This window comes from Populus alba, chromosome 1, assembly GCF_005239225.2.
Source record: "Populus alba chromosome 1, ASM523922v2, whole genome shotgun sequence".
Classification (NCBI taxonomy): domain Eukaryota; kingdom Viridiplantae; phylum Streptophyta; class Magnoliopsida; order Malpighiales; family Salicaceae; genus Populus; species Populus alba.
In genome coordinates this window covers 33,744,300-33,815,783 of record NC_133284.1, presented here as the reverse complement: position 1 = coordinate 33,815,783, position 71,484 = coordinate 33,744,300, and the positions used below count along the sequence as shown (strand labels likewise).

At 31.7% G+C, this 71,484-nt stretch overlaps 5 protein-coding genes across 6 annotated transcripts; 1 reads left to right on the top strand and 4 right to left on the bottom strand.

Moving 5' to 3' along the window:
- The first annotated feature begins 17,815 nt into the window (after positions 1–17,815).
- On the top strand, positions 17,816–21,004 carry LOC118055449 (methylthioribose kinase). The gene is made up of 6 exons (XM_035067361.2): positions 17,816–18,088; positions 18,570–18,879; positions 19,003–19,177; positions 19,282–19,483; positions 19,788–20,002; positions 20,641–21,004. The coding sequence occupies exons 1-6, from the start codon at positions 17,903–17,905 to the stop codon at positions 20,807–20,809; spliced, it is 1,257 nt and encodes a 418-aa protein (XP_034923252.1). The 5' UTR covers positions 17,816–17,902; the 3' UTR covers positions 20,810–21,004.
- A 57-nt stretch (positions 21,005–21,061) lies between these two features.
- Positions 21,062–22,060, bottom strand: LOC118055450 (uncharacterized). Its single transcript, XM_035067363.2, has one exon. It carries the CDS (start codon positions 21,977–21,979, stop codon positions 21,293–21,295), a length of 687 nt encoding a protein of 228 aa, XP_034923254.2. The 5' UTR covers positions 21,980–22,060; the 3' UTR covers positions 21,062–21,292.
- Positions 22,061–27,249: 5,189 nt separating this feature from the next.
- Positions 27,250–28,148, bottom strand: LOC118055451 (uncharacterized). The gene has a single exon (XM_035067364.2). It carries the CDS (start codon positions 28,058–28,060, stop codon positions 27,386–27,388), a length of 675 nt encoding a protein of 224 aa, XP_034923255.1. The 5' UTR covers positions 28,061–28,148; the 3' UTR covers positions 27,250–27,385.
- A 10,373-nt stretch (positions 28,149–38,521) lies between these two features.
- Positions 38,522–40,800, bottom strand: LOC118055452 (transcription factor bHLH113). 2 transcript variants are annotated; one of them, XM_035067366.2, is made up of 5 exons: positions 40,152–40,800; positions 39,942–40,073; positions 39,767–39,832; positions 39,506–39,604; positions 38,522–39,248 (listed from the first exon to the last, which is right to left on the bottom strand). In XM_035067366.2, the coding sequence occupies exons 1-5, from the start codon at positions 40,491–40,493 to the stop codon at positions 39,210–39,212; spliced, it is 678 nt and encodes a 225-aa protein (XP_034923257.1). In that variant the 5' UTR covers positions 40,494–40,800; the 3' UTR covers positions 38,522–39,209. The 2 variants fall into 2 exon arrangements, with proteins under 2 accessions (XP_034923257.1, XP_034923256.1); XM_035067365.2 differs by having other exon boundaries at positions 38,524–39,252.
- A 12,678-nt stretch (positions 40,801–53,478) lies between these two features.
- Positions 53,479–54,209, bottom strand: LOC118055453 (LYR motif-containing protein At3g19508). Its single transcript, XM_035067367.2, has 2 exons — positions 53,832–54,209; positions 53,479–53,727 (listed from the first exon to the last, which is right to left on the bottom strand). The coding sequence occupies exons 1-2, from the start codon at positions 54,024–54,026 to the stop codon at positions 53,674–53,676; spliced, it is 249 nt and encodes an 82-aa protein (XP_034923258.1). The 5' UTR covers positions 54,027–54,209; the 3' UTR covers positions 53,479–53,673.
- Between the last annotated feature and the right edge of the window lie 17,275 nt (positions 54,210–71,484).

Genomic DNA, 71,484 nt, shown 5'->3' with positions numbered 1-71,484 from the left:
CCGTTTATTGTTAAAGCCATTATTGGCAATTTCGCATATTTCTTAAACTTCCTGCCCCCACTAGAGAAAAAAGAAGGGGCAAAAAAAGAAAGAGAACCCCACTAGAGCTTTAATTTAGATAGTGAAATTAACTCCGAGTTGTGTTTTTTGGGCAGTGTCATTCTATGGACCGAATCCGGTTGGTCTGTTATTCTTAGCAAAGGACATGTTAGTCCCCAAATATCATGTAATTATCAAACGAGCCAGCCTTAGGGCTGTAAATGAAAAAAGCAGAACCAAATTTTGACATATTTGAGATAAGTTTGTCTAATTTTATTGGACCAGATCTAGATTTGACCCGGTTAAGAAACCATTTCACTAAATCATCCAGTAAACTTAGGGCAATTTGGCATATTTCTTAAACTAATTTGAATTAAAATCCAAGTAGGTGAAGCTTTGAATCACGAGTTTACCGGTAAATCCATTGAGTAAGGCAGTGTTCGGCACTATGTTTTTGAAAGTATTTTAGAAAAAATTTAAAATTTGAAATTTTTTTTTACTTTAAATTAATATGTTTTTATATTATTTTAATATGCTGATATTAAAAATAATTTTTTTAAAATAAAAAAATTATTTTAATATTTTTTAAAATAAAAAAATATTTTAAAAAATAATTAATACCATACTTTTAAATACCCTCTAAAACGAGATTTAATAACCATGGCTAATGCGCATTTGTTTTTATTTTCATGATTAGTATCCGACATGTGATAGGTTTACAGCCAAGACATTGAATAAACATTCATCTCCTTAGCGCGTATATTTACAAGGCCAGGAGCACCCCTCCCCCTTGTTTGCAAAGGAGCTGATGTCCGAAGTCCAAACTTTGTGGTCATGGTAATAATGGTCATGATTGGCGACCAATATTAAGTATTAACCCATTAATTAGTCTTAATTTTGTGACCGTTATAGGCAGTTCAAATAGTTCCAAATAGGACGGTTGAAAAGCCACGCAACAGGAACACGATTGAGGCCACAAAAGAATTATCATGGCGGGTTAGCTAGCTTTATTATATATGCCTTTCATAGTATAAAAGAATTGAAGTCCACCGTCTAAATCTTTTACTTGGATATTTTATATGATGGAAGCATACTTTTCAAACCCGACCTGGTTCGGCGGGTTGACTAGGAACCCGAGGTTATAACCGGGCTAAGTTGAAGAAAAAAATAGAAAAAAAAAACTCGATGTGACCCCGACTGATTAGATAAAAAACTGGGTTACAACTTGTCGAATTTTTTTTTACTAACACGATATTATTTTAATTTTTTTTAAAATTAACCCGAATAATCCAGTGACCTGATTAAAATTCAGAACTTGAAGCAAGTCTAAAAATTATGGTCTAAAAACTATGGATAGAAGTGTTTGGAACATTTCGTTTTCGGCTTAGAAATATACTACTTCACAGGAAAAGTATGCGCTTATTTAGTCTTGGATTACTCCTTTTTCAGGAACTTCCATCAATATTGCTTGAAGAAATGTTGTTATAGGATAATTGTCACAATAACTTAACACAAAAAAATACCACTAAGTTCTTGATATTTCTAGTTAGGATTTCAACCCTCCATTTTCTTATTTCAGTCCTCAAATTTAGCAATTTTTCAATGAAAACGTGCTTATGGTGCTAGTTAACGGTGAGTTTTTAAATTCAGGATTTTGTTTTAAAAAATAATATTAATATCAGTTGAATTAATCACAGATCATTAATAATTAATTTTCGTTATTATCTTAAGCAATTTGATTAAGGTGGTGCTGGCATTGCAATCTAACCGCATCCAAAATTTTCTAAAATTTATTTTAGTTTTAATTTTTTAGATTATTTTAAAGTATTGAAATAAAAAATAAATTTTAAAAAATAATAAAAATATTATTTTAATATATATACGCTTCGCAATCACGAAATCTTGCTGGCTAGAACATGAAAATTGAGCGATTCAAAACCCAACAGTACCCATCTAATCAATCAATCAAGCAAGTGATTAGAAAAATCTCTCCACCATCAGCTATAGCGGCTAATTACGATATCAAGCAACAAACAGTCTAGCTAACTTAAAGTTTGAATAAACACAGAAATTCGGGTAAACCCAGAGCGTGTTTTCAAGACAAGATAGCTGGTTTGATGCTTCCGCACTTGGATGTTCACGAGCGAGCCCCTGAAAGTCGGTAGAAAACGAGAATGAAAACAAAAGAACTTAGCTAGTTCCACAAGTTTTGATCTCTGATGATGTTCCTGTCGTTATACAAGGTAAATAGTTACACAAACTTTTTGATTATCGAGGTCCACCACCTGTCTTGCATGATCCAAGTTAATCCATGCCACCACTCAGACTTCACAGGTTGCTCAAATCAATCGTTATCGAGTAGTTGCCAGATTTTCACTGCTGATAACTCCTGGTCAGATCACAAAATTCCATCCAAAACTTCAGCTAGGTTCAAGTATAATTGGGCATATCGCCCTGTCGTTTTCTCCAGCCAAGACTTGAGCAACACTTCCTCTGAGCTCGTGATCAATTTCTCTGCTTTGACTCGCCTTAATTTCACCACTTGTCCCTCTTTAGAAATCAACCTCTTCGCTTGTTGGAATTTTGAAAGCTTATTAGAGATTTCGCTTTCCAAAGATGGTACCCTATTCTATGAACCAGATGGTGGCTTGGCGGCATACCAATAATTCCAAATCCTCACATGCTTTTGAATAGTGGAGCACATCTTAGTCAAACCAGCTCCCGAACTTGCTTAAGAGTTCGAAATTCTATTTTTCAAGCCCTATAAGAACACCTCCAAATACACCCTGCCATTCATTGTCCAAGCAAACAACACATAGTCAGAGCAACATATTTCGAAGTCATTTAAACCACAAGGCTCTTAAACATATCTAACATGGGCAGAGAACTAAAATCTGTTCCTGTCTTTTCTCTTCTTCGTCTTCTTCTTCTCTCGCTCTTGTTAAGCAACTTGGTTTATGGGACAGAAGCTCGGCCTTTGAGCAGTTCGAGGCTGAGTGAAGATGTTAATGTTGGAGAAATTGAAGGTCATGTTGGAGGATTTTCTGCCCGAGCAGTGAAGAACTCAGGGCCCAGCCCTGGAATAGGGCACCAATACAAAAACCTCCAATCTCTAGGCGGGGCTACGAAGTCTGGTCCTAGTCCTGGTGAGGGACATAGGCAAGTTACTAATGTTAATAAACCGTAACAACATTGTACGTACATGGCCAGAGGGATGGAGATTTTCAAATTTTTTTTGGATAGGCAGGGGAGAAGATCATATTCTTTCTTCTTGTTGTCTTTGTCTGTACAATACTTATTTTCACCTCTTTTTTTGTAATTCTTAACATGTAGCTATAACATATATATGTTATTTGACAGAGTAATCTGATTTTAATTGGAGGATCGATTCAGACTTTTCAGCGAAGTGAATTGTTTCTATATATGTATTTTGTAAGTGTGAGCTGCCGCGTGGACATGGAGGACACAAGCACGAGCTAATGTAGCTTAAATTTGAGAATATACAAATTAAACACGAAGTGGCTAAACTTTTGTCCTGATGATTCTTTTATTTTCGTTTCTGTCTTTATTTTTCTTCTCAATTAGCATATTTCCCAGCAAGTTATTTGGCAACGTTCGGCTAAATATCCTATTTGTGATTAAATATTTTGGCTGCGAGAGTGACGTGCCCTGTTAATTCACCCTTGTGCTAGATTTTGATATAAATTACGATAGACATCTCCACTATGTGAAATGGATATTAAATAACTACAAACTCTTTCTTTCTCTTTCCCGTACTACTTGTTTCATGACAAAATAAAAGCATATACTTTTACGCACATGAATAACTTTCAAGGTAAATTAACTGGTTAAAGTTTAAATTTGTTTTTTATTGGTTATGAGTTCAACTTCCTTCAATACAGCTAGAAGTTTATATAATAATTTTAAAGCTTGTAAAATTAATTAAGATATACACAAGTTAATCCGAATATTCACATTAATAATAAATAAATAAATAGTATTAATGAACTGTGTTATTAGAAAAACAAGACTAAATATAGTAATATTTTGATGGGATAATATACTGAGAAAACATTCCAAGATCTTCAAGAATGTAGTTGGGAGTTTCAGGTTAGAGGAGTCGATAAAAAAGCGCTTATATATATTGTCATAACTTAATTTTTGATCATTTTATTTTAATTGTTATTATTATTTTATTTACTGAAAATGATAAAAAAAAAGATAAAAAAATAATAATTGTCGCATGTGTGCGGCAGCGCGACGATCGTCCACCCTCAAGAAAATATCGGAATATTTATTCCTGGCAAATAGGGAGAGACAAGAAAATTCTTGTCTCTACAAGTGAAAATATGGACTGGGAGTCGCCACCTAGTATTCTGGTTACTAGGAACCTTAACTGGTCTTCTTTAGAGATCGGGTACGGAGACTGGTTGCGTAAAGGGAAGGTATTAGCACCCCAACTACGCCCTACCTAAGGTAGGCTACATTGTTTTAATGTCTGATAAAATCTAAAATCGTGTTGTGGTTTTTTGAATTGTTGGTTCGTTTAAGGTTTAAGAAAAGTCCTCCTCTGTAAGGAGATCCTTATCTTTATCGGGTAAAAAACTAATTATTCGAAGTCGTCAAAAGCAAATATCTTTTTAATATCAGGAATACGATTTACGTATAAATTCATAATCCCTGATACTAAAATCAAACAAAATAAATTTTTTTGTTGTTTTTGAGATTTTGGCCAATGTTCTCTTGACTTTAATAAACTGGTTATTAAAACCAAACTGCATGCTAAAATATTGTTTTTTTGACATATGAAAAATACGATATGATATTTTAGATTTGAGATACTTGGCTGTATGCACAAAAACATTTTTTAAATTTTTTTTGTATATTGGAAGTTTGTGACAAAAACCGGGTATTTTAATACCAGATTTTTAATACTACCCGATATTAATCAAAATGACATAAAAACTGCACGGAAAAATTATAAAATGCTGAAGCAAATATTTTTTTTTTTTTCTTTTTTGAATGGGCCGAGTCAGGCCCAAATACATGTGTGAACAGTATCGTGGGATGAAAACCGGGTATTTTAATACCGGATTTATATTTTTACAATGTAAAATACAGACCGATATTAAGCAAAATTGATAAAAAAAAAAAATGTGCTGAAAAAAATTGTAAAAATTCTAATAATAATGTAAAAAAAAAAATTGAAATGGGCCGGACCCAACCCATATCAGTGGGCTGGGCCAAACCGGCCCAAGATCCATGGGCTGGGTTCAAGCCCGGCCCATCACGCACAGTAACCAGCTTCTCCTTCGCCTGGCAAGGACGTGCGTCGTGCACGTCCTGCATGGAGAGGGAAGAAACGAAAGCAACTAAAAGGGGGGAGTGTTTACCTGGAGAGGCGGCGACGCTGGCGACTACTGGTGGCAGCGGAGGCGGAGGCGGAGACGGTGCCGACGATGGCAGTGGCAGCCTCCCCCCCTGTTTTCTCTTCTTCTGTGCAGAGGCGAGAACCTCTTTGTTTTTTTTCCTTTTTCTTTCTTTTCTTCTTCTGCTCTCTCTCTCGGTCCTCTCCTTCTCTCTTGGTCTATCCTCTCTTCCCTCTTCTTTTTTCTTTTTTTTTCAGTCCCCCTCCCCTGTTTTTATAGGCAAAAACAGGGGGGGACATTGTGGTGGGGCGGCCACTGTGGGGTGGCCGCCCCTCCACTATCCGTTCAATGAATAAAAAGGAGGCAAGTGGGCGTCCGTCTTATTGCGCAAAAACTGGGAAAGAAATTAGGCGAAAAGAGAAGAGAAAAAATGAGTTTTCTCCCCTGTTCTCTGCGCGCGCAGGGAAGAAGACGATGGTGCCGTTTCAAAACGGCACCGTTTTGCGTTTTCCTTTTTTTTTTTTCAACAGTGCATGAAACGGCGCCGTTTTGGCCAAAACGCGTGATTCAAAGCAGGCCTTTAAGTTGCACGTGTTTTTCAATTTAGTCCTTGGTCTCGGATTTCTTCAATTAAGTCCCTAATTGGCCATCAAACTTCAATATTTATGCAATTAAGCCCCTGATTTGACCAAATTAACTTCCAAAAATTATAATTTGACCCCAGAAAATTAATTTCTTCTAATTAAAGCCCAAATTAACTCCAAAATCAATTTTTCTTGCAATTAAACTCTCCATAAATTCAATTAAACCTTCAATAAAATTTAATTGAGTCCATAAACTTTTGATTTTGGACTTTTCTTCCTCAAATTGAATTTTCTTTATCATCGGGGCTCTCATCAGTCAATAATATTGTCAAATTTTAATTTTTATATTTTTGAACATCCTCAATCAATTTTTGAGCATTTTTAGGACGCTCTGGCATTTTTTTCACTGTTATATTTTTTTGATAATGTATTTTTTTTGTATTTTACTATTTTTTATGTGGGGACCCAGAAATGGGTTACAACAATAATAATGATGAAAAAAAAATAAGTAAAATGAATAAATGAAGAATGAATTAAAATTTGGGTTGAGGGCAACATGATTGGAAGTTTTGGGGTTTAATTAAACTTTGAAATTAATCTAATTAAGCTTGGAATTAGTTTAATTAATCCAATCAAGGGTTTAATTGGAGAATTGATAAATTTTGAGACTTAATTAAGCTTGGAATTAATTTAATTTATCCAATCAAGGGTTTAATTAAATAATTGATAAATTTTGAGATTTAATTAAGCTTGGAATTAATTTAATTCATCCAATCAAGGGCTTAATTGGAGAATTGATAAGTTTTAGACTTAATTGGACTTTGAATTTAATTAAATTAATGAAATCAGGGACTTAATTGAAGAAATATCAAAGTTTGGAGTTTAATTGGGGTCCAAATTGCAAAAATGAAAATCCAAGGACCAACTTGAAAATGACGCCAAAATGCAGGGGTCCAATTATAGTTTAAACCAGGGGCTTAATTACAAAAGTTTCGAAACTTCACGGGTCAAAACAAAATAGCCGCCCCATATCCCAAAACGACGTCGTTTGAAAGAACGATGTTCATCTTCTTCTTCTTCTTTAAACAGAGACCGTTTCCAACAATAATGATCAGGGCACCTCAGTTATGGACGTTTTAAATTAATTGGTTAACTTTTGAATTTGTTTTTTTATTAGTTATGAGCTCAAGTTCCTTCAATGCAACTGAAAGTTTACATGATCGTTAACTTTAAGGCCCATGAAATTAATCGAGGTACATGCAAGTTAGCCTAGACATCCACATTAATAAATAAATAAATAAATAAATAAATAGCATTAATGAACTGTGTTATTAGAAAAACAAGACTAAATATAAATAATATTTTGATGGGATAATATACTGAGAAAACATTCCAAGATCTTCAAGAATGTAGCTGGGAGTTTGAGGTTACAGGAGTCGATAAAAAAGTGCTTATATATATAACAAAAAATATTTTTTTTTATTAGAATGAAATGTTTTATAAACAAAATATATAACTTGTATAAAATAAATATTAAAATTTAAAAAATTATTTATGGACTTTGAAGCATAATTTTAATACTAAGCTCGGTTCAAGGCCCGAGTTCCAGGTTTTAATTGAGTCACCGGGTCGACTTGGTCAATTTTTTTTTTTAAATCAAAAACGATGTCTTTTTAGTAAACAAGCAAAAAAAAAAAACAAAAGTCAATGGGTTTGCAGCTGGGTCTTGCCGGGTCAACCCACCGGGTTTTTTCTTCCCCTATTTTTCTTCAACTCGCTCCGGTTCCAGCCCCGAGTCGGCTGGGTCCCGGGTCGACCCACCGGGTTTCAAAACTATGCTTTGAAGGGACTCTCACCAGCGCTTCTAGTTCCACCCCCAAAGCCCACCTTTAGAAATTCAGCCATTATAACGCTACTATATATCACTATGCAAGATGTGATCATTTTAGTTAAGGGTGAGAAAAAAATCAAAAAAATCAATTAAACCAAAAAATTGATTAAACCGAAAAAACTGAATTGTAAAAAAAAACCAATTAAAATTTTGGAAAATTCAACCAATTCGGTTCGGTTTCGGTTTTATAAGCTTGCAACTGAAAAAACCAAACTTAACCCAAACCGAAAAAACAGAAAAAACTGAGTCAAATAAAAAAAACTGAGCCAAACTAGTTTGAACTAATTTTTGTTCAAAAAAACCAAACCGAATCGAAACCGGTTGGTTTGAATTGATTTTGGTTCGGTTTTGGGTTTTTTTTTAAAAAATTTTGATTTGATTATTTTTTTTATATAAAAACTGAGTTGAATCAAAAATGATTATCCCTAATTCTGGTAGTGAGGAAGCTTAAAATTTGGAGCAAATTAAATAAACTTATATATTATAGAAATATATTACTATGCAAGATGTGACCATTATAGTGGAATGGAATCCTAAATTAACTACAATAAATAAAATAATGGTAAGGTTTACCTAAACAATGTTAAAATGTTTTTTTTTCAAGTTTAATGTAAGATTCAACGAATTTTTTATAGCACATAATTAATATTGAGAAACTACAGTTATTAGAATCCAAATTTTATTTCATAAATAAAATCGAGTTTATGTTATATATATGAAACATACAATTGAAGATGCAAGTAATTGAAATCGCATTGGTAAGCTATTAATTAACACCATTTAAAATGCCAGCCTAGCAATGAGACATGCAGCATAGCTATTAAATTTCGGAGATCGATTTCGTGAGCAGGTTATCGGATTCTAACCTAAGCTAAATTAAATATTAACTTGGCTAAACTTAGAATATGAAATGGTTGATCCGTGATTAGGTTGCTATGACCAAACACGAATGAGATTTGTCTAAGCCATCTCAGGCGGGCTAGTAAGCATAATGCTCTCTCTTTTTGGATAGTTTTATTCCGGGCTGCGTGTCGGTCTTTTTCATAGAACAAAAGGCTACAGGTGAGCCCATCTGGAGGGGGCTTACCACGGAAATCGATCCGTCGTATACGTACTCATAACCCATTTGTTTAAAGTGGGCCGAGATGTTAAAATAGTCTATGACCAGTCAGAATCAGAATCTCTTATAAACGAAAACAAATCCATCTCAGGTGCTCTTCAAATGTCCAAAAGCTTCACTATTTGCATGCATAAAAGAAACAACATGAAAATATTAGAGTGAATTTCTCTCACTTTCAACTCCTCAACGTTAACATTAATGAAAATATTATCAAAGATATAAAAATTTAAATTTTTATCTAAGTCAATCGTTGAAACAACTCAATATGAATCAATCAACTCACTAATTTAAAAAATATCATTTCTTATTTTTGATTCTTCATTCTCATCCTGAACAATCTTGACACGATCACTGGGTTTGGCTTTCAATACAGATAATCAATCAACTCTTAAACAATCCTTTCTAAAGGAAAGGGTGTATGTGTAATAAACTTGCTGGCATTGCTTGGCAAACACAAAGACATCGTTGACGTTGCGAAGTCTAGCTTTTGAATTTATTTCAACCAAATCATGATGAGAATTTACTCTGATTCCTCTGTTAGTGGTGTTATACCAATAGCATTTGAATATAAGCACTGTATTCTGCTCGCTATGATATTGCAATTCAATTACCTTTTCTAATTTTTCATAATAGTCAACTTCAAATTCATTAGAAGTCGATCCTTTAACATAAACCCCACTTTTATATGTTTTTCTACCTTCCACATATTCTTTAGTATGAAACACGTATTCATTGAAAAAATACCTATTGTAGCACTTCACCTTTCTTTTAGGACCCAAACTTAGTAAATAAAGTGTAGCACTAACATTCCCTCCCAATTTATAAACCTGATACAAAAAGTACAACAATGAACAATGAACAAGAAATGTGTACCAAAATTAAGTATCTTGATAGATAATGATAATTAAATAGTATTTACATGTGTTATGAACCATGTGACAAATTATTCATCTTGTAATTAAAAGATTTGGGATTCGTTTAGCTATGAGTTTTTAGACAGTAAATATTGATGATGTTGCCTACGAGGTATTTAATAATATATGAGTTTGTGATATTACAAAAGCAGAAATATTCCATTAATAACAAAGTTTAAGTAATACACTTGCTAAATAAAAGGTCTCAGTTCGTTGTGGTTAAATAACATATAATTATATGCTTGTTTGAATTCTATTTCAGACAAATATCTTCTCTTGACAATATTTTTTTGGCATGGGTTGTCCAGGATTGGAGATTATTGATTGGTTCTCACTCGAAGGCACTTCACCACCATCATCATTCCTTAGAACGCGAATGATTTTTGTTCTCAATTGAGGCTCGAAATAGTATGAGATAAATGTTGAGATCTCTTCAACAATATAAACCTCACATATCGAAGCCTCAACATGGGCCTTGTTTTTAAACTTTTCTTAAAGTTGAACAAGTACCTGTATGAAATTAAATGAATGTTTTTAATTAACAAAAACAATGAACAAATATTTTTAATACTATAACACGTGTAATCTCTAACCTCTCGAATGGATACATTCATCTATACTGTACTAAGCCTCCAAATTTTGCCTTATATGGTAAATATATGGGTAGATGCTTTATCGAGTTAAAAAATGATGGAGGAAATATCATCTCAACTTTACATATTGTCTGGATAATATTCATTTCAAGCCTCTCAATATGTTATGTCTGCAACTTGTTGGAGCGTATATATCTAAAGAAATGATTGATCTCTATTAGTGTATCTTATATCCCTGTTAGCAATAAATTCCGATAAGCTAATAAAATGAGTGTTTGCATAAACTTATGACAGTCATGGTTTTTTAGTCCATATAATTTGTAATCCTTCATATTAACAAACCTTGATATGTTCGAGGTATGTCCATTGGAAAAATGCAGACTCTTAAGTCATTAGTAGACAAGTAGTTGTGCATTCTTATCTAAGACGAAGCTTGCTCTAGGTGTTGCGAACTATGACCTAGCATAAACTAACTTCATATTTTTGCGGTGACAAGACAAAGTTATATTCATTCTAGCCTTGATGTTGTCCTTTATCTTCCCTTTCATGTTTATAACTGTGTTGAAAATGTTCACAAAAACATTATTTTCTCTGTGCATGACGCTAAGGTTACAGTGGAGGCGATTGATCTTCCAATAAGGAAGCTCCTAGAAAATACTACGCTTTATCCAAATATGGGTCAAACAAAAACAAGGAAACTTCTACTTACCATATTGAAAACCAAACACAATGTCATCATACTCTGACACCACGTCATACAATTCTTCACTCGAAAGATGCGAGGGTGCAAAATCCTTTTCATTTTACCAACAAAAAAGTCATTTATGTTCTTTATATACATGTGATCCATTGGCAAGAACCGCAAGTGACAATAAAAAAAAGATGTTTTACAACCGTTTGTTAGAATGAATGCCTTGTTATTTTCCATGTAGTATGTACATGCTAATTTTTCATGCATGCTCCAACTAGAAACCATTTCAAAAGCTAAAAAATCATTGATAGTCCATATCAAAACTGCATTTATAGGAAAATTATGTTTCATTGATACGTCATAAGTTAAAGTTCTGGAGGACCACAATTACATCAAGTCACTAATCAATGGTAAAAAAAAAACATCTAATCCCAACTTGGACTATTAGGACCGGGTATGACTGTAGATAAAAACATGAACTTCGACCTTATACACATCCCTGGTGGCAAGTTGTAAACCATGAGTATAACCGGCCAACAAGAATAAGGAGCAACAGATGACCTGATTGGATTGAATCCGTTTGTATATAACCCAAGATACATGTTTCTTGATTCAGCTGAAAAGTAAGGATGCACATTATGAAAGTGTTTCCATACTTCACTATCGGAAAGGTGCACCACCACTTCATCCACTGCATCATGTGATTGGTGTCATGACATGTACTCAACAGTCTTTGGTGGCATGAATAACCTTTGCAGTCTAGGTGTGATTGAAAAGTATCTAAGTTTTTTATATATGACAAGAGTCATTCCCTTGCCAGTTCTAGGTTTATAACGGGAATGCCCACATGTCCTGCACTTGGTTAGCTCGGCATTTCCAAGTTAGTACAACATGCAGAAGTTTGGAAACATGTCAATTTTCTGGTATCCTAGACCAAGGGATTTCATCATGGACTTAACTGTATAGAAGTTCTCTTCCAACTTGTTCCCTCCAGGTAAAATGCTTCTCTCTCATTCGACAATTTTGTCATAATCGGCCTCACTCAACTCATAATTTGACTTAATGGTAAACACATGTGAAACAACTACTAATTTACTGTGATTTATGCAACCATCCCATAATGGTTCGTCAAATCTTTCAAAAGATAAAAAAACCTGGTCATGTCTGCATTAAGTTCTTCATCTATGATTAGACATTGATCGACATGACTCTGATTCATTCTTATCGCATCAGTAACCATAGTCCTATAAAGATTATTGTTGCTATCTATAACTCTATACACGTTGCTAGCACTAAAAATTGACCCAACCATCTTTTATTGCATAGTCTCATGAAGAACAAATGGTTCTTTGTGTGAATACCAACACAAGTATTCCTCTATGAAGATGCATCATTACAATATTTGGATCGAGAAATTTTTTTATTTTTACATCTCTTGTATGAACACCTAATACTGCCTCCACTAATATTTCTCAGATTAGATATTATGTAATTAATAAAACCATAAACCCCATTACAAGAATCCATCCTCCGTAATCCTTGGGGTGAATCTTGATACATCCATTAACGATCATCTATCACTTCTATCAAACCTATATGAATTAATAATGACAACATGTATTAATTAACTACATTAACTAAATAAATTTGCAAAAATATTGGTTTAGCTCAAGATTATTCAACCTACTTTAATACTTCTTTCAATTCATTATAAATTATCTACGTAGATACAAATTTGTACACATTATGGAAATTACAATTCAACAATAAAATTGACAAAATATAAAACGGAATAGTTAAACAATCCATTACTTATTTCATCACAACACATCTAAGTCTGTAATTCGACATAAATTTCAATAAATTATATAAAAAATAATTTTACAAAATCTAAAATAAACCATAACATATACAAAATTATAAACCCATACAATAAGTTTGTTTGAGAAAAATAATAAAACAAGTAAACACTAAAATAAAATACATATACTATAAAAATATGCAATATACAAAAACTAACATTTTAAAATTGTGTTCAAATTAAAAAAAAAAAAAAAACAAGAAGGTAGATTTGCTTACTTAAGATGGAAAATCGTCAATAAAATTTCAATCAAAACACGGATGATGTGACTGAAAAAGTTGCGAAAGGATGAGTTGTGTTGAAAAGAATAAATTATGTTTAATGGAGCATGGCTCCACTGTTCACATGAACAGTGGAGACATTCTCCACTGTTCCGGCCAGACCGGGTCCGATCCAAAAGCTAAAAATGCATTGAACCGGGTACAACTTGGCAAAATAAAAATAAAAAAATTATTTTTTTATTTTTAAATGTGTTTTATTCAAAAAAACTAGTGTTAAACATTATTTAATGACACTATATAAATTAGAGGGAGATTGCTTGATGACATAGCATTTGCAGAATTTGATCGCAATCCTAAATTTGTTCCTGATTATATTTTACCTGATGTTGTTGCGTTCTTAAGAAATTTATGAAAACTGTAGTCCTTGTCGGATATATTTCATACGTGATGGAATTGTAGATAGTTTAATGAAATAATAAAAAATATTTTATATAAAGTATTATTTATTTCATGATGTAATAGCAATAGTTAAATTAAAAATCATCAATATATATATATATATATATATATATATATATATTTATATAATTATTTTATAACTTCAATTTCAAAAGCATTCTTAATCAAACACATTAGACTACTTTTTGTTCAACCTCAATTTCAACTATAGTTTTTAACCAAACATTTATTTTTCTAAACCAATCTCAACTAAAAATACTTTTTATAAAACAACTTTTTTCAAATTATAATAGCTACTGCAATACTAAATACACTTTTAATGTACATAAAAAAATACATGGTCCCACCATTTCAAAACTTAATTTTATTATTATCAAATAAATATTTATTGTGATTTATCGCAAAAGCAACCATGTAAATAAACACTTTTAATATCCTAGCAAAACACATACAATCTTGAAGACAAAAGGGAAAGAAAAGAGAGTGATTATATGTTTTGATTTAATTTAAAACAAGAGATACTCAATTTGTTAAAATCAAAACGTCTTATTTTTAAAATCATATACGATATCCTTTGACGAATCTAAACGAAACATTTGTTTTAGACTAGTAAGAGAAAATGTGCTTTAAAAGCTACAAAATACAAAATAAATACTAGATAAATCTCTTAACCTGAAGTGCTAACCTAGAAGCTAGACAGATGATCACCCATGATTTATTTTATTTTATTTTATTTTATTTTATTTGGATCGTATTCGATAACCGTGCATTTGGGGCTTTCTTTACCATGGTATCGCGAAACAGAAAACTCATGCAATATTGTCATTAAAGATCAGCAAATGCAAGGAGGCATCAATGTTTTCATCAAGAGCTTCATGTTTCTGGCATCTAGCTTGGGTACAGGTTATGCACAGAGCGTGAGGTTTCCTAAATCGTGGTTTGATAATTTAATAATTGATTGCGTGCAGGCATTGTTGTGTAGAATAATTTTTAAGAAAATTTTTATTTGAAAATTTATTAAAATATTTTTTATATTATTATATTAAAATTATTATAAAATACTAAAAAATATTAATATTTTTTTTAAACAAATATATTTTAAAAATGCATCCAAACATCCTTTTAAACACAATTTTAATTTATTTGTCTAGACTAGAGGCTAAGAAACTATCACTGTACTTAGATACTGTTGAAAAACATGATTATGATTATTTTTAAAATATATACTAAAATAATATTTTTTTTTATTTTTTAAAAATTATTTTTGATATTAGTACATCAAAATAATTTAAAAACAGTAAAAATAAATATTAATTTAAATAAATAATTTTTAAAAAAAAATTTAATTTTTTTTTAAAATATTTTTAAAACATATAAATAAATAAATTTATTCATCTTATCGCTATTGGACAGTTAAATCGCTATTGGACAGTTAAATCCGACCAATTACTAGCCTGACAGAAATGTCAGAAACCTGATTTCTCAACAGGGTATTGTTTCTTCATTCCAACCCCAACCAATAGGAGCTTCATTTGGACCAAGCCCAGAGTTGCTAGCTAAGGCCCCATTAAGATTCCGGTGCAAGATGGGGTAAATTAAGGTCATGCTTCTTTCCTTAAAAGTAATTTTTGAAAAAATAATTTTTCAAATTTTTCTATATTTATTTTTCATTAAAAAAATTGATCAACTAAAAATATTTTACAGTCAACAGAAAACACTTTCTAGTCAACGAAAAATACTTTTCAGTCAAAAAAAAATTTGACTTGGTTTTCAGGAAAGTGTTTTTTCTTTTAACTGTGTTTGTTTGCCATTAGGAAAGTTGATCAACGGAAAACACTTTCCAGTAAAATGAAAATTTGGCTTGATTTTTAGAAAAGTGTTTTCCTGGAAAATTTGAGCGGTAAACACTTTCCAGAAGTTGTGAAAAATTTAGAAATGTCATTATTTGCTGATTATATCAAATTTGATCCTCAAACTTTTGATTGCTACATATATTTTGTTTTGAATATTTATTTTTCAATTTCATCTCTTAAAATTTTAATTTTATATTAATTTTGGTCCTTATTTTTATAATTGCTTTTTTGCTTTTTGCTTTTTCCTTATCATTTTTTTATTGAAATTTTTTTATCTATCAAATTTGGTCCTCATTCTTTTGATTGTTACTTATTTTATTCGAAATAATTTATGAAATGTTGATTATTATTATTTTAATTTCTTCATCTTTTATTATTTTTTTAATTTTTTTAGATTTGATCTATATTATTTTGATTATTATTTATTTTATTTGAGATAATTTATGAAATTATATTTTTTTTTCAATTTCATTCTCATTCAACTTTTTAATTTGTAAGATTTGTTCCTCGTTATTTTAATAAACTTGAGAAAAATAAAATATTAATATGTTATTTTCCAGCTCATTTTCCATGACATAACCAAACACTGGAAAATGTTTTCCAATTTATTTTTCATTACACTATCAAATATCGGAAAATACTTTCTCAGAATTTACTTTTTCCGGAATTCATTTTCCAAAAAGAAACTAATTTTCAACAAATAAACGGGGCCTAAACTGAATTCAGTGTCCTTTTGTTTTACTTTACTGCCTTCTTTGTCATGTTCGATAACAAAAGTGTTTTAAGCCTAATTCCAAAATTGAACTAATGTTAGTTAGGGTCATTATTAGTTAAAATAATATAGTTTAGATAAAAAAGAAATTCAGCAAAATTAATTTTTTATTTTCAAAATCTTAAATCAAATTAAATAAAAGAACTTAATTGATTAGTTTTACTTAATTTCTAGAAAAAATTAACTTAATTTCTAGAAAGATATTTTTCTTTTATTTTGAATAGAAAACATTTTTTAAAAGCTGCAAAAACTTTTAAAAAATCTTATTATTTGTTAATTATATAGAATTTGATTCTTAATTTTTTTATTGTTATATTTTTATTTGAAATATTTGTTTTCAATTTTATCCTTTAGATTTTGATTTAATTTTATTTTTTACCAACTTTGATTCTTAATTTCTTTATTTTTATTTGTTTTTCTATTATCCTTTTTATAATTGAAATTTTTTATTTATCAAATTTGATCACCATTCTTTTAATTATTATTTATTTTATTTGGAAGAATTTAAAAAAATTGATTTTTTTTAATTCATCATCTTTATTTTTTTTATTTGTCAGATTTTATCTCAATTCTTTTGATTATTAGTTTTTTTTATTGAAAATAATTTATAAAATTATTTTTTTAATTTCATCATCCTTCAATTTTTTTTATCTATTAGATTCGGTCTCTATTATTTTAATAAACTTCAAAAAGATTAAAAAATTTAAAATGTTTTCCTAGCTTATTTTCTAATATATAATCAAATATTGAAAAGTATTTTTTAATTAAATTTTTAGAATATTATTTAAACATTAAAAAATAATTTATTTTTTAAGAATTTATTTTCCATTAAAATGACTCTTCAAAATGAAATAGTTTTTTTTGAAAAAACTGGCGTACCTGAATAAAATCTTTAATTGTACTATTTTTTGATTAATTTTAATTTAATAATCATGAGTTTTTTTCCTACTTGGTTATTGCTAGCTTTTTTTCTGCTTTTAAAATATAAAATTAAAACTAAATTAAACTAATTTTTTTTTTAAATAACCGAAATGATCTAATAAATTATTTAAAAAACCATTCCGTTTGATCGATTAATTTGCTCAGTTCCGTTTCTAATAATTGTTGCTGCAAGAATAAGCTTATCCTAATCCTGCTATTCGGGTTTGTTTGAGAATGTAGATGAAATTATATATATATATTTTTTAATTTTAATTTTTTACATTTTAATAATTTCCAACAAGTGAGTTAAACTGACCAATTAGAAGTAAAGACCCGACTACATTAGGGGTGTTTCATGGGTTAAGACATTGTTTGTTTAATCTTATTTAAAATTAATTTTTTTAATATAATTTTAGTATATTAAAATTAAAAATAATATATATTTTTTTAAAATATTATTTTAATATATTTTCAAATAAAAAATACTATAAAATGTTATTATAAACAAATCTCGCATCATCTTCAACATGAGTCGCCACCTTTTCCTAATATCTAATTTCTCTCCCCCCTTAGAATCCTCACTGCCACCAAGAGTTCAACATCGTCAATAAAAAATGGCATTCACAGAGTTCAGGCCGCTGGCCGAGAAATCTTTAATTGAGTACATTAAGGCCACTTCTGTTTTGTCAGATAAGATCGGTAACAATTTCGGTGACTTGAAGATCAAAGAAGTCGGTGATGGGAATCTCAATTTCGTCTACATAGTCGCTAGCCCATCTGGGTCTTTTGTCATCAAGCAAGTAAGTGAAAAAAATTGGGTTGGGTCTATGTTTTTTATTTTGTGTATAAAATCCACGTGGGTTTGTTTTGTTGATGGGAGAATGTAGAGAATGAAGTGAATTTGTAAATTTGAAGTCTTTTTTAGGCCCTCTTGAACAAGCACTTCTTTAGAAAAAATTAATAATGTGTTATAACTTCGTCAATTTGTATTTGAACACTATAGGGGTCAGTGTTTCGATGCTACGATATGTTAAACGACCAATTAATTTATATCTCCCTCGCATTATCTCGTTGAATTCGCTTAAAATTTGGAATTTCATCATGTCTACTACTAGATGACATATTCAGTTTTATAACTTAATTGTTAAGTTAATGAGATGAGATACAAATTCAGTGTTCAAAATAGTTTTTCGTTTCATATGAAGTAAATGGGATGGAAATATCTGGGATTATATTTGAACTGGTTTTTCGTTGTTCTAATCTAGTAGTGTTTATGTTCAGGCACTTCCATACATACGATGGATTGGAGAATCATGGCCAATGACAAAGGAAAGAGCATATTTTGAGGCTTTGGCACTCAGAGAGCATGGCCGATTGTGCCCGGAAAATGTGCCTGAAGTTTATCATTTTGACCGTACTATGTCTGTGATTGCTATGCGATATTTGGAGCCCCCACATATAATCTTGAGAAAAGGGTTGATTGCTGGAATTGAGTATCCCTTGCTAGCAGAACACATGTCTGATTATATGGCAAAGACTCTTTACTACACTTCGCTTCTCTATCGTACTACCACTGAGCATAAACGTGATGGTAAGTAATTCTACTCTTTTGTTTTAATTTGCTATTTGTCATATTCAATTTCTCATTGGTGCATTGCAAATGGCGACCTTGAAGAAATGTTTCTGATGTGCGCACTATAAATGCTCTATGCAGTTGCTGAATTCTGTGGGAATGTGGAGTTATCCAGGCTTACTGAGCAGGTTGTTTTCTCTGACCCGTACAAAATATCTCAATATAATCGTTGGACTTCCCCTTATCTTGACCATGATACTGAGGCTGTCCGTGAAGATAATATTTTAAAACTCGAAGTTGCTGAGTTGAAATCCATGTATTTTTTCATTTTTGTTGCTTACTCATTTCACAAGATGTAACAGTATGTCCCCTTTTATTAAGCTGATCATATGATTTACCAGAGTTTTTTTTCCCTCGTAGGTTTTGTGAGAGAGCCCAAGCCTTAGTACATGGAGATCTCCACACTGGTTCTGTCATGGTTACCCATGATTCTACTCAAGTTATAGATCCAGAATTTGCATTTTATGGTCCAATGGGTTTTGATATTGGAGCTTTTATTGGAAATTTGATTTTGGCTTTTTATGCTCAAGACGGGCATGCTGATCAAATGAATGACCGCATAGTATGTCTTATCATTCTGTGCTTTTTTATTTTTATTTCTTTTTCTCTTATTTTGAAATACTTTCTCCATAACCTTCATTTATGTATCAACTAAAAGTATTTGCCAAGTCACCCTAATTTTGTATTTATATCTTATTTCTCTCTTTATTTGTGGGATGTGCTTCTTTTAGGTCATGTTTCAATAAACGAGGAGGTAGTTTCAGTTTGCTTATGAACTGGAAGGCAGGCACAACGTTTTACTTTGTAATACATTTATTATCTGTTGGTTGTTGAGGTTTGTCTCTGAAAGTTGTACTCGTATGCAGAGATATAAAGAGTGGATTTTAAGGACAATCAGAGAGACCTGGAGTCTTTTCTACAAAAAGTTCACTGCACTCTGGGATGAGCACAAGGATGGCTCTGGTGAGGCATATATTCCAGAAATTTATAATAATCCTGAGCTTCAGCTGCTTGTACAGAGAAAATACATGCAAGACTTGCTCCATGACACCTTGGGATTTGGTGCGGCTAAAATGATAAGGTGAGTTGACATGTGGTTTTTAAAAATTCTTATACTTCAAGAACTTATATTTGCTAAAATGATAAGTAAAGTCATGCAGCTTGTTTCACCGTCCCATCTATCATGAGACTCCATCATCAATCATGTTTCCAGGACATGGTCTTTTTCAATTTAAACTTTTGATGTTGGATTCTAGACATCTATACAATAAATACATTGTTTTTCAACAAAAAGCTACTCTAGAAACCTTATTCCAAACTAATTAGGGAAAACTGCATGGCTGCTTCTTCACCTTTGGTCCCATGTAAAGCCACTAGATAGATCATTAATGTTCACTAGGATCTGAGACTATTTAGGAAGTCTAAACAGGGGGGGGCATCTTAAGTTGGGAAGACAAAGCTTGATATCAATCAGCTTTTGGCTTGTGAAATGGGTGTAAATCATTTGGATCATGTGATCTTTGGAAGGAATGAATCCACCATATTTAGTTTTAGTGATGCATGACCTACTGGAAAACTGATTATAACTTGCCTTATAGTGGGAAACTGCAATTTCATAGCCTGATTGTCCCGTCTTACTTTTTGTGAAATTAAAACGTCCTGTTTATAATAATTTGTTAAATTGAATGCAACATGTTGATTTAAATCTTTGCATGACAGGAGAATTGTTGGCGTAGCCCATGTTGAGGATTTTGAATCAATTACTGATGCTAGCAAACGAGCCAAATGCGAGCAGCAGGCTCTTGACCTGGCGAAGATGCTTCTCAAAGAAAGGAAAAAATTCCAATCCATCGATGAAGTTGTATTAGCCATTCAGCAAGTGCAGTGATGACATGCTTGGGGGTAAAGTTTTGGTTTAAATATTGGAGCTTTGGTTGAGCTATTTGCACATTCACCTCTGAGTAAAAACGCATTTCACCGCAACATTATATCAGATTGTAATTTTCCTCTGAAGGAAAAGAAATAAATCTGGACTCCTCCCTTGTGAGAGTAATTTTATAATTTTCTTGGAACTCTTTCCGTTTTTGTTTTTGTAGGATCACTGGAAATGCGTTCCCTATCTGACTCTCGGGGTCGGCCATGGCCAATTTGAAAGCAAATGGCAAAATGCATTTCATCTTTTAAATTGGATAAACGGATGCGTACATGTATTGAGAAATGTCATTGCAGGAAATCAAGGTCGCAGAAAGGAAACTAATTTCGAAGTGATCGCTCTTAGAAGTTGCCACTGCAATTGTCCATTATATATTGATGCGAGCAATTACAAGCGTGCAACATTCTATAATTTCACCTCTTGATTAACTAAGCTCTTTCATGTTCCGTACTTGGCCTTGTAGTTTGTCCAAAGCTCATCAACAGTCTTCCCCAGCAGATCAACAAAGTACTGAGCACTATAGCCAGTTCTCATCTTATTGTCAAGCTCTGCAACAAACCCATTTCTAAGATCATTACAATAGTCCAAAAACCTAGCAGTAACATCATACCCTCGATCCCACCTATCACCCTGCCCTGGTTGCACCCAGTGGCTAGGTGCGTAGTTAGCCTTTAACCTTACAAAATCAGCAATCCCTTCAATTAATCCTCCTGGAGTTGTTCCGTTACCGTCCCATTGCCATATGTGTGTCATTTCATGGTAAAGCACCCCGCTGAACTCTCTTTCCAGATCACCAGTGTAGTTCCCTATGTAATTGCTGCTGACATGAATCTCATTGTTATCAGTGTATGCAACACCATCCATGACATCTATGAACAGGTCCACCCTATGAACATTTTTTCTATCTGCTGGGTCAGTCTGTTGGAAGATACTCCATATGAATGCTGTTGCGGATGCTAGTATTTGCTTGCTATGATCCACCCCGATATCACCTGTGAACCGGGCTCCACCAGCCGTTGCACAAGCGTTGTTGGTGACAGTGTAGGCCGTCAAGTCCTCGGCTGCAACGGCATTGGTTGCTAGTATTACAAGCAAAGAGAGAAACAGATGCGGTGAAAGTACCATGGTCAAGAAAGAAGGTGCACTATATATATAGTTCTTTAGGTTGTGTTTGATTTGCACTGGATATGAGTTGCTGCTCCATGGTTTATATAGGGAGTTAGGCATGACCACAGTAGCATGCGGTGCAGAATTATGTTATTTTTATCATTTAAACAATAGGACAAGAAATTCTTCATAAAAAGTATTGTCATTGCAAGTCTACCTGAAAAGAATTGGTCTCTCCTTTTCAAATAAACAAGAGGCTCTCCAAAGAAAAACAGCAAAAAACACCGTGTCTCACGTCCGTTCTTTTCTTCCTGGAGCGACAAACAAATCTAACCATAAAACTCACTAAATGTGTTCCTCAATTTGTGGGCAATTAATGTCCATTATCAATGTCTGTTAGCCATGCTGTTCCTAGCATATTACCAAGGCAATCAGACAAGAAATGACTATGGTCCTTGTTTATTAATACCATACCAAAGACCATGCAGGAATGCAGAAAAAGTATGTATATATATATAACAAGGCAATCAGACATTATAACCAAAAAAAAAAAGGCAATCAGACAAGAAAGTGTAAGTGTGTGTGTGTGTATAACAAGGGAATCAGACAAGAAAGTGTGTGTGTGTGTTAAAAAAATAAAAAAACAATGCTACCAACGCATGATGCAGGCATAAAATGTGAGCCGGGCTGCGTGGATTGACCTCTTTATCGTTTTTTTCCTATTGTATTTCAAACTTGTTGGAACAAATATTTCATTCACTAAATAAACAGAGGATTACAATGTTGGCATAATACAATTAAGTACTGCATAAGCAACACAAACTGGGACCTCTTCTAATCACACCATATGCTTTAGAGAGTTAATAGTTTATATTCTCGGGCTACATTCTGGGTTGGATGAACTTCTTTTTTCAATGTAAAAAAATTGTTCAGCCTATAAAAAAACTATTTGATATTATTATTAAACTTAATTTTATAGGTCATCTTGAAACTTCTTGATCTAATTATTTGTATAGCCTGATTTTAAAATTAAATTATGTGGGAATTGCCTTGATGTAATTCAATTAACTTGACTAGTCTAAAAAAAACTTAAATGATTGTTAAAAAAAATATGAGGATTAAATTGAAAAATAAAATAAAAGTAAAAGTAAAAATAAGAAGTTGAATTGAAAAGAATAAAAAAAAAGATCTTTGAAATGAAACTCTATAAAGAATCTCATTTTATTTAGTATAGAAGGTAACCTAGACACACATATATATATACATACACACGCAACAACATGCTCATCTCCATTTATAAGGAGAATATTAATAAGCATCTCATGTTGGGTCGAGAATGACCGACTTTTGATACGGAGGTAGGAACTTAATTGTTGAGTTTCCCAAAACATATACATGTAGCAAAAATGGTAAGTTTATTTTTTTTAAAACAAGTATCAAAGATCCTGTTAGAAAGATTTAGAGTTTATACAAAGATTACCTGGAAATCAAATGTTCCTTTTGGCTTTGAATAATTAGTTCAAGATTGAGTTGTCGCAAATCATAAGTTGTTCGAGTTTCCAGCCTTTAACGGTAATCCACATACCTTTGAGTGCAAGCTCTTTTATTTTATGTTTTGGTGTTTCTGTACTGTATTGTTGTCCTACCATCTAATGTCATTTACAGAAAATAAAAGACATGACATTTTATTTATAGGAAAACCTGAAAACCTTATAAATAACAAAATATCAATTTCCTCCTTAAATAATATCATATATATTATTTTAGGATAATTTTAAAAATATATTCAATCAAGTCCCTACTTGATTTTTTCTAAATCTAGAATTGTAATTTGTTATATTAATTACATTCTAGTCCTCAACTTCTAAAATTTATTTACAATCATATCACACTTGATTAGTTATCTCATTTTAATTTCTAACCAATTATTATTATATACATGAACTATTAGGTTCTTTAATAAGTTGACCCAAATATAAATCATGGTCTTAAATAAAATAAGATTAAATAAATTAAACAGTTAAATTTATTATCAATTCAATAATTGATTGATCTATATTTGAAGTTCAAGTACAATGTTTAGTAACTTGTCATGATCCCTTAAATATTAAAAAGGTCATAAATGGTTTGACTTAACCTTTCAGTGACTAGTTTTTCAGTGTAATTATTATCCATTCATCAAGAATGTTTTGATTTAGATATTATAGCATGAAGCATATATACTTTGTTAAATCATTTTAGTTCTGAACATTATAGTTATTGATTATTTGAATAAGATTTGAAACTCTTTCAAATCTTATTCTACCTTGTTTAACAATTTCATAATCAATACTATTTAAAAATAGATAAAACACTTTTCCTAATTCACATAGGATGACGAATCCTTTCTTGATTACTCAAATACCTTTATATAATTTATGTTATAACCAATAATTGCATGTTTGTTACTCTTGATTGTGACAACATGTAATCATGATCAAATCATAACACTCCTTATATAAGTTAACGTAGTGATTCTAATTATAAGGATCATAAAAATATTATGTAAGTCTTTCCATAAACATAAGTGATCTCTTCATATAAAATTATCTTACGAGTTAGTTCAATGTACATATTATCTAAGAAGCATCTGTATATTAGTTTCAAGTATCTCTCATACCTTAGTTTATAAGAGCAATTGCTTCTTTTTATAAAGGAATAAACATAATATTCACCGGTCTTAACAACTCTAATTATTGTTCAATCTTAATATAATATTGACCAGGAACACTTAAGAACAATGTTTTGAAGCAATATGAATCTCATAATTATAATAATTTTATAATTTTCTATGTAAAACATCTTGTCTATGCACATGGATTAGGACAATCCAAGCAACCTTTTAGATCTATCTTTATAAATTTTTATTCTTAATATATAGGTTATTTCTCTCATATCCATTATGGAGAAATTCTTGGACAAATAGATCTTTATTGACTAAAGTAAAAGAATATATATATTTTTTTATCAATAATATATCATCTACATATAATATTAATAAAACGACTCCACTCCTAGTAATTTTTTTTTATAAATACAAGGTTTATCCATATTTTTAATGAAATTCAATTGTTTGATTATCTCATCAAAACATATATTCCAACTTCTTGAAGCTTGCTTAAGTCTATAAATAAATTTTTATAGCTTGCATATTTAGTGGTAAATCTCTTAGATTCAAAACCTCAAGGTTGTGTCTTTTACACATTTTTGTAAAGATTTCCATTTAAAAATGCAACTTTGACATCCATTTGTTAAATCTTATAATCGTGGTATGCGAAACTATAGTAAATGAAATCCTTATGGATTTTAACATAGCTATAGGTGAGAAGGTTTTATCAAAGTCGACATCTTGTCTTTGTCTGTAACTTTTGACAACTAGTGTAGTTTTGTATGTTTATATAGTTTCATCCATACAAGTCTTTCTCTTAAAGATTCACTTATATCCAATGTGTTTTATCCCTTCAAGTGGATCAACTAAATTCCATATCTGGTTGATATATAAGAAATTCATTTCAGATTTCATGACTTCAAATCATTTCTCATAATCAATATTAGATATTGATTTCATGCAGTCGATGGGCTTATCAAGTATGATCAACTCATTATAATCAGCTTCCATAAAAAATTGATATCTCACTGGTTCCTCCTACTATTCCTTTCTAGAACAATTTTTTTCTCTAGAAATTATTGGGTTAAGATAATTATTTGAAATAGTATCAGATACTTAATTACTTAGAAATTTAAAATTATTCATCAACTCAAAATATGTGCTGGGTGTGGATGCATGTCTCTGTGGGCACCTGGAAAATCAAAGTTGTTGTTCTGGGTAGAACATGTTTTTGCTATTTGACTTCCACTCAGGCTCTTCCCTGCCTGCCTGGTCAATTCAAAATTGTTCGTGTCGTTCTTAATCATGGTTTCTCCCCTTCAGTATAAAGTATTTCTTCACAACAATTATAACATTTTAAATGAGCCTTTTAGCTAAAATCATCTTAAGAACAAGAAATCGATGAGCAATTAGGAAGCTAATTGATACTGAAAATGATCCATCCTCACACTGTAAGAAGATTTAACAATCCGAGAACCGGCACAGACATATTCCTTTTCATGATGCGTGTATAAATCATGATCGGAATCATGGGATCGCATATAATCGAGATCAAGCGTATACATATCCCAACGTTAATTAGTGCTTTCCGTGTCATATTGCTATGAGACTATCACTTGAATTCATTCTTATTGCAGAATCAATCTTGCCACTGCGTACTGATAAGGATAATAACAGTGCTGGCTTATTCATTTGTGGAAGCCAACAAGGACTGATTAACTTTTGTGTCAACATGGTAGCATTTATTTAATTTATTTGGCAATAATTCCCTCTCCTCTTAATCCGTGGAAAAACACCTGTTCATGAGAAGACATGTTCTCTTAGTTGACTAGAAATAATGCAAATAGAGAAATAATTGCTTTCCTTTATTTTTCTTGTTCAGCTGCTCAACGTTGACTTCAGGATTCTTATTCTTCAATAATCATGAAAAAAACATTTAAGTGCTATCTATATTTTCTTGTTAAGTTTAATAACGAATTGGGAAGCTAAAATTCGTGTTCTATCATACTTCAGAGTGAACAAGGTTTACCACTAGGGAATCAAAACACACTAGCGCATGATGCTGGTGGGAGAGCTTTCGTCAGTCAGAAAACAGGACAGAAATTTGTTGTGGTTTGTCTATGCATGAGATGGAGACTGAAGCAATTAACGAATCGGAGAAGGGAAGTAGATCGATGGATTTGTTCTCTTGACAGATATTTGGGTACAATGAATTGGCTAGGGTTTAGGATAATTTAACAGTAACTTCTCCTTTGTTTCTCTAATAGAAGGGATTCGAACTAGACTTCCTCTTTTAAGGCATATCAATTCAAAATTTGTGTGTGAAACACACGGCCGGGTTTTCTTGTGTGCCTTGGTGGTTTTGAATTATCTGAAGATTTTATAGTGACATGAGTACCGTGTGATGCTGGTGAAGCATAAGATATGGAATCATCATATTTCTTCACAATAGTTTGATGATTTTCCATTTTCACAGATTTCAAGCAAATCACATAGTAGTATTGCTTTCATGGATAACTTGATGATGAGAAGTCCTTCTTTCTCATGGTTAATGATTTTGCTAATTAACATCCGTGAGATCTGTGTTCTAATAGAAAGCTTAGCAGCAAAATGAAAAGGGGCACTCGAAAAAAAAATACAATTTTCATGAAATGATTTTTGCCCATCTGAAAAGGGTTTTATTCAAGTTTTATTTAGGATCATAGGATGCATATATTGATGCGAGCTGCTAAAAGGGTAACATTTCAAATACTCAGCTCTTAGTTAGCCAAGCTCTTCTATTGTCCATACTTGGCCTTGTAGTCTTTCCAAAGCTGATCAACTGTCTTCCCTAGCAGATCAACAAAGTACTGAGCACTATAACCAGTCTTCATTTTCTTGTTAAGTTCAGCAACAAACCCATTTCTAAGACCATTACAGTAGTCCAGAAACTTAGCTGTAACATCATAGCCTTGATCCCACCTGTCACCTTGCCCAGCTTGCACCCAGTGGCTAGGTGCATAATTAGCCTTCAGCCTTACAAAATCAGCAATCCCTTCAATTAGTCCTCCTGGTGTTTGTCCATTACCATTCCATTGCCATATGTGTGCCATTTCATGGTAAAGCACCCCGGTGATTTCTCTTCTGACATCACCTGAATAGTTTCCTATATAATCGTTGCTAACATGGATTTCATTGTTGGTTGCATAGGCAACACCACCCATGACATCTATGAATAAGTTGACTGTTTGGACATTTTTTCTGTCGGCGGCATTAGATTGCTGGAAGGTTCTCCATATGAAATCTGTGGCAGATGCGAGTGTTTGCTTGCTGTGATCGACTCCGATGTCCCTGGTGAATCGGGCTCCACCAGCGGTTGCACTGGCTCTGTTGGTGACAGTGTAGTCCACTGCGGAAACCGCGTTGATTGCTAGGAGTACTAGCAAAGAGAGGACATAAACATGGCGAAACATGGTCAAGCAAGTGGTAGTGAAACAGGTTTCTTATGGTTGTGTTTGATTTGCATAAGATACTTGTTGTGGCTCTGTGGTTTATGTAGATAGTTGGGATGCCCAAAGTGGTGATGCATTAATGTAGGATGTTGGATGTTGTGCAAGACAAGTCAACAAAAAAAAAATAAAGAAGGCAAGTGGCCCAATTGAACTCGTAACTTGGGTGAGGTCACGGGATCGACAGAACTATATACTATATACTATATAGCATATACTAGATAGATTTTCAGTACGCTGCGAGCAGATTTTGTTTTTTTTTTTTTTTTACATAAAAAAGGATGTTAAAATAATGTAATTTTTTTTTAAAAAAGTTAATATTATAGTCATTAACTGGTTTAATAAAAAAAATTAATTTAATAATATAATTAAAAATAAGATATTGACAAGAAATAAAAAAAATCCACCAATAATTCAATACAAAAAAAAAAACTCGTCTATACTATGAAAATATATCTTTACAATATTTATAAAAAGTCTTAATGATCTTATTTGTTAACAAAACAAAAATTAAATAAGAATGAAATAATTTCATGGAAAGAAAATTAGAAAAAAAATCTGAATCTCAATTCCTAGCAAATAAAATTTCAAATGAAAAAATTGAAAAGAAAATAATTTTAAAAAGAAAAAAAAAAATATACTCAAGTCTATTCGAGGTAGCACACCAAATCTATAACCTAGTTCCGAGAACGAGATAACCTTGTGGAAAGCAAATTTAATAAAATTATGAAGCACAATTCTCAAATCAACCTTATATTAAAGGGAGAAATGAAAAAAAAAATTAAAAACAAAAAAAAGGCCCGTGTCAACCCTAGTGAACCTGTCTAATCTATGATGACATGAGATCAGGATAATCTTATAGAAAAGAAAGTTAAAAAAACTCAATCTCCAACCAACCCAATGCTAAGGGATAAAATTAAAATAATGATAAAAAAGACTTAAAAAGATCGAAATGAACCCGGTTTAGTCTTCAAAACTCGTGACACAAACTAATATGAGGCCAAACTACACCAAAAAAACAAACCTGGAAAAATAACAATCTCAAATTCCTAACCAACCAAAATAATTAGGGATAAAATTGAAAAATAAATTAAACAAAAAAAGATTTGAAAATAATACGAATTAAATTTTTCATAAGAAAACAAAATCAAATTATAAGGGATGAAATTAAAAAATAATTTCAATTAATAAAGGGATAAGAAAAAAAAATCAAAAGAATGAAGACCAAACTTGATATAAAAATCAAATGTTAATGGATAAAATTGAAAAAAAAAATCAATAAAGAATTCCAGACCAAATATATTGTAATAAAAAGAATAAAGACTTAATTTGATTCAATGAACAATTGACCAAACTTCTTTGATTTTTTTGCAATGTTTAATGCACTATTCAAGGAGGGGGAGAGAAAAGAAGGGGGAAGAAGAAATACACCGTCAAAGTTCAACCACTGCTCATTTGGATGCATGCACCACACCACTATCATAGGGGTGGTGTGACACATCAAATGCTACCTTGAAAAGCAACATTTGAAGTCTATATAATGGGTGCACGCGCCACCTAAATAAGCATTTAATATATATATATATATATATATATATATATATATATATATAATTAAAAAAAAAAACTAATTATCTCTTACCTCACATGATAATTATAAATTCAAAATGAAATGATGAAAGCACCCATGTACACAAAGCCAATAAAGTTTAATTTTAAAGGGCATTTAAATCAATGTATTGTGAGAAAAATTAAAAAGTTAAAAAAGCCCCCATATTTTGAGGATCATTATAGACCCATATCATTTATTTATTCTTAAAACTTTTAACATGAATTATTCATGTTAAGAATAATCACCTCCATACATCTATATATATGTGTATAAAAGATCTTATAAGAGCTTACCTTATTTCCATCTTATTAATGGTATGTAAATACCTTTTATCCCTTATTAATATCATCAGGAAAAAATAATTCACTAGTCTCTTCACTCCATCAAAACATCAAATTTTAGGGATTATAGATAACCCTAAACCACCTGGATAAATAATTCATAATTTTTTTCTCTAAGCATTCATACTTCACAAAGTATTTATCATGTCAAAACAAGAACAAACATTTGTTCTTAGAATTTAAAGTTTTTTCTTTTATTTATTATAATTTTTTATTTAAAGTCATTAAATTTAACATTGAAGAGTCTCTAAACCCTATTAAAAAGGATTGTTTTGTAGATGCTGAGACTTCTACCACCAATAATCGTTTCCATTGCCATTTCATGGTAAAGCACCCCAGTGATTTCTCTTCTGACATCACCTGAATAGTTTCCCATATAATCGTTGCTAACATGGATTTCATTGTTGATTGCATAGGCATCACCACCCATGACATCTATGAATAAGTTAACTGTTTGAATATTTTTTCTGCCGGCGGCATTAGATTGCTGGAAGGTTCTCCATATGAAATCTGTGGCAGATGCGAGTGTTTGCTTGCTGTAATCGACTCCGATGTCCCTGGTGAATCGGGCTCCACCAGCGAGCACTGGCTCTGTTGGTGACAGCGTAGTCCACTGCGGATCGAAACCGTGTTGATTGCTAGGAGTACTAGCAAAGAGAGGACATAAACATGGTGAAACATGGTCAAGCAAGTGGTAGTGAAACAGGTTTCTTATGGTTGTGTTTGATTTGCATAAGATATTTGCTGGTTTATGTACATAGTTGGGATGCCCCAAGTGGAGACGCATTAATGTAGGAAGTTGGATGTGGTGCAAGACAAGTCAACAAAACAATAAAGAAGGCAAGTGGCCCATGTCAACCATAATCTCATTTACCTTTTCCTTTACATCCTCATTTATCATATTGTTTTTCTTCCTTGTAAATGGAAAAAAAAAAAAAAAAAAAAACCAGCACCGGAGTCATATTCTTTCCTTCTTTTATGAGCTCATGAGTGTATAAATCAAATGGTGGACTGGCTAGCAAGTGCTGCTGCTGCTAGACCTCCCCTGAAAGAGAGATGACCTAATCTTTAATTATTGTGAAAGGGATGACACATGTTTATCAATTTAAAACTCCGTCTGCTAGATAAAAAGAAAGAAAATCCATCTGTAATTATGAAAATATAGATGGATCTACCGTGGTGTGAATGCACTAGTGATAATATTTTATAGATTTATTTTATTTTATATATAAAAATGTCCTTAATATTTCTTAAGTAATTATCATTACATGGATGATCTTTAAAACATTTAAAATATGGGAGAGGATTTATGTCAAGTTTTTAAAATCTTTGGGAGGTCCATGTAACTTCACATACTTGTGGGAGATTATAGTAATAAAAACAAAAGGCAAGTCACTAACTGGTTTAATAAACACAATTAATTTAATAATATAATTAAAAATAAGATATTGACAAGAAACAAAATCCACCAATAATTCAATACAAAAAATAACTCTTGTCAATATTATAAAAATATATCTTTACAATATTTATAAAAAAATTCTTGATAATCTTATTTGTTAACAAAACAAAAATTAAATAAGAATGAAATAATTTCATAGAAAGATAAATAAAAATAAAATCTGAATCTTAATTCCTGGAAAATAAAATGTCTAATGAAAAAAATTTTAAAAAAAATTTAAAAAAACATAAAAGAAATTTACCCGAGTTTATTCAAGCTAGCACACCAAATCTATAACATAGTTTCGAGAATGAGATAACCTTATGGAAAGCAAGTTTAATAAAATTACGAAGTTTAATTCTCAAATCAACCTTATAATGATGGGAGAAATGAAAAAAACAGGCCCATGTCAACTCTAGTAAACCTGTCTAATCCATATGACATGAAATCAAGATAACTTCATAGAAAGAAAAGTTAAAAAATAAAAATTAATCTCTAACCAAGTCAATACTGAGGAATAGAATTAAAAAAATATAAAAATTGACCTAAAAAGAAGTCAACCCAGTCTAATCTTTAAAACTCGTGATACGAATAATGAGGCCGGATTACACCATAAAATACAAAACCAAAAAAAAATAACAATGTCAAATTCCCAACCATTGAAAATAATTAGGAATAAAATTGAACATTAAATTAAACAAAAAAAAAAGATTTGAAAAGAATAAAGACCAAATTTGTCATAAGAAAATGAAATCAAATTATAAAAGAAGAAATTGAAAAATAATTTCAATTAATAAAAGGATAAGAAAAAAATAAATAACAATTAAAAGAATAAAGACCAAACTTAGTATAAAAATCAAATGTTAATAGATAAAATTGAAAAAAAATCAATAAAGGATTCAAGACCAAATATATTACAATAAAAAGATGAAGACCCAATGACCAAACTTCTTTGATTTTTTGCAGCGCTCAACATGCTATTTGAGGAGGGGGAGAGAAAAAAAAGGAAAAGAAGAAATACACCGCTGAAGCTCAACCGCCCTACATCTGGATGCATGCACCACACCACTATAATAGGGGCGGTGAGACCCATCGAATGCTACCCCAATAGGCAACATTTGAAGTCTCCATGGCGCCGCGGACACCATCCAAAAGGTGTGGGCGGTGCCAACCTTTTTTATTTAAATTGTATTTTATATATATTAAAAGATCTAATTATCTTTGACCTTGCATGAAATGAAATGATGAAAGCGTTCTACCATGTAATGCCAAAAAAAGTTTAATTTTAAAAGGCATTTAAGTGATTGTACTGTGAAAAAAATTAAAAACTAAAAAATAGAAAAAAACTATAATATGAGGATCGTTACATACCCATGTTAGGGTTATAAAGCCTTGTTCTTGAAATTTTTAACATGAATTATTCTTGTTAGGAATAATCGCATCCCTATTTATATAAAAGGTCTCTGACCTTATTATATTTTTATTTCTCATTAATGTCATTAGAAAAAAATAACTCACCAGTCCCTCCACTTTATTAAAATATCAAATTTCAAGGAATTATAAATACCACTTGAATCACCTAGATAAATAGTTCATAATTTTTTTCTCTCCAAATAATTATATTTTAATTCCCAGAATATTAATAATATCAAAACAATTACAATCTTTTAGTTAAAGTCACTAAATTTAACGTTATAGAGTTTTTCTGAACCCCACAAAAACAAAAATTGTGTTGTATGTGCTAAGGCTTTTACCACCAATCATATATTTTCTAAGCTCTAAAAAAAAAAAACAAAAAAAAACAAAATTGACCTAAACATACTATGAAACACAATCTAAACATTAAATAATATTTTTTTTAGCATATCAAATTTTTTTTAAATCATCATTAACCACAATGGTTGATAGTCTCCGGTGTCCACTATCAAATATCCTCGTGAAAACAATGGGTCCTCACCACGTTAAATGAGCAGCCAATCGCAGTCACTCATATACGAGGTCCATATATTCGCTTCATTTTCTTCTGGCCTTGCAAGTTGCAAATACCAGTCTTGAAAACCCATCAAATTTGTCTAAAATTGCTGGCTAATGTCCATTATTAATCTGGCATTAATCCCTACTATTTCTAGGTGGCAAGAAGACAAATGTGACTTGTATTGTTGTTCTTGGATTATGACAAATATACTAAAAGAGAAGGTGAATTCTCTGTAGCTATAAACACTTCATGCGCTATTTATTAAAATAGTGGTGTGATCTCTATGGTCTTAGTTAAAAGTTATTTTTATTTAGGAGTAATTTGATTTTCTTACACGGTTTATTTTATCATCATTGATTTTAAATATTATTTCACCAAAAAAAAATTGTATTATTTTCTCATTTATTTGCTTTTTACATGCTAATTGCGCAAGTTATAGAAAAATTATAGAGCATCTTTTTGTAGAGAGCACATCACTGTGTTCTCATGTTAGGCATCAGAAACGTGAAAACCTTTCAAAAACTATGATCTTTCTAGTATATATTACTACAAGTTCGGAGACGTAGAATGCTGAGCTTGAACAACAACTACACTTTCAAAGCAAACTCTCTTAAGGGGTTAAGAATTCTCTTATATTTAAGTTGATGCAGGTAGAAGACGAGAATCTTGTGAGACCATGTATAATTGTATTTAATTGCAAAGAATTTTCAAGTCCAAACAAGAGGAAGATGCTAATTTTCCTTGGGAACACGTGACTAAGAGGCATTCTCTCGCTTAATGCATATGCATTTTTGTTTTAAACTTACTGAGTCATTAAAGCCCTTGAAGGCTTAAATCAATGACATTTGTTTTAGGAGAGCACAAAGGAACAGAATAAATGCTCGGACAAGATTCATGATTTATTATGATTTTAGACCCATGCCTCTCCATATCTAATTCCAAAGAGATATTACATCACCTGGCTAGCATCAAAACACTAATAGCTACTCGTATTGGTTCCTCCTGTCATTCACCTAGTAAAAATTATAAAATAAAATTATTTTAAGTCCCTAAAATTCTATTAGATAAATTTAGAGTTGTTTAGAATATATTACATGAGATTTAATCTTTTTTTACTTTGAATATTTTTTAAAAGCTATGTTGTCGCAAACCACAAGTCATCTAATTGTCCGGCCTCCAACGATAATTCACATGAACCACATATGAGAAATCTCCTAAATTCCTATTTAAAATAGAGGAATTGTTATACCTAGAGTGTTAGCTCTAATATTGTGTTTACGTAGTTTTTCTATCTAACAGACAGCCACTCCTTATTTTTTTTCATTTATAAAATAATAGACTTAACTTCACATTTATAGGGAATCCTAAAAATCCTATAAAAAAATTCATTTGCCCCTTAAATAATATCCATATATTATTTAAAGATAATTTTATAAATTTATTCAATGAAGTCCTTTTTTTTGATTTTTCTAGATCTAGAAATATAATCCATTTATTAATTATATTATAGTCTTTAATTTCTAAAATTTATTTTTAATCAAGTTATACTTATTAAATCATCCTAATTTAATTTGTAACTAATGGTTCTTAATGTGTCTGGCCCATCAAGTTCCTAATATGTTGACCCAAATATAAAATGTAATTCTAATAAAATAAATTAAATAATTTAATTTATCATCAATTCATTGATTTATATTTGAAGATTAGAAATATTGTCTAACAACATATCATAATCCCCCAAATATTAGAAAAGTCATTAGTGATTTGAGCTAACTTTTTAGTGATCTGTTTCTCGGTGTAATAAATATCATTTCATCAATATTAATGTTTCGATTTAACATTAAAGCATGGAGTATGTCTGTCATGTAAAATCATGTTTGTTCTTTATATAATAATCATTAATTGTTTGAATAAGAATTGAAACTCTTTTCAAATCTCATTTCATCTTGGTCAAATATTTCTCAGTCAATACTATTTGAGAACATATGAAACATTTTCTCTAATTTACGTAAGGTGATGAATCCTTCCTTGATCACTCAAGTTATATAGTTCATGATACACCTAATGTCTACTATTTCATTACGTCGACTAAGACAACATATAACATAATCAAAGCATATTATTCTTTATATAAGATGACTTAGTGATCCCAAATCTAAGAATCACTTACACAACCGTCACATGAGCCTTTCTATAAACATAGGTGATCTTTCCATATGGAATTCTTATATGAGTCAGTTTAGTGTACATGTTTTATAATAAGTACCTAAATATCAATTCTAAATATATCTTAGCACATGAGAAGAATTGTTTCTTTTCATAGAGAAAAGAACATAATATGCAGTTTATTTTTATAGTTCTAATGAATGTCCAGTATTTAAAAGAGCATCGACTTATGAAAATTTTAGAAACAATGCTTTGATGCAATAGAAATCTTATAATTATAACAACTTTAAAAGTTCATCTGCAAAGCATTTTTGTCCAATAGACTTTATATTTACTCTGAATTCATTAATCTAATATTATATAAATAATAAATATAAATTAAGCATTTATTATTAATAAATATATATTTATATGAATATAATAACACCAAATGTAACCAACCGATTAGCTACAGGTAAATTAAATTAACACCTCAATCACTTATTTCTATAAAATTTCAAAGGAATCCCTTTCTCATGATATTTCTATTTGATCAAATAAAGCAGAGTCTGCCAGAACCTAAAGGCTATTTGGTCAATGATCCAAGGCCCCAATTAACAAAAGGCCTTAAGATCGAATAAGTAAGATATATTTATCAATTATGTTTTATGAAATAAAAATTGTTTCTATTTAACAAAAGGTTTCAATTATAAAAGGAAGATTATTCAAGGCCTCACTTGTCAAATATACATAAATAAAAAAATAAAATAGTTCTTAAATATTTTAAGATATTTTATTTATAGTTTTGCTCAATTCTTTTATTGATCACTTTATGCTCGCAATGAGATCAAGTGCTTGCCATTTGCCAATAATCACGCCATTTCATACATGAGCATGTTTGGTATTGAGGTTGTTTTTGTGGTTGTGGTTTGAAAAAAGCAGTTTAATAAAAAAATGTTTTTTGTGAGGTTCGTTTTAAAATTTGATGTGTTTTGTTAAAACTGTGGTTGAAATTATAGTTCAAAAAAAGCAGTTTTTTGTGTTTGGTTAATATGTTTTTTGTATGAGGTTTGATTGTAAAATTACCTAAAAGGACATATATATATATATATATATATATAATATATATATATATATATATAAACAAGTTTGAGTTTGAGGGGTGAAATAAAAAATTCAATCCTAAAGGTATTCAAGCATTTTTTTTAAAAAAAAAAATTACAACATAGCCTATGCACAAAAAGGATTTTTTTAAGAGGTTATTTTAGTAATACTATTATTAAAAAAAAAAAAAACATGCTTACTTCAGTTACTTTTGACAAATAGTCTTCATTTTATTGAAAAATTTGTATTTTTGCTCCATGGAAAAAAAACAACACTGGGAAAGTTTTGTAATGTTAATTAAATTTATATAGTGTTGGTGAGAGAGAGAGAGGAGAGCACAGCAACGAAAAGCAATGGTAAGTTGTTTTTCACAAACTAAGGTTGGTCCTTAATTTTGAAGTGGGGTCCACGTAAAAAAAATACGGTTAGCATTAACCAAACGTTTTAAAACAACTTTTAATTTTAACCGCAACCATAATAGTATATCCAAACACCCACATAGACTAGGAAAGGAAGAACTGACCCAACCATTTGCCCAAAACTAAACATTAAGGAAACCCAATACAACTTATGCCCTGGTATTTTCTTTTATCCAGCAGGAGACCTAATACCAAGAGTCAAGTGGCGAGATAGAATCCTTGAATTTCATTCATGACTCACTAGCTATATGCTTAAAGATGACGCAATCCTCGTAGATACATTACAACTATATCAAGTTTATGTTATAGTTTAGTTGGTTTAAGTACACGAAGTAATGTTTAAATTAAACAAACACAAATTACCTTAGGTCCATGAGCCTAGCTTTTTTGTACAAGCCCATTCCAGCACTACTTGCTTTTTTTTTTTTTTACTTCTTTTGTGTTTGTTTTATCTTCCCTCTCTCTCTCTCTTTCATTATTTAGTGTAGGATTTTTATTATTTAATATTGAGTTAGTGGTTAATCAAAAAAAATTTATTATATAATAAAAAAAATTAATTTAACCCAGTTGAGTCAATAACTCAAGTCGCAAATTTGACGGGTTTAATAAATATTAATCAAAGACATGGGTTGGGGTTTTTAGTCCTTTTTTTATATATTTTTTTGATTTTTTTCTTTTTCAATTCCATCATTTAATGTGAAGTTATTATTAAATTTTATTATTCAATATTGAGTTGATGGTAAATCAATTTTTAAATTTTTTATTATATAATCAAATAAGAAAAACTAATCCGACCTAGTAGAATCTATAACTTGGATCGCAACTTTAGTAGTTTATCTAAATATTAATTAAAGAGTTGAATTGATATATTTTTTATTATTTTTTTAGCTTTTTTTTCAAATTCTATAATTTAATGATATTTTTATTGAATTTTATCTTTTAATATTGAATTGATAATAAATCAATTTTCATATTTTTATTATATAATAAAATAAGAAAATTAAATCAACCCAATAAATTGTATAACTATGATTACGAGTTTGACAATTAATTAAATATTAATTAAAAAATCAAGTTAGAATTTTTAAAATTTAAATTGTTATACCGAGTTTAATGATAATGCTACAAAACTTATAACCAATGAGTCCAATCCACAATCCACTTGTAAAGGGTATTTAAAAAATGATAAATTTTAAAATGTTTTATACTTAGAAATGTATCAAAATAATATTATTTTATTTTTAAAAAAAAATATATTTTTAATATTAACCATAAAATAATTAAAATAAACATAAAAAAATTATACTAAAAAATATTTAAAAACACAATTCAACCTCATCGTAAAACACCCTCCTTATACTGTACAATCAAGGTAAGCCTTCCTCTCTAACCACGGACCGCTCTACCTCAAGGTTGAGAAGGTTTGAACCTCATACCACCAGTAAAGGTCGTATGTTTTTTTTTATTTTTTACCCTTCACCTCACTAAAGAGGTCCAGGACCCTCGAAACCTTAGCAAACCGCGAATATGTTCATCAACTAATTTTAGCTTACTTTAAAAATTAGACGTTCAATATAATCAAAAGAAACAGTTATCTAGCAACCGTCCCATCTTATCAGAATTCGCATTGATAACTGGTAAACCCTGGAAAATTTACAGGTGTAGGCCATGCTTGCAAGCATCTATGCCATAAAGGCCACACGCATCCTCCCACTCCAAAACGAGTAGAGAAGCATCCTCCTTTTTCCCTTCTCCACTTTTCATTACCCTTCCAAAACTTTCACCTAATTTACATAAAAAAAAGTAGGCAGCAAACTCTTTTCGCCAGAAGTTCAATTTTTTTCCATCATGTAGGAGTCCTTATGAACTTTACTTCCTGTATTTTTACCCTTTCTTGACCTTTTTCCAACTTTAGCTAGCTAGGATCTCAAAAACTTAATGGTTAGTTAGTATAGATTCACTGTTTACTTGATGAGAATCAGTTCCCCATTGTAGCGGGTGACCAGAAATCAGCTCCATTGCTGTTTGCGACGGGTAGAGTGCAGTCCACGGAGACCAGACACAACCCTCTGCTCCTCAGATTCTTTGTCGATTCCTCTCCTCCCTTTTCTCCGCCTTCCTAACATTGTTTAACCATAGTTAAAAAAAACACAGAAGCCATGTCAATATCAATACTGATAACAATCGACTCTTTACCAGAAAAACCATAATTGTTTCCCCGTGGTCAAAATTTTTACTTTACCTGTGTACTCTAGTCAAGAAAAAGTGGGACCTACGCAAGGTGGACCCACATGCTATGATGTTGATTCATATGGTCGGTTTCAAGAGAGGGGAAAACAGGACAAAAAAGTGATGTGTACTTTGGTACTTACAGGTAGGTTTTGCAGGTAAGGAGTGCACAGAACCTTAACCTGATCCTGTAGGAACCTGATGTATCCCATCGCTTCATGGAGCACTGATGCTGTGTCTGTCTGCAAAATTTCAATTCCCAATTACATCGTTGCTTAAGATGTTGGCAAAGCCAATCTTCATCACCCAACAAAGAAATTTAAAAGGACTCACTATAAAGGTTGCAATTAAACTTGACTAGATTAAATATAGATAATTAGCTTAATCTTGTGTATTTTTTGGACCTTGCCAAAGGGTGATACAAGCTCTTGCAATGCAGCGATTCTGTCTCCTAGCTTCTCTCTCTTCACCTATCATTACAAAGAAATTGTTGATAAGTACCATTCAGTCAAAAAGAAAAATATATGCAACAAGCATGCAGGAATATCCTAGAAAGTAAGAAAAACTATAAACCTTGACCTTTGCATTTGCAGTTGATCCGGGATTCTTAGTTTCGGTCCTTTTGCTGTTTCTCTGACTTAGAAGAGGAGTTTTGGCTACGGTGTTGGTGCACTTCATTGGTACTTCTTGGCTTGACCCGTTTCTTTTTCTCTGCGAAAGAAGCAAATATAAAGAAAAGACCACGAGGAAACCCCAAAGCAAATTAGGCAAATTCAATCAGGCACTCACATTTGATTTGGAGATGGTACTGATGACATTAACACTGTTGCAGTTGTTGTTGCAAGATGAAGCAGAAGACGAGTCACTGCATGTGACCCCAGAGATTTGAGGTAGAGGGGTAGTTTTTGTTTCTTCACTAAACATCACAATTTCACTTTCATTTCGATAATTGTATCCCCCAAAACAAAGCATTGTGGGAGACTTTTCAACGGAAGAGAAATGGAAAGCATGGGCTACATCAACACCCGCAAAATCATCATCATCATTAGAGAAGAGCAATTCAGAGAAACTAGGAGGATTACCCTCTGGTACAAGATGATTCCCCTCGAAAAAACTCTCCCTCCCAGCCATCTAAAGCCAAGCCTAGAACCACAGAGACAGCGCGGAACAGATGGTGTCCTTCAATATTTTTCGTGTGAGTGTGGTGGTGTGGTCGATCACTGGTCAGGGGAGAAGAGGTAGCAACAGTTGCCTTAGCGAGAGTGAAGCGACTGCTGTGTTGTGTAGTATGGTAGTGAAGCTTGTCGGGGTAGGGGTATTTCCAAGATCGGCTTTGGGTTTTGGTGTGTTTCAGTCAAACACACCTAGCCCGAGAAAACCGTGGTTTAGTCCTCCAAAGCATTTGGTTTGGTTAAAAGCCAGTTAGATTTTCAACTTTTTTTTTTAGATATAAATTAGGTATTCAGATGAGCTTATTATATAAGCCTGTACTGTTTCTAAAATTAGTAAACTCAAATTAATAATTTTTAAAAAATAAATTTAAAACGTTATAAAAATTTTTCAGAATTAATTCTCAATTTTTTTTTAGTTTAACATTGACCAGCTGCGTGCAACTAATTCCACGAGCCCTTTAACGACCATCTTCAGTGACCATCATATAAGCAACTTAGAACTCAAATTTAAAATCATAAAAATAAACAAACTTTTTAATTCCAAACTCTTACTACTAGCCATCGCCTAAATGGTTAATTCTCAACTTTCATTGCTCGGCTTGGAGACCAGACGAGTCACGACCAGAATGTCTTTATTGAAACTGACTAAACATCATGCCGCGAAAAAGATAAAAACATAATGCCGCGAAAAAATTTCTTCATCTAGCATCTCGGTACTCGAACAAGGTTAACACTTAAACTTTTAAGAATAAAATGTGTAGGACGGGGTTAAGTGTTAAGCCTTTATTTTCCCTTCACTCTTAGATAGATGCCAAACATGCTTAAGGTGATTTAAAATGAATTTTAATTTATATTTTTATTAAAATTTTTAAAAAAATTAATTGATATTTTTTAGAATTTTTTATATATTAATATTAAAAATAAATTTAAAAAATAAAAAATATCATCTTAATATTTTTTCAAGTATTTTTAAATAATTGTTATTACCTTCTTAAATATCATCTCAATAAAAGAGCTATTAATCCATTAACATTTATTTTTCTCTTAATTTAAACCAAACACAAATATTAGCATGTAGTTTTAATTAACTTAGCACAAATTTAAGAAAGTGAGGATTATATATGAATGGCAGTCTTCGGAAACTTACGAATCATTTGGCTCTTGTAATTGGAACATCTTGGAATATTGTTGACCAGATAAGATTTTGAAACAAAAAAAATCTCATGGACACATTTTGTATTTCTCTTGATTGACATGTGACTAAACAACTACCCTTCCTCTAATCACTTGTCTTAGAAAATTTTTGAACTAACCTTCTTCTAAGCATTTGTCTTAGAACTAGTTCATTTTTAAATTATTGATAAAAGATGTCCTGATCATCGAACTAACCTTCTTCTAAGCATTTGTCTTAGAAATATATATATTTTTACATTATTGATAAAGATGTCCTGATAAGACAAAATATATAAATAAAAATATTGGTTGGTCTTTCGAACTAGCTTCCAATTTAATTGTTATTGATATTACTGTTGCCTATTAAAAATTGAGGAAATATATGTAAGAAAGTGTTTAGTTACTGTTACATGAAAGAAGAGATTGAGACAACCCATATAAAAATGTGTTTGGTTAATGAGATAAAAACATAAAAATAAATTTATCTCTCAAATAATTTTGAAGTAAGTTTATATACTTCCCAAACATGAGGTATGAATGCAACATGCCTCCAAAAACAATATTTATCATTTTATATTTCTAAAATATCATTGTAAAAATCTAAATTTTTTAAAAAAACTCAGGTGTCAACTAGGACAAGGCTGGAGTCACACTTAAGATTGACCATTAACCATTAACCTAAGTCAACACAAAGACAAAATGGTTATTATTATAGTTTTAAAACCCAACTCAAGCTAAGGCCTGAGTCATATACCAAAAGGATCAACATAAAATAAACATAGTTATTACTATAGTTATAAAACTTAATTCAGAGGTCAACTTGTCAAATCAGTTCTAGTATTTGACCAGGTCAGGTCGAGTCATTTATTTTTTTGTTTTCCCTTAAATTCAGGTCAATCTAGGTCTCGGATCAACTTATCAAATCAATCCTAATTCTATAACTAAGGTTATTATAATATTATTCATTTCAATACTCAAATAAATCAAAGTAAAAAAAAAATCTAATTATTTTTTCTAAATACATAAGTTTAACAACAATACATATTGAGAATAAAATAGACTTTTTCACATTTTATTAAGTTTTATACATCATAACCAAATATGATACAGAGACAATTATTTTTCTTATATATCACTACCAAACATAGTTTCGTCTCTATCTTTTTTCTTTTTTTTTTGTCTCCTTTATCTCCATTTCTTCTATCCAGAGACAATAACCAAATGTTACCTATGAATTCTCATGGATAAAACAATTTGAATGCTTGATGTTGGTTCAATTCAAAACCAAACTAGAAAAGAATTTATTATGAGGTGTAAAAGTAGATTAAAGATGTTTCAATGGCCAGAACTGAAGCTAAATAGTTTGTGTTAGAAGTTACTTAATGTTAATGTTATATGGTTTTTTTTAACGATGAGCTCAATGATAATTTCATCATTTAAATGGAAAGATTGACAATAAAAGACATTACTTGTGTTAAAATGAAATGCATATGTGAATGTGAGTGAGATTGGAGATGTTGGACACTTTGTTGGGCTAAACAAAAAGGCATGTGAAATTGTGAAAAATAGGACACATGCTTACAACTTTTCATTGTTTTCAAAACTAATATAAGACTATCCGTGATTGATGTAGTAATGGACCAATAAAAAAAAATGATAAAAAAGCACATGTAAAAAAATATTTAGGAATTTACCATACTTGATCAAGTTGTAGATAGTATATGCGATATGAGAGTCATAAATAACATCTAAGAAACGAGATTTGTATTCATTATTTGCGACTCAACTAAAAGACATATCCTGAGATAATTTTTTTTACCATTAACTCCCTGCTCAAAAAGACCACAATTTCTATAATTTAAGTAATCAATTTTCCAGCAACAAAACATAATTCACATAAGCAACACATAACGTCTTCAATCATAGGTAATAAAATTATACAAAAGATTAACATAACATTCTATTAAAATTAAACTAATTAGGCATCTATTCATATTTCTCATAATATATAATAACATGTAATTATATCTAATAATCACCCTAACTCATGGAAAGACAAGCACTATTGGATGGGTTTAGAACGTCACCCCAACTCGTTTAACTCGAGATCTGTAATATCCGTGTAGGTGTGAGGAGAACTAGTATCACCCCAGCATATGGATGGACCTAGAATTCTCATGGATGGGCCTGGGATGATCGTGGACGGACCTTAAATGCTTGTGGGCAAACCAACATCTCCAACACTCTCATGATAAGCAACTTTATCTTCTGTTAATACCACTTTACGATGCTCAACCTTTTGAAGTCCACCACAACATAAATTAAGCATAATGTTGACTACAATTCATCCTATCTCATTGACACCTTCACAAATAGGCATTGTTGCTTTATGAGCCTTCCATACCAACTAACACACACACACACACACACATTAAAAACTAATTAGTAGTCATCATCAATAATAACATTAACAATATTTAATAAATATTGTATGTTAAACAATATTGTATACCAATCAATTCTTTATTAGATATTGGGGCACATAATGCATTGAATTGCATAGATCCCTCGAGAAACACGACTAGGTAGGTGTAATAAAACGTGTATTGGATATATATCATATTGTGTAGATATTTACATCAATCATCGAATGTCGCTCCTTGAAAACACAATCTCTGCTAGCATTTCAAAGATCGAGGTAAAATGTATGAGTCACCAACCAATTCTCCTCGTGCTTACCCTAATTACTAATATTATGTAGCTCATAACTTGTATCAATATAATCCAGTATTTGCCTTGATAGTTAAAATTATTGCATTGTCCAATCTAGGCAATGTATCTCAATAATGAACACACACAAACACACATTAAAAACTAATCAATAGACATCAATTATGATATAACATTAACAATATTTAATAAATGCTATATGTAAAACAATATTGCATGCTAATCAAATCTTGATCAGATATCGAAGTGCATAATGTATAGGATTGAGTGGATGCCTCGAGAAACGCAATCAGGTAGGCAAGATAAAACTGGGGGTGATCATTTTCGGTTTGGTTCAATTTTGAACTAAAAAAACTAACCAAATTGAAATTTATATTTTTTAAGATTATAACCGAATTTAACTGACCATTTTGATTCGATTTGTTTGTTTTTTCTTTCAAAACTGGCTGAACTTATTTCCATTTAATTGGGTCTTTTCTTATTAGGCTTAAGATTTTCTTAGGATTTTTTGAGTTTTTTAGACAATGGCCCTAAAAGATGTATTGGAGTTCTTTTTTTGCTTTTATTTGTTATTGTCCATTTTACTAATGTGAATTTAAGATTGTTTATCAAATATTCTTCTATTTCAATGAGGTTCTTAACAAGCAATTCTTCAAACACAAACAAATAAGTTTTTTAATTTTATTTTTTTCTACTCTCTCCTTTCCTTTTGTCTTTCCTGCCTTCTCAACTTAAAAAATAGGCTAATGTGCCTATTTTAAAACATACATGATGATAAATATAGCAAAGGCATTCCAACATGAATATTAGGTTTGTAGCTTTCCCCATATCAAAAGATACAAACCCATGTATAATAATTTATGATGTTGCACCTCCTGCTATATGGTTGGTAACCTGCAAATTCAAAAACCCATAGAACTACAGCATTAATACAAGTATAAAATGAAAAATCAATTGTCTCTTTCATTTGTTTTTCATGTTAAACATAATTAACATAAAATAAATTTTCCACAAGAAAAAGCATATTCCACTTAGAGATTCAAGCCAACTCGAAAATTCATAAGAAAAAAAAATCACATTTGCAACATATCAATAGATTAAACAACAATAATCGCCCTTATTTACATCAAATATATATATAAAACAAAGTTACCAACCTGCATAACAGAGAGTAGATCTTTCCTCTTTGGCAAAGCTTCAAGCTTTTTGTTATCTAACAACAATGAAATTAAAAGAAAAACAAATAAAAAAGGTTCATAATGAAAGATAGCAAGAAACAATAAAAAAGAACATCATCTACTATAGAAAGAATACATACTAAAGAATAACAACTTGAGAAAAGTAAGGATAGATGTTATCGTCAATATTCTTTGCAACACTACCAAGCTCCACGTCATCAAACCTTTCATTTGCATTAAAGTATCCCATTATACTTAAACCTTAAGCAGCATAAAACTTCTCTATCTATTCACAAACAATTGAAGAAACCCATATTAAATTTCTCAATGAATGAAAAGTAAGAGCAAGCAAGAGATGAAAAAGTACCTTGGTTTTTCCATTTTTAACCGCACCAAACTCAAAGACCAGAGATAGAGATAAAAGGGAGGAGAGGGAGAGGGGATTGTGGGGGAAAGATGAGCAAACTAAAAAGGGAGGGGAGGGTGGTTGTGGGAGAAAAGGAAATTAAAGGAATAAGGTTTCATAAAAAAAACATAAGCGTTTTATACCTAGGTTTGTTTTAGGGTTGAAACTTGAAACTAAACTGGTCTGGTTTGGTTCAATTGGTTTTTGATTTTTGAAGCCGAATTGAACCAGTTTTTTTTGTTTTTCTATTTAGTTATTCCATTTTTTTCTTTATTAGTTTTTCTCGGTTTAATTAGTTTTTTTTGTTTTTTTTTATCACCCTTAAATAAAACAATATGTAATTAACAAATATCATCTCATGTAAGTATCTGTGTCAATCGTTAGATATCGCTCCCTAAAAACACGATGTCTCCTAGCATCTCAAAGATCAAGGTAAGATGCAGGAATTACTAACCAATCTCTATCACGCTTACCCTAATGACTATTACTATGCATCTCAACATAATCTAGTATATGCTGAGATAGTCTAAATTGTTGCATTATTTGATATAGACAATGCATCTGAACAATATCAAAACAGTGTAGGAGGACTTATACTAACAAAATATTAGATTCGTTACGCATATAAACGAATATGAAAGTATCAAGTCCGATGCTTTTGAAAATACAATACATTGATAACTCATACCTATATGGTCATCATGTGTCCAACTCCATTTTTTTTTTCATTTAATTTATATAAATAACCTGCTGATTAAATTAATTTTATTTTATTATTATCTAAAATTAATAGATAATAACTTCTGAGTGAGAATATTAATCATCTTATTATCGCAACCATGTAGATATCCAATGTGAATATACTGATCAAAATTATAAATCATTATCGGAAATTTTAAATTTTAAGCTAGTATAATCTGATTAGGAGCTGACTTGATCAGGTGTTATGACGAATGAAAATGGTGAACAGCTACAAGACAAGGTACGCTTTGAAGTCGCGTGCACACTCGCACTATGTACAAATTTGGGGGTTGTGATTTCTGTACTTCCCTTTCCTTCGGTCCACTCAGTGTTTTGAAACCTGGACCGGCCCGGCGGGTCGACCCGCGACCTGGCCGACCCGGGTCTAGGACTGGTCCGGGTGGAGGTAAAAACCCATTTAGGAGTTAGCCCGGTGAAACCCGATCAACCCGGTCAATCCATTTGACCCGTGACCTAATCACTTGACCGGGTCAGTGACCGGATCGGGTTTCAAAACTATGGGTCCACTGCTTTGCTGCTGTTTTTTTTTTTTTTTTTTTTTTGTGATCTCAATAATGGGACGGTATTTTTAGAGCAATTGTGCTTATCTCGGATGAGTTTGCCCATATTAATGCTGTGTCTAATAAAGGAACTACCCTCGGCGTTTGTTTATATTGATTTCGAATATATAATCAGAATTTATTAAGACCATCTCGAGGAGGCAATGCTAAAATAGAATATCTGTAAACAACAACACTCCTTTCTGCTGCTGTCGGGAGTCAATTGGGTTTTTTTGAAAATGTAATCGAGGGAGTTTTTTAAAATATTTTTTGTATTAAAATATATTAAAATAATATATATTTATTATTTTTAAGATTAGCGCATCAAAATATTTTAAAACATACAAAAAAAAATTATATTTTAATAACAAAATTAAAATTTTAAAAATCATAATTTGCATTGCATTCCAAAACATAAAAAAAAAATATTAATTACATGCATCCTAAACTAAAAGGGCTTTAATTACCTCTTCGCTTTTCTTCATTAACTTTTTATACTAGCCGACTCTATTTTCCTTACCCTTATTATCTATCTGACATATAATAATTCGTTAAGAGTTTTATAGCTTCCATCTATCTTAGATTCCATTATTGTTAATCTTTAAAAAACATGAAAATTAATTTTATAAAAATAAATATTAAATAATAAAATAAAATAAAAATATAAAATGATCTAAAAAAAATACTAAAGTCAACCGTTGTTAACTTTTGAAACCCATGGTTTAGTGAAAAAAAATACTAAAAAATAAAATTAAAAAAAAATACAATAAAAAAATCCAAAACAAAATAATCATCAATAAAAATAATAGAAGTAAATTTGATATGAAGAAAAAATTAAAATCAAATGATGAGGAATGAAATTGAAACAAAATTTAATTAGTGAAAGGATTAAAAAATATCAAAAGAATGATGATTAAATTTAATATAAAAAATAAATGAAATCTAATTGTCATGCATGAAATTGATAAAAAAACAATTGATACAAAGAAGATAAAAAAACAAATAAATAACAATAAAAAAAGAAAATTAAATTGGATATAAAATATAAATGGTCCATGGCTTTTTTTGGGGACAAAGGAAAGTACTCTCTGCAATACTTTCACTGTGAGACTTAATTTATGTTAATAATAATTTGATATACTGTCTTTTTTTAATAAAAAAAATTGAATTAATCCATAATTAAAAAAAGAAAGAAAATAAAGAACAATTCCAGGTATAAAAATATATAATAATATTTGATAAGACCGATGAAATTTTGAAAACAGTTTCTTAACGATCAAAATTACAATGAAGTCTTGTTGCTTGGTGCTTGTATTTCTCTCTCTCTCTTTTCTTTTTGTGTGTTGTTTGCAGTGCTATGAAAAGTCCGATTGTAATCGTTTTCTTGTTAGATTTATGTTATTTTGTTGATATCTTTTATTTTAATAAAATTTTTAATCACGTAATGAAACAAACTTGTCAACTTTTTTTTATTTCATCACTTTTTAAAACCCGATGGACCAAAATTTTATTAATATTTTTAGATAAAAAAACTAAATCTTTGGTTTTTCTGCTTTTTTGAATATATATATATATATGGTTGTTTTGTGTGGAATGCAAAATTTTAGTGTCAAATTCAAAGAAACACCTTGAGAAAAGAAATTTGTTATGAGTGATAAGCTAAATGTGATTAGTTTTCTTGGATTTGGTTAGAAGAAATTTAGTCTTGATGCATGAAAACTAAGCTAATATGGTATAAATTAATAACCTTAATTAAATAATATTTTTGTCAAATATTGATTTAAATTTTAAGTTCAAATAATATGTTAATAATCAATAATTTTACATGATCCCAAGAGTGTTAATTTATATAGATTTAACTGTAATTGGTAATTCAAATTAAAAAAACACCATTATCTAAATGATTTGCTACTTTTAATGAATAAGTTTCTTAGAAAAATATACAAAAATTTTCTAAATCAAAAGAATGAAATGGAGCTAGTTAAATCATTAATTATTAATCCTTGTTGTTTTTATTAGGGAGTTGGGCTCAATTTAGGCACCACACTTGAGCCAAAGTGCTAGACATACGCTAACACACCATGGGTTATAGCCTTGCATTTAAATATGAGGTAAATTTTATAGATCATGTACTAAATGGGGTTTAACTCAACAATGTTCAATTTGAATTGTTCATGAACTGAATAAAGGAGGCTTTTCATACTCATGTGTACTCATTTTAAGGAAACCTAATGATCATAACTTAAGAGGCAAAATTTAGGTGGGAAAGCTTACCTAATCTTACTATGCATATTATGATTCTTTCATAATTTCTAGTTAGCTATCGAGCTTGTTAGAGGATTTTGACTTTTGGTTAATTTATCTACCATATTAATCATTGTGATTAGCATGTACCCATTGCATTAGTTGTAGTTGGCCAAGTAGTAAGTTAAGACAACTTCTTCTTGGCCTAACATTTTCTTTTAATCAAGCGCGTGGCTGAATTCAAGCGTAAAAGGTCAGGAAATTCACCAGACCCACTTAGCATTAAGCTTAGCTTATAGTTGAGCCCAGGTGTATTGGGTCCGACAACTCGCTAGACTCATGCTAGCATTAACTGATCGAGCTCTTCCTTTCTTGGCTTGGGATGGGAATCCCTCTTAAAAAACTAATGGTGATAACCCTTAGCTATCAATCTCTCAATTTTCTTTTTCAAGACGTAACACTCCTCTATATCGTGTCCTTTATCTTTATGAAATAGACAATACTTCTTGGATGCATATATATTTTCTAGACCCACTTAGCAATGATCTCAACTCATAGTCGAACACAAGTATATTAAATTTGGTAGATTGTCAGACCCACGTTATCATGGGTTCAGCACATGCTCGAGCCTAAGTATATTGGGTGTTGTAGTTTCGCCAAACCCATGTTTGCTTGGGTTATTACCTTGTTATGATTTAAGGTTTTTTTTTTTTTATTATTATTATTAAAACCTCATAAATAGTAAAGTCAAAAACACTGACTCATAACTTTCTAATCTATATATCTTTCCTTAATTTTATTCAAGATAAACTTCCATCTTCATTGGAGGTTCACATGATTTTTTTTACAAGTAATTTCTATTAAATAAAGTGCATAGACCATAAAAAATTAAAATGTTTTGTGTTTATCATACAAAATAAATTTTAAAAAACTACACAAACTATTTTAAATATATATTTAAAAAATATAAATAATTCTTATATAAATTTTGATACAGAGATGGTCTTCACTTTCATATAAAAAGATTATATATATAAATATATATATATATATATATATATATATATATATATATATTCGCTTCTATATCCATCTTTATAATATTAAAAATCTCTATGATGAACTAATATTTTATCAGTATATCTATTTACAAAAAAATGTTGAATCAAGGAAAACATATGGGCATAATTTTCTTGAATTCTTGGGTTGGTTGGGTTAACACGCGCTCATCACAAACACGCCCTGATGGGGGCGCACTTGGTATGGCCAAAGCTAGACCCAGTCACGGGTAGGCTTCACGGTATGTTTAGCCTAGGTGTGATGGGTTTGGCACTGGCCAAACCAAAGTACCGATGGGCTAGCCAGGGCCATACCCCATATATTGTTGGGTCTAATGCTGGCTAGACCTAATTGCTTTATAGGTCTGGCCAACGCTAGACCCATATTGGGGATTGGCGTTGTCAAACCCAATGTTTAGGTGTGTCATATGGCTCCATACCCGGCTTCTGGGTTTAAGAGGTGTTGCTAAACCTAGTAACGTGGCCTGATGCGTTGACAACCCAACGAGGTGGGCCTGATGCGTTTTTCTTAAAAGTGTCAAACTCAAGGATTGTTTTCATCACAAACCGGGTATGGTCGGATTCGCTACACCTATGAATTCAAACATAATACATGAATTTAATGTTGTCAATTCTATAGATTTATATAAAATTTTAGAGGGTTTATTTATCAACAAATATGCTTAATTAAACAAGTTTACACTCCATTAACACCATTAAATATATTAAAGTCTTTCATGGCCCGTGATATCTCCATGTTTTAGCCGGATAAAATGAGTTGAATACAACTCAAAATATCACAAAGATAAAATTAACTTCACTCTCTCATCTTCATAAAATGACAAGACTCATGATGAGTTATAAATATACCATGAAACCAACAGAACAAAGGTTCGCAATCTTCATTTTCTACTACATATATATTTTTGGAGCATCTCTCTCTAGAGTATTATTATATTTTCTTTCTCCAAAAAAATACTTAATTAAAAATAAAAAAGTCTTCACCTCTATCAAAAGAGATCTTTTGCAAGTACTAGCCTTCAGCCACCATAGTCTATCAAGCACCAAGTATAAGTTATCAACCATATTATTAAGAATAATGAATAAGATTGTCAGGATTAATTTATTAACCGATTATCCAACTTGAAAGCCTTATTTTTATACTACTTAGATTTTTAGGACTCGATCACTCTCTATTTATGCCTAATAAAACTCCATGATGATGAATATAAGAATCATCCAAGGATGTATTGAAAAAAGAAGAAGAATAATTTAAGAATAAAAATAATATAAGTTAAAATAAAGCATCAACTAGCTTTATATTTATCCCAAAAGAATGATCCTGAAACTAGTAAAATATTCATTAAATTTATAAATTTACTAGATTAAGTTGTTTATATATATAGAGTCAGTTTGATATTGTAGTCACAATTATTTTTAAAAATTAATTTTTAATATTAATATAATTAAAACAATAAAAAAATTAATTTTTTTTTATATTAAAAAAAAACTTTTCAACTATAAAAACAGCCACAACAGACGGAGCAGTCGCAACAGACAGCGCGTGAAAAGTCCCATCGCAGCCCACCAAGTTATCCGGTTGCTAGTGATACATATTCCACTTTCCAGAGCTTCTGCTAGCTGGCGACGACGAAAGAGGAGACACATGAAGGCCATGTGGCAATTATGTTAACCATAAGAGACACTCGGAAACATACCTATAAACTAGAGCTGCGGTAAGGATATAGAGATATGGAGAGAGACTGGCAGTCAATTCCTTTCCAACATTTCCCATCTCATGACGCGCCTTTCGACGCCTCGTTGCTCGCTTGCCTTCGATAATGTGCCTTGTCCCTCTGTTTAGTTCCTCGCTTCGATGTTTTATGTTAGCCCTGGTTGATGGTTACTGACGGGATTGCCATGGTTAACTTCATAAGAGAGAGAGAGAGAGAGAGAGAGAGAATAATCACTTTGGTCTTGAAGGTTGCAAGTTTCATCTTGAGTTTCTGGAATGTGGCTTCTAATAAATGAAAAATGCACAAGGATTTGTACAAGTGATTTCACTAAATACACAGGAGCTTATGAGTTCAAATCTCACCTGCTTTGTGTCGCATGCATTCAGTTTCATCCTAAAAAAAAAAAAATGAACATGCCAACGATCCGATTGATGTGTTCGATATTGAGTCAATAGAACAGAACTTCACAAAAATAATTGTTAATATTGTGTGCTATAGAAGAGTAGAAAGAGAGATCAAGAAGATTAAAAACTAACCTCCGAGGAATACATATGAAAGATTAAAATGTAGCCTTTGGACAGAATTGATGGGGTAAATGCTAACCAGCGATCCTTGATATTCAGACGAGGAGGTTAATTTAAGCAAGCCATGATTATAAAACAAGGGTATCATATATATCAGATTATCAGTCAGTATCGCCTTGCCCATCAAACTGGTCACGTAAATCAGTCCCATTACCAAGGAAGTAGAAACAGAAGATAGCTGGGACACAGAAAGTTTACGACAAAATGAAATGACCAGTCACATTATGAAGGCAGGCAACTTGTATTGTAAACCATATTATTATTAAAGCATAAAACTGTTGTCTTAGGAGCAGTTGGGAACTCGGTCCAAAACAAACATTTCACAGCAATTTAATTTTTTTTTTAAATTTAATTTTTTTTATATTTTTAATGTGTTTTGATGTATTAATATTATAAATATATATATCAAATAAAAAACACTTCCAACAAATATTATGTTCCCAAAAAACGCAAATGCACTATACTTTTTTCTTCTGTTTTTTAAGAAACAAATGTACTATACTTCTTTTTTAAACACACGGAAGAAAACTACACTAGATCAAAATGAGATGCTTCATTCAATCGACCATGATTATTGATCGTAACAATCTGTCGCTATTCGGCAAGCATGAATATCTTAAAATTATAGAAATAAGCACAAAAATGTTGCGTTTGGAACCCAAAAGGAAGCGTGCCTACTCACTGAGGCATGGCATCGAACAGGTGGCAAACACACTCATTGTTCCTTTTTCAGCCGCAACAAATTTCCTTTAGCTTATTAGCAGTTGATTCATCAACCGAATACTGCACCAAATAAATGTACCTCCGTCAAAAAAGATCTCTTTAGAGCGATCATAACACACATATATAGACATTAGACAAGCATTAGAAGCATGTAAAAAAAAGACCTTGTTGAGAACCCATAGGGAGTGGTTATATGCTCGAAGGAAGAGCTCGTCGAGGAATTGTGAGTCACTGACTTCGACATCTCTGTAGTTGACGAAGTTTTCGCGTGCGTATTTAGCGTAATAAGGCCTTGAGTCCTTTGGTAACCGCCTCACTAGCCGAAGAACCTGTCCATACACTCTCAATGCTTTCTGCATCTCTTCGAATCGTTGACTGCAGTTCCTGGCTTCCTGCTCTTGAGATGCCGGTTCGCTGCTATGCTGCTAGAAGTCCAAGCCTTTGTATCTCGTTATTGGGCTCTACTCAATTAGTGTCGGCCTGGTAATGGACATGAGTGTGTAGATTTGTAGGTCCAAAAAGAATGTGCTCGCTTATGGGCCTTAGAGCAACGTTTTGTAAATCACGTAGCCTTGCCGTCAGGATCCTCTTTATTTTTTCCCCTGGGTAAAACAACCTGTCCTCGGCCTTACAAAGCAACGGCAGGCCGATCAGTCATTTTGTTTTCTAACAGCAAACCACGACACTATAAGAAATGTTACAATCTCCAGACGAGATATATACAAGAAGAGTTCAAGAAAGAAAATGAGAAAAATCTGATGCATTTAATGCACGTGAAATCAAACACATTAAAAAGTGGTTTCTTATAATTCCAAGTTGGCATGCCCATTATCTCTCGTTCTGTCTTCGAAACCTTATGTAAACCGCAAGAATCAACCATTCTTCGCAGTTTCCATCTCCCAAACAGTCGCTATACAAACTAGTAGCCAAACCCAAGACATTTGCCACGATGATGAACATTTAGATATGTGAGCTACCTAACTCGGAGGAGGGGGCAAGCCAGGCTCACCGCTCATCTTTGAATTGGCGAGTCCGAAAACAAGTCGTGTCGAGTCAACTCGAGCCATTCAACGCAAAGTTGAGAGAACTGCCTGTTTGAACTCGTGTTGAAGAAATTCAACAAAGTCATACCACCGAACTCAACAAGTGCTGCTATTTATTTGCTGCCAACAATCTAGAAATATTTTCTTTGACTAATTGTAAATATCACTTGTATAAATAGATGTACCCTCTAGACTAACAATACATGGGTTTTTCACAGCAAAGTAGTTTCGATCTCTTTACATGGTATCAAAGCTGATTTAACAATCCAGCAACCCAGTTTTTGTCGCTTAAACCTTTTTAGTTGCAAGTGGTGCAACTTTTGCAACATTACTTTGGCCGTTTGCAATACTACTTTGCTATTCTTTTAAACAATCCACGTGATCCATCAAAGTTTGTCTCTTTGCAATTTTATTTTATTTTTTTGCAATATTTTCCCTTGAATTATTCCCCACTATGTTGCAACTTGCAACAAAATTTATCTTCTGCAACTTTTATAGTGATCCATCTTACAGCCATCCTTCAAAAACATGTCTCATTAAAACTATTCTGATATTGTTTTAGCTACTCTCATCACTATGGCAAATGAGCAATCTTCGGGTAGTGAGAAGTATGTAACCAATCCCTATTTTCTTCACTATTTTGATCATCCCTGAATGGTGCTTGTCTCTAAACCTCTTAATGGAGACAATTATTCAACCTGTTGTCGAGCTATGACACCCACTTTAAACGTCAAATCCAAGCGGGGCTTTGTAGACGGTACCACCAAAATACCATATGCGAAAAACGAACCAGATGACTATGCATTGTGGACAAGATGCAATGATATGATCCTGTCGTGGATCCTCAATTCACCTACACTAGACCTAGCAGATACTGTCATATATTTGACTACAGCCCAAGAAATTTGGCAAGACCTTCAAGATTATTTTTCTCAAAGTAATGCTCCTCGCATTTTTCAAATTAAGAGAGACATTGCTTGTCTCACTCAAGATCATATGATTGTTGCAGCTTACTATACAAAATTGAAAGGATTATGGGATGAGCAGCTGGGATCCTATAATGACATTGTTTGTTCTTGTCGAGTAAACCATAAGAGACATAGATTAATGCAATTTTTTTTATGGGACTCAATGAGTTCTACAGTGCAATTCAAGGACAAATTCTATGGAAGAATTTGTTGCTTGATGTCGCAATGGCCTATTCTTTCATTGTGCAAGAAGAAAAGCAGTGAAGTTTTAGGTGGTGCACGTGAGAGAATATAAACTGCAACGATGACGGCACGAAGGAAGTACCAACATTGGGAGTTCAGTAGGGTTATTCTTCCCACTCCGACTCATGTAATCGCAAAATATTATGTTTTTCTTTATTGTGATCAAGATCATCACGTGCGAGAGAGATATTGGAAATTAAATGGATATCCACCGGAGCACCCAAAACAGAAACCAATCAAAAGTGAAATCTTTTTAATAACAACAACACCATTTATCCCTTGGCTAATTAATAAGTCTTCAACTACTAATATGAAGGAGCTTTCAATTATGTAAGAAATGCAATTAGTTGAACATGAGGACATGAAGACATTAATCATGGGACCTGGAGATATTGATCACATAGACTCGGAGACATTGGTCACGAAAACTCGGAGATAGTAGTCATGGAGACCTATAAAAATTTGGTCGCAGGAGCTTAGAGACAGTGGACATAGAGATCTGTGATTGGGAGATTGACTAGCTGTCATCGATAGACTCCCTCTCTCATTTACAAGCAATTAGTATTGCTGATGGAATAACGAATGGAATGTGAAGCTCGATTGGACCAACCTGAAAAACACTATTCATGAGTAATGACGAATATTATTCATAAATAGTAAAACGGAGTTATGCATAAAATAATGCTACTATTCATGATTAGTAAAATTGAGTTATGGATAGTATTATAATAGTACTACTATTCATGAATAGTAAAATTGAGTTATGTATATATAATACTAGCTCGGTTAAAACAAAATACTATTTTATTGAAAGATATAAAAGACGGAGATTCAAATCTTTAGAGATAATCCATGAATTATTTGATCTTAGACAGTGATGTAAGTACGTAGATTTCTCCCCCTAACTCTGGTTTTTTCTTCTTCTTCACAAACTGGTGACGGTGATCTTTGGCGATTAATTGTTCTATCTCTTTTTTTAATGCATGACACTTCTAGTGTCATATCTGTTGTTACAGTGGTGTGGTCGTGAGCTCGGAGAACTTTAAGGAATCATAGATGTACCTCTTTGTGTGTATTTTAGATGTTATCATTGGAGATTGATGGTGTGGTGGAGATGCGTGGAAACATGGGTGATCATGTTTGGTCACTTTAGCTTTTTTCACCTTGATGTAGTTTTTATTATGTGTTTCACATTGAGGAGATTTTTGTCATGGATGATGTATAATGTTTTTTAAAAGAAATAGTTGTATACTCTATTAATCAGAGTTTTTGTAGCTGTAGGTTTAAGGAGTCTTTTCACATTGAGCATCTCTTTGTTGAAACTTTGGAGATAGGCTGTAGTACTTTAATCTTCTTGTTGTGTGACTGTGAAGAGTTCTATGATACTCTTTTTGGTTGGAATGCTTATGCTGAAACAAGATATTAGTTTGGAGCTGAGATCATGAAAGTGGAGAATAGAGTCAGGCTTTAGACTGTGATATCATGCATGTGCAGATCCACAAAGTGTTGTTTGAAGAACTTTACATATAATATCAATGTCTTGTATGACAAGTTCTAGGAGGCTTCTCACATTTTATATGTGCTTCTGAAGATTTATAAGTCCCTTATAGTTATCTAGATTGACTTTTGCAGAGACATAGTCTAAAAGTTGAGTATGCAACACTCCATGACAAAGTGAAGACTTTTGGTGAGCACTATAGTGTGGCTTATAAACTCATAGAGTCATGGAGTTTATCTCAAACCTTGGTATTTTTCTAAGGGAGCTATGTGATGGAGACCGATGGTGACTAGATTATTTGGAGCATCTCGTGTAAGAACAAGGTATGCAACTCCTTTTGAGTGTAGGAGTACGGGTGTTAATTACTTGAATGTATATCATTCTACCATGTTTCTCCAGGGAACTAGAGTTGTATATGCATATTTGGTGCATCTATAAGAGCTTTATATTATATAGAAGAAATAGTGTGAAGATGCAATTGCATCGCTGCAACATCATTGAGTAACTGAACTTGGTTATAAATTTGTTGGAGTTATAAGGGAGTTGGAGTCCCTATGAGGAAATCAATCACTCTCCCTTATTATGAAGTCTCGTCGGCCATGAAAAGTTCCTATAGACAACATTACTAACGAAGTCGTGGATAAACTTCATAGCGAAATATTGACCGCACAATATTATGGTGTTTTTTGTATGTAGAGAAGATGTGTGTGTTCTTAGTCTCATGTTATTTGTATAATAGAGAAGTATAGAGTTAAGTGTTCAGACACCCATTTCTCTCTTAAAAACTAAGAATATATAACTTAAAATATCTGACAAATATCTTAAAAATATTTAGAAACATATCCAGTGAAATATCTAAAAACATATATTATTCATAAATATTTCTAAATATGTATAAGACATAAAGGAACCTATACTTAGAAAAAAGTTTAAGGGGGTAATAGAAATCGATAGAGAAGGAGCTTATACTTAAAAATATTTCTAAGTGGTTGAGGGGAACCCATGGAAAAAACCCTTTAGAGGAACTCTCATCTCCAAACTCATTCGAAGAATTCAACTCATTTTGAAGGAACTCTCATCTCCAAAATTATTAGAGGAACTCTCACCTCCAAACTCATTGGAAGAACTCAACTCATTTTGAAGGAACTCTCATCTCCAAAGTTATTAAAGGAACTCAACTCACTTTAGAGGAACTCACATCTCCAAAATCATTGGAGGAACTCAACTCACTTTAGATGAACTCCTATTGAAGGTGGAGCTTGTACTTAGAAAATTTATAAGTGGCTAGGATGAATCTAATAAGAGTGATGCTACTGCACTAGGGAGGCTAAGTTCATCCCTTAAAGATTGGTGGTATCGCATTAGGGAGGCCAAGTCCATCCCTTAAAGAGTGGTTTTACTTGAGAGTGGGAGATCCAAGATCATCCCTAGAGATAGGTTAAAGTCCAAGAGCTTCACTGAAGAGTTGTGCCAGTTCAAGATTGTATTGGAGAGGTGGGAGATTTAAGATCAATCCCCAATGAATGAGTGAGAGACCTTTAGGCTTCACTTGAAAACTATATATGTTCGAGATTGAAATAAAAAATAAATTAGAGGGCAACAAATGTTTTTGGATTGGAGGGTTTAAATAAAAAGAAAAATAACTCAAGCAAAAAAAAAAAAAAGAATGAGGAAAAAATTAAAAGAAATAACACACCATAAACCTAGATCGAAGGGTGAGATAAAAAACCAATAAATTTTTTGTAGAAGAGTTAAGGAAATAAATAAGAAATCCAAAGAATAAAGACCAAATAAAAAAAGAAATACATGAAAAATTGAAATTGAAGAATTAAATAAAAAAAGAATAACACTTATTCAAAAGGACAAAGAAAAATAAAATAAAATAAAAAAGGATAAATTTTGGTTGGAAGGGTTAAATTGAAGAGAAAAATAACTAATATAGCAAAACACATTAACCCAAGGTCATTTTACTTATTATCACTATCGTTATCACAATTATTACTCTTATTACTATTATCACCATAATTTTTGCTATAACTACTACTACCATTGCTGCTACTACTACTACCATCACAACCATCAACACCACTAAAAGTACTACTATGATTACAACTGCTTCTACCATTACTGATATCACCGCCACTGCCACTACTATATTACTATTATTATTACTATTTCCACCACTACTAACACTACCACCACCATTACAAACTACCACCACTAATACTATCACTATCATCATCACCAACTACTACTACCATTACGACGACGCGACGACTATTACTGTTGCCGTTGCTGCTGCTACTCCTCCCCCTCCTACTATTACCCCTACCCCCACCACCATCACCACGACTACAACTATTACCACCACCATCATAATTACCATTATTATCACTGCTACTATTATTACCATCACCACCACCACTATTATAACCACTATTACTACCACGATTCCTTGTTTAACCTGGAAAAAAAAAATCAAGAGTACTAAAAGTTTAATAGATTGATGATGATAATAATTTTAATTCGTAACCACGGATAATATTGCATGTATTTATCTCAAAAAGATTATACAAAAAAAATAAAAAAAGAAATAAGAAATGTAAAACTATTGTATCATATTCATGAGAGAAAAACCCTTTGGTACTATCATAACCCAATTCTGGGTTATTCCCCAAAATTCACTTTTTTAAAAAATAAAAATAAAAAATAAAATAAAGGGTGGCAATGTGGAGAAAGTAGACTAGGGAATCAAGCTGCAATTTTTAGAGGGAATTCAAGGTCTAATTGTACCTCATTATGCCCAAAAATAGCGGAAAAAATGAAAATTCAAGGTCAAATTAAATGATTAATGGACGAATTTGTATAAAAATTAAGTGCAATGACATAATTAAAATTTTAATAGGCCAATTTGATTTAATCATGGGCTAAATTAAATTTTAATTATGTTTAAGAATTAATTTGGGTTCAATTGAAGGATTTAATTAAGTGCAAGGACTTAATTATACTTTAAATGGGTCAAATTAATTTTATTTAGGGCTTAATTGGTGAAAAATTAAGTTTGGAAGCCTATTTTGGGCTTAATTAAAGAGATTGGAATTTTAAGAGACCAAATTTAGTTTTTACCAAGTTAATTGATTGAAATTAGAGCCAAATTGCAAGAAAATTAAAGTTTTGAGGTCAAATGGGGGTTAAATTGACAAAATTCATAGCCAAGAACAAATTTGCAAAAGGTGCCAAATTATAGGGGCTTAATTGACAAAAACCGGGGGTGAAATTGAAGAAATTGAAAGTTCAATGGTAAATTAGGGGTTAAATTGCATAAATCCGAGACCAAGGACCATATTGTAAAAGGCGCGTAACTTCAGGGTTCCAATTGAAGTTCATCAGGGCTTAATTACATTAAATACAAAGTTTATGGTCAATTAGGGGTTCAATTGAAAGCAATTGAAAGATGGAGGACTAATTTGAAAATCAGATTAAAACTTTAATTCAAATCCAAAACGGCGCTGTTTTGAAAAAAAGGGATGCGTCGTCTGGTCACTATTCATTTTCTTCTTCTTTTATCCGGTTAAAGCTGTTTCGGTTACCTACTTTGTAGGTGCATTTAGTGCACCTAACGGCTACCAAAGTTAACCAAACTTACACAAAAATGATCCCCTGCAGTTCCTCTACGGCTCCATGTGAATAGTTCAGTCTGAATGGCAACCCATCGACACTGGCACCGGCCTAAACATGCCAACTTAGACAGCTTTTTCTGCAGATTTAACAGTGCACCATGTTTACTTTGAGCTAACGGTTGTGATCCTTTTCAACATAATCAAGGGCTGAAATTTTACCCAATGTAGAAGAGATTACCCTCTTTCACCGCCTGTAAATAGAGGCGGAGTTGATGGCTTGAAAGAGGAGAAACTCGGGTCTAAAATCGACAAAAAACTAGCTCCCACTTCCCTCGTTTCTGCAGTTTCTCTCCCCCCCCCCCACCGCTCCAGCCACCACCAGCTTCTCCACTACCAGCTCCACCGCAGGAAGCCAACTTAATCACCAACCGACCACCAAGCTGCCACCGCGACTCTCTCTCTTCTCCTTCCAACCCTTTTCTCTCCTCTGCAACCTTTTCTTCTTCCTCCCACAGTCGACTCCGACCACTGTCACCTTAGTCGAAGCCTTCTGAGCCACCGGCCAGACATCCTCAGCACGTCCGAGACCCCCAAGCCAGGAAACTTTCTTCTCCCTGCGTTGCCTCCTCCTTTTTTGTCGAGGCCGTTGCATGCATAATTCATTTTTGCATGCAATGGAAAAATAATTAACATGGCTTTGGGGTGAGGCCAGATGGCTAGGCTGGATCAGGCCTGGCCCCCATTTAAAAAAAAAAAATCCAAAAAATTTTAAAAAAAAAAACATTTTTAAAAAATTATGATTTTCTCAAATATTTTTCTATCCATTTTGTATAATATCGGGTTGTATATTTACACTGTAAAACACAAATTCGGTAATAAAATACCTGGTTTTCTTTGAAATATTTCAAAAAAAATTCAAAACATTTTCAAAAAGAAAAAAATATATTTTATTGCATACGACCAAATCCTAAAATTTTTCCAAGCATATTTTTCAAAAAAAAAAAAAGTGGCATCTTTTTTAAAAAATAAAAAATAAAAAATGGATATCATAACCAATTTATGATTATCCATTAGGATTTGACCATCATATCAAAAATCTTTTTTTAATTTTTTTTTTAGGATCCAGATGTAGACTTTAATATGTGGGGTGTAAAATTACACAATAAAGTACACCATTAGGTATTAAAGATACAAGGTGTAAAAATATGATGCTAATATTCAGACTTTAGAACGGCTAGAATTTAACCCAATAAGGTAGAGACTTTCTCATGAAGAGAGATCTGCCTTGAACCTTAGAAAAGACCAACGAATAGAAATATGACTTAGAAAAAAAAAACAATCAAACAATAATGCAGCTTTCGGTAGTGTGCACTGAGGGTGATGCGTCTTTCCCTTGCATAACCAGTTCCTTATCTAGACTCTTGCAGACCATAGGTTCATAGTGACCATAATACTAGATGTCGACTCCTTAACCTTAATCATAAATTTATGATTAAAGTCAAAAAACATTCCCAATACACCACACCTCACACGAGAGGCACAACAATAGCCTGCACCATCACCAGACGACATCGCGCTGGCGCTCGAGCACCCCGCGACAAGTATTATACCTCTTCTTTTTTGAAATAAAATTAGATTCATGGGGTTAAGTTTGACTTCTTTTATTTTATATCATCTTGCTAAAAAAAAAGTTTCATGTGCAACTAATATTTTGGTGGTGATGTTCCTATTTCATTTTTTTTATATTTTCACTTTATTATTTATTATAAAGATTAAAATAGGTTTGTTTAAAGTGTTTCTTCTAATTCATTGAAATCTTAAAAGTAATTAATCTTAAAATAAATATTTTTATATAATGTTTTTGAAAAAAATGCACAAGAAAAATAGTGGATTATACCTAAATATTTGTAAGTTTTTTCCCAAAACTACAAGTCATGTAAAGTTTTTTTTATGGCAAATGAAATTGATAAATATTGCATATTGTATAAATAATTTATTCAAAATGATTTCAATTTTCTTGAATACTATATATCATATATTGTATACAAGTATTAGCATTGTTTTATGATATAATTAATGACTTTACTATCCATACTATTTATTCTGACTAATGAGTATGATCATTATATGTATAAATTCTTATTTTAGATCCTTCAAAATGAATTATTTTTAAAAATGTATATATTATAAAGTATAAAATTTAAATCAAAATATTGAATATAAAATAAAATCCATTGAAATGAACGTTAAAAGTAATTTTTTTTTTTTTTGAAAAACAATCGAGACACATAATAAGGTTATCTAAATTAATCTTTATAATAAATATCAAATATAACACCACCCTTAACGTTTTATGATAAGAAAGCATAATATGTTTAATTCCAATGTTTGAATTTTTAAAAGATGTCTCATTGATTAAAACTTGAGAATTTCACTTCATCATGTTTGATTTCAAAATTTGCATCATGTTACCACATAGCTAACAAAAGTTACAAAACTTAAAGTTAAAAAAGAGCTTCTCGCACCACCTCAAATTTATCATCTCAGTAAGTGTTTTAAAGTGTATTTACTTATATTTCGATGTATAAGCATGAGAGGAATTAATTTCAATAAATAAATTCAGTAAACTAGATAAATATTTTTTTTTGTGAGATTAACTATTTTGATATGTGTATATATATTTTTTAATTTTTTTGTTATTGTTAATGATTTTATTTATTTATTAACATATATAATTTTTAATTTATTTAATTATATGTATATATAAGCTTTTCAATTTACATAATTTTCTTAATGAATAAAAACATATTAAAAAATCAATATATATAATTTTTTTATAAAAAAAATATTTGACCCCGCGACGGTAATGCAAGAAAGAGAGTAGTAACCCACTAGTTCTTGTGCGCCGGACTACCGAGAAGGATTGCTGGAGTCCCAGTTTTCTGGACGATGATGACAATGGAGAAAGTTCTAGGCCATTGAAGATTACATTTCGTGGGCCGGCTAAGCATTGGACGGATGCGATCCCGATTGGAAATGGAAGACTCGGTGCCATGATTTGGGGTGATGTTGCATTGGGAACTCTTCAGCTTAATGGTAAGTAATTAACTACAAAGAAAAAAGATCCTCATGAAAATGTTGGAAGACTTGGTGCCATGATTTGGGGTGATGTTGCAATAGAAACTCTTCATTGTGCTATGTTTTTTTTGTAAGAAAAAAGAAAAGAAAAGCATATTTGTATAAAGTTGAGTTAAGCCACTACAAGATTTAACAGTTTTACCGACGGACTTTTTCCTTCGGCGTAAGACACATATTCCATCGGTAATTAATTTATCGACTAAATCACCGACGGAGAATTTTCGTCGGTGAATCTTTTGTCGGTAATTTTTTGTCCGTCGGTAAATCCATCGGTAATTATTTAAAAAACATTTTTTAAAAAAATTTATTTTATAAAATTATAAAATAATTAAATTAACATAAATCAACATTGTATAATATATACTCAAAATGCTTGGAAAAAAGAATAAGAAAATCAACTCAAACAAATTTGTAACAAATAAATAAAACAACAAAATTAATTCAACTAAAAAATTCAAATGAAAAAAAATGAAGTTGCAATTGCTAAAATTTTAAAAATCCTATAAATAAATCAACTGAAAATTGATCTCATATGAAAAAACAAAAAACTCACAACAACATTTATACAATTATTAAGAACAAAATCAATTAAAATTAAATAAAAAAAAATATAGTGAAAAATCATGAAAAAATAAGAAAAAAGAAAGATCTTACCTTAATATACTTGCAAGTGAAGCTAAGGAAAAAAAAATTCGTGAAGCATATTAATTAAAAAAAACTAAGAGGATAAAAGAAGAAAGAAGAAGAAGGAAGAAGAAGACATACCCGAGCATGAAGGAAAAGAGAAGGAGATGAGGAGAGAAAAGAAGAGAAAGAAATAGATATTGATGTTTTTTAAATATAGTGAAGAAGAAGAAGAAGAAGTAGAAGTAGAAGTAGTAGTAGAAGAAGAAGAAGAAGAAGAAGAAGAAGAAGAAATAGAAGTAGTAGAAGAAGAAGAAGAAGAAGAAATGAGTCTGTCTCTTGTGAAATAAGCGGATTCAGGTTTTTTATTGGGGCGCGTTACCGACGGATAATTGAATATCAATATTTTTTAATTATTCCGTCGGTAATATTTAATTTAAATTTTCAATTTCATAAAAAGCTTTTAGAAACCGCCTAAAATTACCGATGATTTTTCAATCCGTCGGTGATTCCGTCTGTAATATTTAAATGAAAATTTTAAATCAATTGAATTTTTTCAGAAAATCGCCAAAACACGCCGACGAATTTTCAATCCGTCGGTGATTTTGTTCGTAAAGTAAAACAACTAACAGTGCAATTGGAAGATGAACAGTTCTAGAGCTCTCTGTAAAATACCGACGGAAAAATTCCGTCGGCGATTCCCTTTGTAATTGACATGATGAACATTGTTCACAGTTTACCAACAGATTTACCGACGGATTTACTGATCGAATTACCGACGGAATTTTTCCGTCGGTAATTCCGTTGGTAAAAAATGACACGTCATCTTTTTTTTTTGTGCTTTGCTTTATTTTTTTTTTCCCACGGTAATTCCCTTGGTATATATCTAGGGAATCTTTTCGTCGGTAAAATCTCTCGGAAATATTTCCATCGGTAAAATCTCTTAGAAATTTACCGAGGAAAATATTCCCTCGGTATTTCCGTTTGTATTTATTGATTTTCTGGTAGTGAGCTAAGCTGGATTGTTCAGTTTAGATTGTTTTGATATTGTTCAATGTTTGACCTTAAATGGATATTGAAAATGTTCTTTTTTGGGTGCTGTAAAAGTTGCTTTTGTCATGAAAAGACTAGAGATTCGATTCTACTTAATGTTACGGATAAAAGTGGAAGAATGTTGTTATACTCTTAGTCGTTGATTACTTGATTATGGCATTTTGGTTTCAGTGCTTATCCTTTTTTTTTATTAAATTCAGTGCAAATGACAATCGAAATGGAATTCAGTTTTCTGCAATTCTTGATTTACAGACGAGTAAAAGTGGAGGAGTAGTTCATGGTATTGATGGCAGGAAGTTGAAGGTTGAAGGTTCAGACCGGGTTGTTTTGCTTTTAGCGTCTTCCTCTTCCTTTGATGGGCCATTCACTAAGCCTATAGATTCCAAGAAGGACCCTGCTTCTGACTCCCTGAGTGCATTAAAGTCAATTAGCAATTTGTCTTACACTGATCTATATGCACATCACTTGGATGATTATATCAGAGTCTTTTTCATCGTGTTTCACTCCAGCTTTTGAAAAGTTCCAGGAGTGTTTCAGGAAATGCAACTCTGCATGTGAATAAACTTATGGCTTATAATAACGATTTATCTTTCAAGAGAAGTGAAGATGATACAGCTTCAACAGCAGGGAGGGTGAAATCCTTCAAAACTGACGAAGATCCTTCTTTGGTGGAGCTATTATTTCAATACGGTCGTTCCTTGCTTATTTCTTGTTCAAGGCCAAGAACTCAGGTGGCAAATTTGCGGGGTTTATGGAACAAAGATATTGAACCACCATGGGAGTATGTTCAGCGTTACTCCCTCGCCCTATATAATTTCAATTGCATTATATGTTGTGAATTATAAGCATGTTTGGCAGTATGATAACGGTTGCTTTTCAAATAACTTTTCGTACCGAAATGCATATCAATAATATTTTTTTATTTTTTAAAAATTATTTTTGACATCAACATATAAAAACAATTCAAAAAATAAAAATTACATTAAATTTTAATAAAAAAATAATTTTTAATTTGATAGGAATGCGATTTGCACCGTAAACGTTTTCTATATGTCCCATAAGTCGTAGTCAACTCTTTCCTTTTGTACTCACACACGTGCATGCGTGCCTTTTGTACAATGGACTTCTTCAAGAGGTTGTGTTGATATTCCGTGTAAGAATTCAAGGTCTTATCAGCTGTTGGTCTGCACTGAAAACCAGGAAAATGCTGGACCACACAAATTGTAGATGAATTCATCGTCTGTTGAGTCCAACAATATTCTCCACCTGTTTCATTTCAGGTTTTCAGCTGCAATCGCAGCGATGCTAGTCCAGAGCACTGTAAACGACCTGTATTTACTCCCTGCTCTTCCTCGGGATAAGTGGGCAGATGGGTGCGTGAAAGGGCTGAAGGCACGTGGTGGTGTGGCAGTCAATATATGTTGTAAAGGAGATGTCTCCCTTGAACAACAAGCCATTTAAATGGCAGGAATGAAGACGGGTCGGGAGAATCAGATACTCATGGACATACTCTTGAAATGCAACCCGATCATTGATTCAATTAAGTGATCAATCACAGATCAAATAGATTAATTCAGGTTAATAAAAAAAAAAACACCTATAAAAAAAAATCATATAACTAATTACAATGCAACACTTATATAAACCAAATTTAAATTATAAATATTTAAAACAAAACATCCAACCACATAAATTCTAAAATATTTAAAACAAAACATCCAACAACATAAATTCTAAATCAACAACACATTCACTTTTTATTGAATTAACACATTAAGTTCTTCTGTGTCATAAAAGCAAAATTTAGATCAAATATCTATGGAATGGAGTCAATCTTGTCAACACCTAATAAATCATCAGCATGTTCCTTTGAAACTTCATCGTCACAATCATCTTCAATATCATTAACATTTATGACATCTACGTTTCAAACACAATTAATAAATAAATATTATATGTTAAACAAAACTTTATTTTAAATAATATTTATCACTAAATAATTAATCATTAATTATCATCATCTAAAGTATCTTGTATGATCATAGTTGATAGAGCTTGGTGAAAACTCTTTACTTATTCTGTTGTCAAAATTGACGGGTTATCTTCTACTACCTAATTTTCAATGTCACAAATTGTCTCAATATTAATTGGATCATAATTTCATCCTTTCCAATAATTCATATATATTAAAAGTGAAGGTAAACACAATATAAGTATTAAAAATTGAAACAAAACAAGATAAAATAACATTTAAGGAATTAGAGAAAAGAAAAATACTTTTGTTTCAATCTTAGATTGCAGTGAACGTAAACAAGGTCATTAAACCTTTGGTGCTCCAATCTATTTCTCTTCTTGGAATGAATATGTTCAAACATACTCCAATTTCTCTCACATCTTGAAGAACAACAAGTTTGACTTAACACTCGTATAGCCAATTATTGTAGATTTGGAGCGCTGGTTCCATATGTCATCCACCATTCATCTATACAAAAAAAATAATTAGTAAAAGTGTAAGACTATGTCAAATAATATTTTTAAATATAAAAATTATATACTTGGAGGCATAAGGGTTCGATTATTCATTGCGGATGCTCGGCCAAAGTCATGTTCAGCATTCCTAAAAAACTTCATCTCACTTGTAATCTTACTTTGCAATGGTAGATTTCCATGTGCATATTTCTCAAGAACATCTAGAAGTCCAGAAATGGTGCTTGTATGTTTATCCATTATATTTATATCATATTGAAATCAAGGATTCAACCAAAATGCCGCTGCATAAAGATTTCTATAAAATTGTCCATCCTACCGATCATTGATAATGTCAATGAAAGGTTTCACTCTAGCCTTTCTCTTTTGAAATCTCCTCATCATTTCTTCTTTAGTATGATGAATAGCATCATACTAATATCCCATCGAAGGTCTATCATCATTATCAACCATTCGTAGAACTCAAATTAAAGGCCCACTCATTCGCCCAATTATTGCACATTCTTCCCAAAACAAAGAGTCTAAGACACTCTCAACAAAATTTTTTCCTTTGCTATCTTTAGCATAAACATATGAGATCCATTCCTTAGATGTCACCATAGCTCTCAACTCATCTTTATAACTTAAAATGCTTTAAAATGCAATGAAATTGGTAGCAAAATGAGTAGGAGCTGGACGAAGTATTTCTTTTCCTCTAGTGAACTTCCTTATCAAATACAATGGATAACAATGATTATAAATGTATTTTGTGATACCAGAAGCATGCTCAACAACACAACAAACTGATTGCAATTTACCAATGTCCTGGAGTACGAGGTTGATGTAATGAGCAGCACAAGGAGACTAAAATATTGAAGGAAATTCTTCCATCAATAACTTGTCAGCAACAACATAATTTGCAGCATTATCAATCACCATATGCACAATGTTTTCTACCCCAACATACAAAACAACCTCTCTAAACAACTGATACAACAATCTAGCAGTCTTTGAGATGTCTGATACATCCACAGTTTTCAAAAAAATTGTTCCTTTAAGACAATATACTAAGAAGTTAATTAAAGTCCTCCTTTTCTGATCTGTCCATCCATCAGCCATTAATGTGCAACCAATCTTCTTCCAAATCTCTCGATAAGTCTCAACATAAATCTTGACTTCATCAATTGCTTTTGCAAAGTAATAATCACGAATAGCATGCAAGTTTGGTCCTTTATAACCAGGACCCATAGCTGTTACAACATTTATGGCATGCTGATAATACACAGAATTAACAACATTAAACGGCACACATGCATCAATCATCCACTTCGCTAAAGCAAGATCATACCGTTCAATTGCTTCCTTCATTTGCCAACAATTTTGAAGAGACTTTTGAGCACTAGGAGTTGTTCTCTACATGAAATATGTCCTTAACATTGTAGATTTCTTCTACTTCCCAAAACTTGTAGTCGATTGTTTTATAGTGTTGGTGCTTTGAATCTTTTTCTTTTTTAAAATCTTCGGTGGTAACATATGTTTTTTAGTACTGACATCTATATCATCCTCATCATCATCATCATCATCATCATCATCATCATCATCATCATCTTCTAAGTGCCTAATCATCATCTCTTCATGCTCCCTTTATTGTGCATTAAATGGATTGAAATCTGCTTGCATTTCTCTAACTCTTTTTTTTTTTTTTTCCAGCATTTCCTTTAAGATTCAAAACCATTTGATGTCGAACATCAGGAGGACATTTGCGACATTGTTCAACTTCTCCCTTAGTTGCAGCTAAATGTTGCTTAAATCGATTAATACCACCACCCGCAAATACTTTAGCATAATATAAACAAATTAATATAGTTTTCTTACATCCAACACTAACTTCAAGAGCTTCTTTACAATGACCACATGCTAAATCTGTTCTTCCTCTACTACCACTTGACATGGAAATTGAAGGTTGAGATGATTGGGTCATTGAAGGATCACTACTTAGAGTACTACCATCATGTGAAGACATTTTAAGACCTGATATAATTTATAAGAGGGAATATAATTTCAAGCGAACTCACTTTGCAATCTATTCATTAGATTAACAATGACAGCCTCATTGTTAATCACACATAACAGAAAAAGAATACTCGGTTGATGCTCTAGGAAATTAACAATGACAGCCCCATGGTTTTCATTCAATGCAAAAGAATTAACAATGCAATAGACACAATACAAATTCAACACAATACACTAAATACAAACACAATACAGATTCACTACTGTAATTCACTACTATAAATCTGATTCACACTACTATAATACACTGTATTGTGTTTACTGCAAATAGACACAATACAGATTCACCACACATAACAGAAAAAGACTACTCGATTGATGCTCTAGGAAATTAACAATGACAGCCCCATGGTTTTCATTCAATGCAAAAGAATTAACAATGCAATAGACACAATACAAATACACAATACACTAAATAGATTCATGCAATAGACACAATACAGATTACAAAGACTACTCACAATGACAGCCCATGGTTTTCATTCAATGCAAAAGAATTAACAATGCAATAGACACAATACAAATTCAACACAATACACTAAATACAAACACAATACAGATTCACTACTGTAATTCACTACTATAAATCTGATTCACACTACTATAATACACTGTATTGTGTTTACTGCAATAGACACAATACAGATTCACCACACATAACAGAAAAAGACTACTCGATTGATGCTCTAGGAAATTAACAATGACAGCCCCATGGTTTTCATTCAATGCAAAAGAATTAACAATGCAATAGACACAATACAAATTCAACACAATACACTAAATACAAACACAATACAGATTCACTACTGTAATTCACTACTATAAATCTGATTCACACTACTATAATACACTTTATTGTGTTTACTGCAATAGACACAATACAGATTCACCACACATAACAAAAAAAGACTACTCGGTTGATGCTCTAGGAAATTAACAATGACAGCCCATGGTTTTCATTCAATGCAAAAGAATTAACAATGCAATAGACACAATACAAATTCAACACAATACACTAAATACAAACACAATACAGATTCACTACTGTAATTCACTACTATAAATCTGATTCACACTACTATAATACACTG

What these genes read in the sequence shown, in the direction of transcription:
- LOC118055451 (XM_035067364.2), bottom strand. Translation starts at nt 28,060, where the DNA reads ATGTTTCGCCATGTTTATGTCCTCTCTTTGCTAGTACTCCTAGCAATC.
- LOC118055450 (XM_035067363.2), bottom strand. Translation starts at nt 21,979, where the DNA reads ATGGTACTTTCACCGCATCTGTTTCTCTCTTTGCTTGTAATACTAGCA.
- LOC118055449 (XM_035067361.2), top strand. Translation starts at nt 17,903, where the DNA reads ATGGCATTCACAGAGTTCAGGCCGCTGGCCGAGAAATCTTTAATTGAG. An exon ending in CACTGAGCATAAACGTGATG is followed by an intron (nt 18,880 to 19,002) that starts GTAAGTAATTCT and finishes TGCTCTATGCAG; the next exon opens with TTGCTGAATTCTGTGGGAAT. An exon ending in ATCAAATGAATGACCGCATA is followed by an intron (nt 19,484 to 19,787) that starts GTATGTCTTATC and finishes ACTCGTATGCAG; the next exon opens with AGATATAAAGAGTGGATTTT.
- LOC118055452 (XM_035067365.2), bottom strand. Translation starts at nt 40,493, where the DNA reads ATGGCTGGGAGGGAGAGTTTTTTCGAGGGGAATCATCTTGTACCAGAG. An exon ending in GTACCATCTCCAAATCAAAT is followed by an intron (nt 40,074 to 40,151) that starts GTGAGTGCCTGA and finishes CTTCTTTCGCAG; the next exon opens with AGAAAAAGAAACGGGTCAAG. An exon ending in CTTACCTGCAAAACCTACCT is followed by an intron (nt 39,253 to 39,505) that starts GTAAGTACCAAA and finishes AAACAATGTTAG; the next exon opens with GAAGGCGGAGAAAAGGGAGG.
- LOC118055453 (XM_035067367.2), bottom strand. Translation starts at nt 54,026, where the DNA reads ATGCAGAAAGCATTGAGAGTGTATGGACAGGTTCTTCGGCTAGTGAGG. An exon ending in CCCTATGGGTTCTCAACAAG is followed by an intron (nt 53,728 to 53,831) that starts GTCTTTTTTTTA and finishes TATTTGGTGCAG; the next exon opens with TATTCGGTTGATGAATCAAC.